Below are 72089 nucleotides of genomic sequence, written 5' to 3'. Positions count from 1 at the left end.
AAGTCCTAAGATGAGGATAATAATATTTTTGTATATATTTTGTTTTTTGTAGAAATCAAGGAGCCCCTGCATCATCCCTGCCGTCGTCCCCGTCACCGACCACCTCCGACCTCGAGGTGAGAAAGAGCACTATCCCCATGTCAATGATGATGTAGATGTTTTGATAGTTGTAGTAGAGTAGTAGCTACATGAGTGGCCCATGTTTGCAGGGAACACCTCACAGTGCGGCCTATGTTTTGCCGGAGTGTTGATTAATTTCCATTTCGGCAAATTTCAGGCGCTCGATATATGTCCTTTTTAGAAAAGGTCATGCCGGATTTTTCTGTGAATTTTGGCATGACTTGTGCTAGAATATGTAGGAAATATCGAGTCGCACGATTTTGTAGAAAGATAATTAAACGACATTTCAGGTTGACTTTAAGTCTGTCGAGGCTCCTGCTACTTCTTGAGCTTGCGTTGGTTTTTCCATTGAAGAGGAAAGGGTGATGCAGCAAAGTAGAGATAAGTATTTCCCTCAGTTTGAGAACCAAGGTATCAATCCAGTAGGAGACAACGCACAAATCACCAAATACCTGCACAAACAATCAAACAACTTGCACCCAACGCGATAAGGGGTTGTCAATCCCTTCACAGTTACTTGCAAAAGTGAGATCTGGTAGAGATAGATAAATGGTAAAGCAAATATTTTTGGTATTTTTGGTTTATAGATCGGAAAGTAAAAGATTGCAAAATACTAGATCGGAAACTAATATTGTAGATCGGAAACTTATATGATGGAAACTAAACCCGGGGGGCAAGGCTTCTCTCAAGATAGCAAATAATACGGTGGGTGAACAAATTACTGCCGAGCAATTGATAGAAATGCGTAAAGTTATGGCGATATCTAAGGCAATGATCATGAATATAGGCATCATGTCAGTGTCAAGTAGACCAAAACAATTCTGCATCTACTACTATTACTCCAAACATCGACCATTATCCAAGATGCATCTAGAGTATTAAGTTCATAAAGAATAGAGTAATGCATTAAGAAAGATGACATGATGTAGAGGAATTAACTCAAGCAATATGATGAAAACCCCATATTTTTATCCTCGATGGCAACAATACAATATGTGCCTTGCTGCCCCTACTGTCACTGGGAAAGGACACCGCAAGATTGAACCCAAAGATAAGCACTTCACCCATTACAAGAAAAAGCAATCTAGTTGGCCAAACCAAACCGATAGTTTGAAGAGAATTACAAATATATCAAATCATGCATAAAAGAATTCAGATAAGATTCAAATAATATTCATAGATAAGCTGATCATAAATCCACAATTCATTGGATCTCGGCAAACACACCGCAAAAATGTATTACATCGAATAGATCTCCAAGAACATCGAGGAGAACATTGTATTGAGAATCAAAGAGAGAGAAGAAGCCATCTAGCTACTAGCTATGGACCCGTAGGTCTGTAGTAAACTACTCACGCTTCATCGGAAGGGCAATAGAGTTGATGTAGAAGCCTTCCGTGATCGAATCCCCCTCCGACAGGATGCTGGGAAAGGTCCCTAGATGGGATCTCACGGGTACATAAGGTTGGAGTGGTGGAAAAGTGTTTTCGTGGCTCCCTCTGGTGGTTTGGGGATATTTGGGAATATATATAGGAGAAATAATTAGGTCAGGAGAGTCATGGGGAGCCACAAGGGTGGGGGCGCGCCCTACCCCCTGGGCGCGCCCTCCGTCCTTGTGGCTTCCCCGTGGCTTCTCCGACTTCATCTCCAAGTCTCCTGGTTGTCTTCTGGTCCAAGAAAAATCATCACGAAGGTTTCATTCCATTTCGACTCTGTTTGGTATTCCTATTCCTTGAAACTCAAAAACATGAAAAAACATAAACTGGCACTGGGCTCTAGGTTAATAGGTTAGTCCCAAAAATAATATAAAATAGCATATTAATGCATATAAAACATCCAAAACAGATAATATAATAGCATGGAACAATCAAAAATTATAGATACGTTGGAGACGTATCAAGCATCCCCAAGCTTAATTCCTGCTCGTCCTCGAGTAGGTAAATGATAAAAACAGAATTTTTGATGTGGAATGCTACCCAACATATTTATCCGTGTAATTTCATTATTTTGGCATGATTGTTTAGATCCATAATATTCAAAAGAAAAGTTTAATATTGACAAAAACAATAATACTTCAAGCATACTAACAAGGCAATTATGTCTTCTCAAAATAACATGGCCAAATAAAGCTTATCCCTACAAAATCATATAGTCTGGCTATGCTCCATCTTCATCACACAAAATATTTAAATCATGCATAGCCCCGATGACAAGCCAAGCAATTGTTTCATACTTTTGATGTTCTCAAACTTTTTTAACGTTCACGCAATACATGAGCGTGAGCCATGGACATGGCACTATAGGTGGAATAGAATATGGTGGCTGTGGAGAAGACAAAATGAGGGAGCTAGTCTCACATCAACTAGGCGTATCAACGGGCTATGGATATGACCATCAATAGATATCAATGTGAGTGAGTAGGGATTGCCATGCAACGGATGCACTAGAGCTATAAGTGTATGAAAGCTCAAAAAGAAACTAAGTGGGTGTGCATCCAACTCGCTTGCTCACAAAGACCTAGGGCAATTTGAGGAAGCCCATCATTGGACTATACAAGCCAAGTTCTATAATGAAAAATTCCAACTAGTATATGAAAGTGACAACATAGGAGACTCTCTATCATGAAGATCATGGTGCTACTCTGAAGCACAAGTGTGGTAAAAAGATAGTAAGATTGTCCCTTCTCTCTTTTCTCTCATTTTTTTATTTGGGCCTTCTCTCATTTTTTTGGCCTCTTTTTTTCGTTCGGAGTCTCATCCCGACTTGTGGGGGAATCATAGTCTCCATCATCCTTTCCTCACATGGGACAATGCTCTAATAATGAAGATCATCGCACGTTTATTTACTTACAACTCAAGAATTACAACTCGATTCTTAGAACAAAATATGACTCTATATGAAGGCCTCCGGCGGTGTACCGGGATGTGAAATGAATCGAGAGCGACATGTATGAAAGAATTATGAACGGTGGCTTTGCCACAAATACGATGTCAACTAAATAATCATGCAAAGCAGTATGACAATGATGGAACGTGTCATAATAAATGGAATGATGGAAAGTTGCATGGAAATATATATCGGAATGGCTATGGAAATGCCATAATAGGTAGGTATGGTGGCTGTTTTGAGGAAGGTATATGGTGGGTGTATGGTACCGGCGAAAGTTGCGCGGCACTAGAGAGGCTAGCAATGGTGGAAGGGTGAGAGTGCATATAATCCATGGACTCAACATTAGTCATAAAGAACTCACATAATTATTGCAAAAATCTATTAGTTATCGAAAGGAAGTACTACGCGCATGCTCCTAGGGGGATAGATTGGTAGGAAGACCATCGCTCGTCCCCGACCACCACTCATAAGGAAGACAATAAATAAATAAATCATGCTCCGACTTCATCACATAACGGTTCACCATACGTGCATGCTACGGGAATCACAAACTTTAACACGAGTATTTCTCAAATTCAAAATTACTTACTAGCATGACTCTAATATCACCATCTTTATATCTCAAAACAATCATAAGGAATCAAACTTCTCATAGTATTCAATGCACTTTATATGAAAGTTTTTATTATATCCCTCTTGGATGCCTATCATATTAGGACTAAATTTATAACCAAAGAAAGTTATCGTGCTGTTTAAAGACTCTCAAAATAATATAAGTTTTTTGAATTTTCCAAAATAATATAAGTGAAGCATGAGAGTTCAACAATTTCTATAAAATAAAACCACTGTCGTGCTCTAAAAAGATATAAGTGAAGCACTAGAGCAAAATTGCCTAGCTCAAAAGATATAAGTGAAGCACATAGAGTATTCTAATAAATCATGATTCATGCGTGTCCCTATCAAAAGGTGTGTACATCAAGGATGATTGTATCAAACTAAAAAGTAAAGACTCAAATCATACAAGACGCTCCAAGCAAAACACATATCATGTGGTGAATAAAAATATAGCCTCAAGTAAAGTTACCGATAAATGTAAATGAAAGAGGGGATGCCTTCCGGGGCATCCCCAAGCTTAGGCTCTTGGTTGTCCTTGAATATTACCTTGGGGTGCCTTGGGCATACCCAAGCTTAGGCTCTTGCCACTCCTTATTCCATAGTCCATCAAATCCTTACCCAAAACTTGAAAACTTCACAGCACAAAACTCAGCACAAAATCTCATAAGCTCCATTAGTATAAGAAAATAAATCACCACTTTTGGTACTGTTGTGAAATCATTCTTTATTTATATTGGTGTAATATCTACTGTATTCCAACATTTCCATGGTTTATACCCCCCCCCCCAATACTACCCATAGAATCATCAAAATAAGCAAACAACACATAGAAAACAGAATCTGTTAAAAACAGAATAGTCTGTAATAATCTGGATAGTTCGAATACTTCTGTAACTCGAAAAATTCTGAAAAATTAGGACAACCTAAGAAATTTGTTTATTAATCTTCTACAAAAAGATCAATATTTTATCATGCTTTTGTTAGAAATGAGAATTGTTTTCCTGAGCGCAGAAGTTTCTATTTTTCAGCAAAATCAAATCAACTATCACCGTAAGCCATCCCAAAGGTCTTACTTGGAACAAACACTAATTAAAACACAAAAACCACATATAAACAGAGGCTAGATGAACTATCTATTACAAAACAGAACCTAAAAAGCAAAAACAAAAATAAAATTGGGTTGCCTCCCAACAAGCGCTATTATTTCACGCCCCTAGCTAGGCATAAAAACACTAATAGATCTAGGTATTGTCATCTTTGGTATGCAATCCATAAGTTTCTCTCATAATAGATTCATATGGAAATTTAATTTTGTTTCTTGGAAAATGTTCCATGCCCTTCCTTCCCTTCCTTAAAGGAAATTGAAATCTAATGTTTCCTTCTTTCATATCAATAATTGCACCAATTGTTCCAAGGAAAGGTCTACCAAGAATAATAGGACATGTAGGATTGCAATCTATATCAAGAACAATGAAATCTATGGGGACATAATTCCTATTTGCAACAATAAGAACATCATTAATTCTTCCCATAGATTTCTTAATAGTGGAATCCACAAGATGCAAATTTAAAGAACAACCATCAAATTCACGAAAACCTAGCACATCACATAAAGTTTTTGGAATCGTGGAAACACTAGCACCCAAATCACACAAAGCATGGCACTCATAATACTTAATCTTAATCTTAATAGTAGGTTCCCACTCATCATAAAGTTTTCTAGGGTAGAAACTTCCAATTCAAGTTTTTCTTCAAAAGATTGCATCATAGCATCAACGATATGTTTAGTAAAAGCTTTGTTTAGATTATAAGCATGAGGAGAATTCAACATGGATTGCAACAAGGAAATACAATCTATTAAAGAACAATTATCATAATTAAATTCCTTGGAAACCAAAAGAGTGGGTTCATTACTACTTAAACTTTTGCCCTCTCCAATCCCACTTTTATCAATTTTTGCATCAAGATCTAAAAACTTTGAATCACTGGGACGCCTTTTAACTAAAGTTGACTCATCTCTAGTCCCATCTTTATCAAGATTTATATTGGAAAAGAAAGATTCAATAGGAGTCACATCAATCACTTTAAGATCTTCATCTTTATTTAAAGATTCTGGTTTAGCGGCCATCTTATTTGCTAAGGTATCTTGTTTATCAGAAATTTGGTGTACTAAATTTTCAAGATGAGCAAACTAAGATTTCAACCCATAAAATTTCTTAGACATATCATCAAGCTATTTATTCATGTATTCCATAAAACTTTTCTGCTCCTTGAGCTCGTTTCTAAAGAAATTATTATGCTCAAATTGCAAAGACATGAAGCTCCTAACATTATTTTCAATTTCTTCCAGCCTCCTAAAGTGAGGATCAACATTTTTTGGTTGAGCCATAGTGACAAAACAAGCAATCCAACACATGATCAGAGAAAAAGCAAACGAAGAAGACAAACGGAAGAGGGGCGAAGAAAAGGCAAATCTTTTCGAAAATCGTTTTTGAAGTGGGGGAGAGGAAAATGAGAGGCGAATGGCGAATAATGTAATGAAAGAGATGGGAGTTTATGATGGGTACTTGGTATGTCTTGACTTGGCATAGATCTCCCCGGCAACGGCACCAGAAATTCATTGTGCTACTTCTTGAGCTTGCATTGGTTTTTCCCTTGAAGAGGAAAGGGTGATGCAGCAAAGTAGAGATAAGTATTTCCCTCAGTTTGAGAACCAAGGTATCAATCCAGTAGGAGACAATGCACAAATCACCGAATACCTGCACAAACAATCAAACAACTTGCAGCCAACGCGATAAAGGGGTTGTCAATCCCTTCACGGTTACTTGCAAAAGTGAGATCTGATAGAGATAGATAAACAGTAAAGTTTGGTATTTTTGGTTTATAGATCGGAAAGTAAAAGATTGCAAAATAGTATATCAGAAACTAATATTGTAGGTCGGAAACTTATATGATGGAAAATAGACCCGGGGGCCATAGGTTTCACTAGAGGCTTCTCTCAAGATAGCAAATAATACGATGGGTGAACAAATTACTGCCGGGCAATTGATAGAAAAGCGCAAAGTTATGACGATATCTAAGGCAATGATCATGAATACAGGCATCACGTCCGTGTCAAGTAGACCGAAACAATTCTGCATCTACTACTATTACTCCACACATCGACCGCTATAAAGCATGCATCTAGAGTATTGAGTTCATAAAGATCGGAGTAACGCATTAAGAAAGATGGCATGATGTAGAGGAATTAACTCAAGCAATATGATGAAAACCCCCATGTTTTTATCCTCGATGTCAACAATACAATACGTGCCTTGCTGCCCCTACTATCACTGGGAAAGGACACCGTGAGATTGAACCCAAATCTAAGCACTTCCCCCATTGCAAGAAAAACCAATCTAGTTGGCCAAACCAAACCGATAGTTCGAAGAGAATTACAAAGATATCAAATCATGCATAAAAGAATTCAGAGAAGATTCAAATAATATTCATAGATAAGCTGATCAAAAATCCACAATTCATCGGATCTCGGCAAACACACTGCAAAAAAGTATTACATCGAATAGATCTCCAAGAACATCGAGGAGAACATGGTATTGAGAATCAAAGAGAGAGAAGAAGCCATCTAGCTACTAGCTATAGACCCGTAGGTCTGTGGTAAACTAGTCACGCTTCATTGGAAGGGCAATAGAGTTGATGTAGAAGCCCTCTATGATGGAATCCCCCTCTGGCGGGGTGCCAGAAAAGGTCCCTAGATGGGATCTCATGGGTACAGAAGGTTGCGGTGGTGGAAATGTGTTTTCGTGGCTCCCTCTGGTGGTTTGGGTATATTTGCGAATATATAGGCGAAAGAATTAGGTCAGGAGAGTCACGAGGGGCACAAGGGTGGGGGCGCGCCCTACCCCCCCTGGGCACGCCCTCCGTCCTTGTGGCCACCTCGTGGCTTCTCCAACTTCATCTCCAAGTCTCCTGGTTATCTTCTGGTCCAAGAAAAATCATCGCGAAGGTTTCATTCCGTTTGGACTCTGTTTGGTATTCCTTTTCTGCGAAACTCAAAAACAAGGAAAAAACAAAAACTGGTATTGGGCTATAGGTTAAATAGGTTAGACCCAGAAATAATATAAAATAGCATATTAATGCATATAAAACATCCAAAACAGATAATATAATAGCATGGAACAATCAAAGATTATAGATACGTTGGAGACGTATCAGCTCCATACATGACAGTCAACAAATGAGTGAGGGAGAAAGTCTGCACCATATATGAGAGAAGAATCCTGACTGTTGTCGTGGGGGTCGTTTCTCCTTCTTCTCCTTGTGCCAGACCTTTGTTATGCACTTGGGGAAGGAGGAGTAACGACCATCATCGACTGTAAAAAATCAGTTAGGGAGTGTGTCCAACATATATGAGAAAGGACGAAGAATCCCGACTGTCATCGTGGGGGTTGTTCTCCTTATTCTCCTTGTGCTAGACCTTTGTTATGCACTATGGGAAGGAGGAGTAACGACCATCACCGACGGTCACAAATGTTAGAGAGGAATCAGTGAGGGAGAGTGTCCACCATATATGAGAGGATGAAGAATCCCAACTGTTGTCGTGGGGGTCGCTTCTCCTTCCTTCCTGTGTGCTAGACATTTTGGTGTAATGCACTTGGGAACGAAAGGAGGAGCGACCATCACCAACGGTCAAATGTATACACCGCGTGAGCTGAGAGTTTTCAGGAAAAGACTCAACAGACCGATAGTCAACTCGTGATGAATAATAATGATATAATTTAGTTTTCATAGTACGTATATTTAATTGTATAAGTTTAGTCTTTGAGTTATGAACCTAGGAAATGTCGTCATCGAACAATGAAAGTCTCTTGGCGGAGTGCGACTGGTGCGACGACGACCGGGGTTTGTGCGATAGGCTTCAACTGGTAGAAGGTTGGCGCTTCAACATTAAGCTCCAGAAGACCTTCGACGTTGAAATGGTACGCAACGATGACAAGTGTTTTTTCATAATTAAGTACGACTTCTACTTCTTCAAAGTGTAATTTTCATCTTTTACAATTCGACTAGCTTATCCCATGCCATGCAAGAGGCTGTGTCTTGGAGAGGCTGGATTTTGAAGATCATGAAAGTATGGAAACAAAGATAGTTCACCTAAGTACCCATCATGGTATGGATTTTGCTATAAATTTATACAATTCTGAGAGCGTATCCCATTTTGGTTGCCCAAATTGGGAATCACTTTGCAAGATGTATGATTTTCATGAGGGTATGCTTGTCACCTTGGATCTTGGTGATCCTGACATCGAGGAAGATAATATGGACATTTGGGTCCTTGTTGATACGCTTCCAATTCTACCGCTATGTGAGTTTCTCAAACATAGTCATTAAGTAATTTATATTTTTTATTTCAAAATAGTTGACAGCTTGTTTCCATTGATAGCTTATTTTCATTCTTCAAAGAATGTATGGAAGACGGTAGACAGAACCTACTACACCGATGGTGCAGAATTAACTTATCAGGAGAAAGATCATCTTATCTCATTTATTATTGATGTTGATAATTACAAAATCAATTATCATATTCCTGCACATTATGGTCAATACGTGCCACTAGTGCATGTGTTGAACTATGGTAACATCTATGGAAATGGCATGGTAAGATTTTTTTACTATTATGACATCTGTGCATCTTTTGCATAAATTCTTCTAAAGCTAAACTACATTGCTAACTACGCGTTATTACTATGTTTTTCAACAGAAAATCCCGAAGGATTGTGTGCCTCATCTCATGTTTCCGAAAGGTCACCTTGATGTTATTAGCTTATGGCCAGGTCTGCCTAGGCTTCACTACTGTTCATACCGGATTTCTAAAAACGCTGAAGACATGACATTCAAAGATTGGAAAAATGTATGGACAATCGTAGGGAGCTACGTGGAAGCAACATTGTGCGAAGCGCAAGAATTGGAGACAAGATAATCTCCATTCTCCATAATGGAGAGTCGGGGCCTATCTTGTTTTATGCTATTTTACTTTAGAGAGGGTAGTTAGGTCCTAGCTAATACTCATGCTCATGTGCCAAGAACAATTAAGTAGGGTTGGCTAAATGACTATGATGATGATGAGTATGACTTATTATTATGATAATGAGTAGAAGTTGTATGATGATGATGAGTATGACTTGTTATTATGATACCAATGATGAGTTATTTATTATTATTATGATGTTTGATGCTAAGTTGTTATATGAGCATGATGAGTTATTATATATATCAGTGGGTGAAACGAACATGGATTAGATTCAAGTGGAGGCAACATGTGGTGCACATCGAAAGTACTACTAATCCAAACTGGATCAAGTTTGGATTAGTAGTATACTTTTGACATGCACCACATGTTGCCTCCAATTGAACATAATCCACATTCATTTCACCCACTGTTGTATATACTAACTAATCATGGTCATAAAATCATGTGATGAAAGTACTGTATATAAAACCTATACCAATACAGCAACAATAAGCTGCATTTTCAAAAATACAGGAAAACTTAGCAGTAGCGCTTTTCAAAAGAAACGCTACTGCTGCTTACTATTATCAATAGCGCTTTTCCCTACCAAGTGCGACTGCTAACTAGGTATAGCAGTAGCATTGGAAAAGCAGCGCTACTGCTACCAATTAGCTGTAGTGCCTTACTCGTAGTGCTTGTACAAGCGCTACTAGTAGCTATAAAACTAGCGCTACTACTAGAGTTTTCCCTAGTAGTGTAAGGGTCAAACTAAGTTGAACAAGCATCATGCTAAGTGGAGTGAATTCATTAAGTCATTTACTTGTGTCATCAATTACATCAAAGGCAAAGAAAATGTTGTGGCAGATGCACTTTCACGCAAATGCATGCTTGTTACTAAACTTGAATTGAATGTCATTGGCTTTGAGCACATAAAAGACTTGTATGCGCATGATCCTACTTTTTCTATTCCATTTGCCAAATGTTTGACACATACATCTTGGGAACGCTATTATATCAAAGATGATTATCTTATGAGAGCTAACATACTTTGTATCCCCGAGTCTTCTCTTCGTTTGTTACTTTTGCAAGAATCCCATGGAGGACTTATGGGACACTTTGGACGTGACAAGACTTTCGCTACGCTCTCAAAGAACTACTATTAGCCCAAGATGTCCCGCGACATCTCACGCTTCACCAATTGATGCTCTACATGTTGCAAAGCTAAGTCTAAAGTTCAATCCCATGGTCTATATATGCCACTTCCTATTCCGTATCACTCATGGGAAGATATTAGTATGGACTTTGTGCTTGGTTTTCCTAGAACTAGAAATGGAAAAGATTCTGTGTTTGTTATTGTGGACCTATTCTCTAAAATGGCTCATTTCATCCCATGTAACAAGATAGACGATGCTTCACATGTTGCAAATATTTTTGTAGGGAAATCTTGCGCCTAGATGGAGTGCCAAAGACTATTGTCTCGGACTGTGAAGTCAAGTTCTTAAGCTACTTTTGGAAGACCCTATGCACCAAGCTCGGAATCAAGCTCTTGTTCTCTTTGGCATACCACCCACAAACCAACGACCAAATGGAGGTCACGAACCGGACACTCTCCACTCTGCTGCACGTGTTGATCAAGAAGAACATCAAGGAATAGAAGAGTGCCTACCCATCGCTGAGTACGCCTACAATCGCACAAGACACTCTACTACTGGCAAGTCCCCCTTCGAGGCCGTCTACGGTTTCAACCTGTTGTCCCCATTGGACATTCTACCTCTTCCACTACAAGAGCGCATCAACATGGATGTGACTGCATGAGTGAACTATCTCAAGAAGGTGCATGAAGATACAAGGAACACCATCGAGCGCCAAGTACAACGCCTCACGACCAAGCTCAATATCAACAAGCAACCCATGATATTCAACATTAGAGATCTTGTGTGGCTACACCTTCACAAGGACCACTTCCCCAACAAATGCAAGCCCAAGCTTCTACCATGAGCCAATGGCCCCTTCAAGGTGCTCGAACGCTAAAACAACAACGCCTACAAGATCGACATCCCATGTGACAAGCACAATGTGAGCGATATCTTCAATGTCAAGGACCTTTCTCCCTACCATGCTGGTGAAGATTTCGACCCGAGGTCAGATCTTTCCCAAGGGGGTGGGAAGATGATGCAGAGCATCCCAAGGTCATCCCCATGGACCTATCATCGTCTCACCAAGTGCCTAGTGGACCCATGACACGAGCACGTGCAAGAGCTCTTGAAACCGAGGTGACATCACTCCTCTCGCAACTCCCTTTCGAATCACATGAGACATGGCTACTACCTTAAACGGAGACGCTTTGCATACTCAGGTACCAAGGAGTTAGCCGTGGAGAAGCTAAGGAGCAAGGAGGATCGGAAGAGGAGAACATGCGCAAAGATGGAGAAGGATTCGGCCAAGTCCCAGGCTGGCCGGATGATCCAGACGAGGTCCGGACGATCCGGACAGAGCCCGGACGATCCAAACCCCGGTTCGGACGATCCGGCAAATCCACTCGAGAGCACTCGAAGCTGCACCTGAAGCCGGATAATCCAGACAGAGTCCCGGATCATCCGGACCGAGCCGGACGTCCGGACCCTCCTTCGGACATCAGGGCGGTCGCCTGCCTCCTCGCCACGTCCGGACCATCCGGACAATCTCCCGGATCATCCAAGTCCTTAAAGCTCGGATCATCTGGCTCCCCATCCGGATCATCCAAACCCCCTCCTGTGCGCGTGTATTGGGCCAAGGCCCATGCACCCCTTCGTCCCTTAGCCTATATAAACTCATCCTCCTCCACTTTACTAGGGTTAGCAAAGGATTAGCTCATTTGAGAGATAGAGCTTTTCTCATCCACTTGGTTACTTCTCCATTGGAGTCCACGACCTCTTTGGAGAAGATCCCCCAAGCAGATTCAAGACCCCTCATGGGACCCCTCAAGACCTCCTCACAGAGAAGACTTGCTACTTGTATCATCCTTCGTTGAGCGTGGATCGTGTATCTCTTTGTGTTTCAAGAATCTAGACATGTGTAATCGAATCTTGTTGGTTTGAGTGAATCCTCTCGTGTTTCCCCTCGTATTTTCCCCTCGTGTTCGTTGTGCTCGTCGCGGGATACACTCCAATCGTGAAAGATCGAGCATCCAAGGTTCTACCCTACATCATTTACTTTGGATGCAACCTGTCACAATGGACAGTGGAAAAGTGGGGGAACATACATCTGAAATATCCAAACTGTTGACAAATTTAAGGATGTATTCCAAGAACCTAGAGGCCTACCTCCAAAGAGATCTTGTGATCATGCAATCAATCTAGAACATGAGGCACCTGTCATAGATCAAAGATGCTACAGAATGCCTCCTCATCATAAGAATGCAATGGAACAAATCATAAAGGATATCATTCACAAAGGAATAATTAGATTAAGTAGCTGCCCTTATTCTTCCCCAGCAATACTGGTCAAGAAAAAGGATCTCACTTGGAGACTGTGTGTGGACTACAGGAAACTGAATGCTTACACTATAAAAACAAATATCCCATCCCTATGATTGAGGACCTCCTTGATGAATTACATGGAGCAACAATCTTCACTAAGATTGATCTAAGGAGTGGATATCATCAAATCAGAATGAAAGTAGAAGATATAGAGAAAACTGCATTCAGCACACACATGGGCATCTATGAATTCCTTGTTGTGCCTTTTGGAGTGACCAATGGTCCACCTTCCTTCCATCAGCTGATGCATTCAGTATTGGGGCCACTCCTCAGGATTTGTGTTCTGGTTTTCTATGATGACATACTGGTATTCGGCAAATCCTACAAGGAACATCTGAAACATCTGGCAATGGTCTTTAAAGCACTCAGAGAACATCAACTATATGATAAAACTAGTTGACCCGTTGCGCCAAATGGTGCAGAGACCCGCTAAAAACATGTTGTCGATGAAAATAGTTTCATTTTGAAAGTACATATTCGATATTGGTAGTAGAAAGTCCATGTGTTAAACCATGCTATATTGAAAATATGTTTACTTGTTTAGCATGCTATGAAATCCAAGTTTGAAAAAAATTGTATGACATGTATAGACCAGCTAAGGAAGCTTTTTATTGGTTGAAAATATGGTTGTCACGATGATAAATCTGATTTAAAAAAACATATTTGTATACGATGTATAGCCAGTTAAGGATGTATTTTTTAGCGGTGTTTGTACCAAACTTTTATTTTTCATGTGCATGAAAAAAAACTCTTTGTGTTGTGCACATGGAGGCATAGGTATTTGAAATGCCCATATGCTACCTAGCTCAGTCCACGAACAATACTATGTGTGGCCAGGGACTGAATCCATCGAGCTTGTTTATCCACCTTTCCTCCTCGGTTCCTCAGGTGGGCGAGAGAAGCGCTCCCAGAGAGGCGTACTCAACTGGTGAAACTTCTCCTTTCCTTCGATTTCGGATTTCTCTGCGTGCATGGGTTTAGTTCTCATTTATCCGGATCTTGCATTTCTCCTCTTTATGTGGCGATTTTTTACTGCTCTCGTATCTTTTTTTAGGCATCGTAGATCTTGTGTTGTAATTCTCTCCTAAAACATTTATGGATGTATACGTATGCAAATAAATCCTTGTAGTTATTTCTGTTGCGTCATCGCAGAGAACCATTGAATCCATGTTCACATTTAAAAAAATCCTTATTTTAGTTGTCGACAAGCACGTATGGTAACAAATTTGTTAGAGTAGAACGAGAGAAGTAATGAAAACTGTGTATCCTTTATTAGATGAGATCTGCTATTTATACAAAGGGAAGAGACACCACTAGGAAGGCGTCTGTTCAGGGAGGTGCCTATTCGGCAGGGAACCGACGCGGCAGATGCAACTGCCTGCAGTTAGTGAAAGCAGGGATTATCCCATAATTAACAATCATTAATTAATCCTAACACTCCCCCTAATCAATGCTTGGTTATGAGCAGACTTCTCTTGATAAAGATTCTCCTTGAAAACCCTGTGGAAAAAATGTAAGGAGATACGTGTTTGATATGTTGCTAAAACTCCTTCAAACCCGGTGGGAAAAATAAGGAGAAAATGGTACGACATATATTGGTCATTGTCTCTTTTAACTCAATACGAGAAAACTCATAGAGTTTAGAGGACAATAAATATGTCGTATATACTTTCCCAAAAACCCGGTGGGGAAAACAGAAAGTATGACATATGATCTCATGTTGATATTACCTCATTAAAAACCTTTATGAGAACCTGTATAGTAAACTCATGAAGGGAAAAAGACTATAATATGATGCATTGAATAGGAACAACTTAGGAAGATACCCCCCTGATTCTTGCAAATTCCAAAGTCGTCACCTACCAATTCCATGAACATGTTTCTGGAATGTAAAAGTTGGTAGAGACTTGGTGAACAAATTAGTTGCATGATTTGACTTGCAAGATATGCAATATAAAGATATTGCTTATTAGTAACATGTTTGCATCCGGGCAACACAAGCAACATTATCATTGAGATAATGGTTGGTGGATGTTTCCATGAGGTATGTTTCGAAGACTCCTCATGAGGGGGCTACCACACCTAGTAGGAACACTAAGCTTGTCTACGATCTGACATAGTGGGGATCTGATCGATGTATCCAATGATGTCGGTGTTCACATTTCTATGAAACTGAAAAACCAGGACAAGATGTTTGATGCCTTTGGAGATATCAAAGATATTCTTGAGTACCAACCAATTGTGTTTGGTGGATCCAATGGCATTATGGAACATTGAGTCCCAATATCTCATTTCCATCATCTCTTGGTCTAAATAGACCTTTCTCTATATCTAGAGAATGAACTACCATGAGAGTTATGGATGGATAATATTTGTCCACAATGAATTTCTCCAATATATTATGGATATAGACAACATAGTATACCATAATGTATGAATGAAGGTGCTCAAGTTGTAGTAATAACGAGCGTTATTTTGGTTTACCCAAATCCTTCATTTTAAAGTCCGTCACTTAGATGATTACATGTGTCGTCATTGCAGACACACAACACATGGATAATCATCATGGTAGGAGTAATCCTTGAGTATAAGGATCTCACTACGTCAGTTGTACCATATTTACCGACAACAATAAGTCGTATGGTGGCTTACCGAATTTACACAATGTATGTTGCATTTTGTATTTCGATTCAGAATTGAGATTCCATCGGAAATCAATCATATATGTCTGAATCTAGTGATCCACATGGATATGTAATCACTACATCTATCAACTGTAGAGATAGATGATTTTGAACCGCCAATGATATAAGTTATCGGAATGAGATTCCACCTCCGGAGAATAGTTGGGTGTCTGCGTGAACCCTTGCGCTACAATACTTGCTCTTTGTTTCACCACCTGGTTGTTTTCAATTCTGTTTCCAGAAGAAAACTGGTGTAGGTATTGCTTATGAATACCTTCCCATTATTGAGCAAGATCATTTCTACCTAGATTATACCCTTTGCTTGAGTTCAGTCCGAGTGTTGATCACACTTTGCCATGGCTATGGTCTTTGGATCTGAATCATTTGTAAGGTTTTGCAATCTAGTTGAGAAATGTATGTCGACAATTGTAGACTTCCGGTTATATGTTTCTCCAGAATCTATATATCAATATATAGTTGATGGAAATATCGTTACCCATAGTGACTTCTCGTGATTTCCCAATGCGGTTGAGTCGGGTATTCCGATGTCCCGGTCATTTTGTGCACTATGACCTGGGTTGGTGGAGGTTTCCCGTCCACTGGGTGTATACTACCCATCAGGTGTCTGTCAACTTGAAGTTGACTTGCATTTACTGATTCACAGGCCTTGACATCCTTGCTCGCGAGAAGCTAAATCCTAATGTACTATTGCCGTACTTCTCCCCTTGTTGCTTTGAATGGGGAGTTGAGTGGTTTTAGTTGGTACCTCCACTCTTTCCGGCATATTTTTCAGGATTGTAGGATTGTATGACACCTTTATAGTCAGTAAATGAATCTGGCAGGTTATTTGCAATGTGTTGCAAATCTTCTGAACACATGGTTCAGATCTTTGAGTACGTGGATTTGAGGCAGAAATGTGTTGAACATTCCACTAATTTCCTGGCATTCTTTATGGTACTTGAAATCTCCCCCTAATGCCTGGAAATGTTCCTCATTGAATTAGCATACTGGCCTTGAATAACTCCCCATGCAAGGGGCTTGAGGTATTGACGGAAATACAGTTATTCCTCACATAGATCCCAACTATATGTTGAGGGGCCAATGATGTATGCCGGGTGGTGATATCGGTATGCAACCGAATTACCGCAGATAGGAAATACTTGGTAGATATCCACATATCAAAGATAGAAGGGAATAATTTATGCAGTTCTGTCATGAGCGTGTAAAACTGCATGACTCCAACGTAAAGTTGGTAAATTGCAATTCCAAAGTAAAGATAATGAAATGAGCTTTAACTCTTTGGATATGATTCTACCAAACCATTTTGAGTCTAGACATTAGGACAAATTGCTAAACTTCAATCCAAGGGCCATAGAGAAGGCACTCAAGGAGAATTATGCAATGTTATCCATTTTGATTTGCTTGAAATCGATGTCAGGATAATGAGCCAATGGTTTCGTGTGAATAAAGCACACACTTAAGACCATCATGTAGATATGTCTTTTAGAACCATGGAATACCTGAATAGTCTAGTCAATGGATGGGAAGAGCCACTTACCTCAACTTGATGCATTCAAGGAGTCTGAGTGGTTCAGCGTAGACTTTAAGGTGTGCGAGCCTTAAAATTAGCTTCCCTGTGTCACTTGTAGTGCACATAAAATCCAAATGTTGTTAGAATTTAGCATCATAATAATCATAAACTATTGGAATTGTTGATAGTTTCGGTTTCAACCCAATGTCTCGATGACCAAGGCGAGTATGCCAAGTTTTCATGTACAAGACATTTTGGAAAACTATCTTGGGCGCAACATGTGCTACGGGTTTTGTAGTATGTGTAGTACAATCCAGATGATACATAGAGAATGTGCTTGCCATATCCGTTGCATATGGTAAAGAGAATGTATTTCTCTTTCTTGTCATCATAAGTTTCACTATGGAAACCATTTTGACGAATATCTCTATAGCTTAGTAGGGTACGAGTTAAACTTGGGAAGCAATAAAGCATCCCTGCGTTACTCGAGTACCCACAGGGATAGTAAATATGACTCGAGTTGAGCCAACAAATACCTCATCGCGTCTAGCGATTTTAAAATATCTCATTTCTCTCAATGAGAGTGGAAACATTGGACTTCCCTGAGTATAGAGTTTGTGGTGCATATGTCCACAAGGCACATATTATTTTTCATTGGATTAACTCCCGTAGAAATCTATATATAGACATGAAGATTCTCAATATGAAAATCACTATCAGATATATAGACATACAAATGTATTTGTACCAAAGTGCTGATACAATATATTGTGATATACAATATATGACGATGACAACAATACTTGTGTTGTTGTTACAACATCGTAAATGGACATTAATTATATTGACCACTCAGGAGATTGAAAGACTATTCATAGTCTCCAAACATGTCGGTTGAGGCATATTCAACCATCACATTCTCCATGCTAATAGGGTCCCGTCATAGCCGGTGATGTTGGATTGAAGGTTGAAGTAAGATTCAAACCTTCTCCCTTGAGGTTCATTGTATCCCAGGAATTGCTGATACAGAATAACCAGATGCTGAGATCTGAATCTAATGCCTTATGATTTATAAGACATCATTTTCTGTTAGCGGTGTGATCCTGACCAGAGGTGAAATCAGGATTGCACACATTATCTCATGAGACACAAGAGCGATCATGATGTCCATGGTCCAGATAGGGCAGTGGTGGCCATTGAGGGCGAATGCCTCAAACTCTATAGCCATATGTTACCTCTATGGGTAAACCAGAGATAATTAATTTACAACCAGTAAATTAAAGACCATCATGGTTGATGTTGTAATGAACTTAGCAAAATCAGTGGGTATTTCAAGAAGTTATCTTGAAACCATTAGTGTGAATTTCAAATTGCTAAATATGACACCTTGAAGATAATCTTCAAAATGGAGTAGATCTCGCAGCACTAGAGTATAATCTCATGAAATCAGTAGATACTCACTCATAATGCCTTATGTCATGACTTAGCAAAATGTGTGGGAGAGCACTTTGTAAAGCAATTATAATGTCAAAATGACAAAATATAGGCTTTAACAGTAGTCATTGATAATCTGCAAACGGCAGTAGATCTATATGACTACCTTGTGATCTCAATACATTAATTTGAAGAAATCACCTTGAATTTTGCATTCTTATTTGCAAGAAATTAAAAATCTCAATTGCAAATAGATGTATTAATCTCGACATGTAGCTAACATGGAGATATATACATTCCGGAATACATCATACTCAACAGAAATACACTACTATTGTAATGAATAGTAATGATGTTGCAAACTTGATGTTCAAGTGAAAAACTTGAATTGTATAGACCTCAAATTAAATGAGATGATCTTGTATCAAGTTGCAAGATAATTCAGCAAAGTGAATTAATATTTTACAAGAGAAAATTAATCTCAATCGCAATGAGATTGTTTTGCGAGAAAAAAAATTCTCAATCGCAAACCAGTAGCGTAGAGGTACTGAAATTATCTTTGCAAGAGATGAAAAAATCTCAATTGCGAATGAACGTAATTAATCTCAACACGTGATAAACGTGGAAATATATTACATCAACTTAAGATCTGAAATACCTCGGTACTCAACAGAAAACAGTACAAAAATATATGTACTGATTTTAACAGGAATGAAATCACTGGTAGGAGTGTGTTGGAACACTAATAATCTGCTACTGTGCTCAATCAGAGGAGCAAGTACTCATGGAGTAGCAAATAAAGCAACGCCTGCCGGTTGCCTAAATTTCCACCGCATGCACATGGCCACGCAAGCGAGAAAGTCCAGTCGATCGAAAAGATAAGGAGAGAGAAAGGGTAAGAAATCCCCAGCAAGTCGATCCCCAATCCTCACAAGACTGAAACAGGCAGAGACTCCCACGGCTGGCCGACCGGCCGCATCATTAGAGAGCGAAGATGCTGTTGTCGTCGGGGCCAAAGGCCAGGGCCGCATCAAGCCCTAAGGCCGATGAATCGCACGGGAGGGAGCCGCGCACCGCATCCATCGCCATTGACAGCCAACAATTAAATAACCACACTGGCTGCTGGTGCCTTATTTCCATCGCATGCACGTGTAGCTGCTAGAGGTTTGATTCCCTCGCTCCCTGCCACACACACACGCGGACATGCCACATATTGCTCCCAGCCTGGTGAAGAGATAAGGAGAACGACCGAGGGGAAAATTCCCCAATCGATTGACCCCATCCCCGCCCGAGACAGGAACAGATAGAGAGCACACGGCTGACAGCCGCCACAGCGGCGTTCACCGGTGGCGAGAGGTGCTCCCGCTGCCCTCGTCCTCGTCCGAGGAAACTCCAGGGAGCAGGGTGCTCGGCGCAAGGTCATTCGCGAGCCCGAGCGCCGCTGGACTCCATGTGCCAGCGCGGCCGGAGCGGTTGCTCGAAGGCGGGCTCGTCAGGGGCACGCCGAGGGCCAGAAGACATCGGCGAGCGTCTATGCGCGGCGAAGGCGGAGGAGTTGCGGACGTCGGGGATGGCAAGTCCGGTGGTGCGACGTCGGCGACGACCATGGTGCTAGTGGAACCTCTCACGCCAGAGCCGAAGGCAGAAGGCGGAGGCTCCGGTCAGCGCGGACACGAAGGCGAGCGTGTCACCGTCGTGAACTTGCACTTGATGTGTGGCCGGGATGTGCGCCATCGTCAGCAGCGTCGGGAGCGGCGCGCCGCCATCGGCCTCTACAACCGCTGGGGTCGGATGCTGCAGCGGCGCGTCCCCAACTTCTTCATCGTCGATGACGACGGTTCCCTCCTCCTGAGGCGCCGCGACGACCGGATCGGCCACCACAAAGTCGTAGTGATGCAGGGGCATACTACCCAGCCATGCGCCGAGCACCAGAACGGAGGCGGCGCGGAGCCGCCAGCGCCGGGTCGATGTTCTCATCGGCCTCGAGCCTTGGTGCAGCCGGACCGGCGGGACGCCAGGCCGGCACATCGGGCTGTAGCGGCGCTGGCGCAGGTTGCGGCATGGGTTGGTTCGACGGCCCCGCGCCGTTCCGATGGTGGCAACGAAGAACGCGGAAGCCGCGATGCGTTCCTGCACCGTGGCATTTTCTTTCTCACCTCTGGCTTGTGGATCTTCTTGTTCCGGCGATCGCCGGAATCGATCGACTCGCTCAACGGCGAGCGTGCTATATTAGATGAGATCTGCTATTTATACAAAGGGAAGAGACACCACTAGAAAGGCGTCTGTTCAGGGAGGTGCCTATTCGGCAGGGAACCGACGCGGCAGATGCAACTGCCTGCGGTTAGTGAAAGCAGGGATTATCCCATAATTAACAATCATTAATTAATCCTAACAAAATTTAACCCTCCTTTTTGCGAATAAAATCAATCCTCTTTAATAAAGAAATAATGGAGGTTTGTTGTCTACAATGACATGTACCTATAGATTTTAATTTGGTAGAGTATAGAATCTCATTGAAGACCATGCCATGTTGAAAATGTGTATTTTTTTTGTAATCTCCCATTTCGCAAACTGACACAGAGACCCACTAAACACCATTTGTGCTTTGAAAAAAAATCATTTATCAGTAGCACTATTTGTCTACTACATGCTTCATAAAAGTGTTTTATTTGTTTATAAAATGTATATGATTGCTGCCCTTTGATAACCTGATACAACATGTAAGTAGCATCAACCACTGACATGAAAAGGAAAGTAAAATACTTCTGTTACTTTGAAAATGACCTCAGGCTCAACTCACACATGTCGTTAGTTGAGCTCATTGAGACTGAATTTCCTGACTGACCAATTACATCATCTCCACACTTCTGCTTCTATTCTTTCAACATGGACTAGTCGTGCATGTACAAAGCACATAAACACTGAATGTTCAACACCACAGACGCCCAAAGCTTTTCTCTTGTTCTGCCTCCAATGCGCCATGATCGATCGCTTTATCAAGATAGATAAGGCACCCACGAACTACTGCCACAACCTCATCCATCCATGATACCCAGTGTGGTTTGAAAAAAAAAACATTTATCAGTAGATGTAGTTTTGAAAGCAAGCACGTAAGGTAACTATTTCTAACCCCTCCGTATAAGAAAATTGAACAGAGGCTTGTGTCAGGGTAACCGAAGTTTAAAAAAAGGTGTTGTATGTGCTGGATTTCATGATTTAGGTCTTGGAAGACCTGAACAGGCAAGCATGGTATTGCAAGTAAGAAAATGTGAAACATTGCTAATAACGTGTCTCATTTACCAATAAGGGCTTTATTTTATACCAAAGTTTTAAGCAGCTACAGTTTACAATTCAAAAATGAAAATGGAAATACATATGGTTAATGTGGATGCAACAAAAGAGTTTTTTCTTAGAAGAAAAGACTGGACATGGAGAAACTTAGCAAGGTTTAGAAAAGACTGGGCATGCAACACTCCCAAACTATTTGAATCCAGAACAGAGAATTGTACAGAAGGTATAACGATCCCCAGGATCTGCAAAAGCTTATCATATAGACCACTTCATCTGAGTTGAAACATTATCAATCAAGCTTCATAAGATCTTTTCAACAACTCATGAAAAAAAGCGAAGACGATGAAACATGTGTTCTGTATACACATGTCTTTAAAAAGAGTTCCCTAAACCTTGTTTCACCGAAACAGAGAAGAGGCACGCCTAAAGCATATTCATGATAATGTAAAAAAAATCAGTTAGTAAGCTCGACAAAACAAATGGCAGTCCGTAACACCATTACATAGGGCAAAGGGACATTAGTTTGCCAGCATTGTTCAGTGATGCAGGGATAAGGGGAACATGACAATAATATACGTACATTCATAGCCAAAGGTAGACCACCCAAACAAGGGGAACATGACAAAGACATAAGATCAGTAGATTTTGCTAACTCTAGCACTAAACTAAATCACGAAGATCAGTAGGTCACTGCAAAAAAAGAATAAAGAATGCATGGATATACCTGTAGATATAAGGCAGACCTGTAGGTAGAACGACCGTCTTTCATAAGTCAGGAACAATGTTATGTATCTTAATTTTGCAATATGTTCCTGTGTAGGAAAGCTATAAAGAGAACCTGAATGCCTTGCGATACCTGGGAGAAAACAATATGGAAGCAGCATATTATAATATATATATATGAGTACCAGCAAAAAATGGTATGTTGGTGGAACTATAGATCTTTTGTTGGTTTAAATAGATGCTGATTAAAAGCGCTAAACCCCATTTTCTTTATCATGGGCAGAAGTTAGAAACATAGGTTCAATGTATGGGAATGAATAACCTGACAAAAACATCTTTACCACGATAGTCTATAGAACACGGATTCATTATCTTATATAGTGAGCCTACAATGGATTTATGAGTGTCAGCACCAAGCTTTAGGCAAAGCATGTGAGCTTCAGAAGAGTTAACCAAGTAAAGCAGAAACTTCATATAATAATTTACAGAGAAGAGAATTATAATAAGCATGTTAAACTTTTGACATGCTCACTATGGTTGTCATATAGCATGGGGGTATCCTATAGAAACACAAAGAAGCTATTAAATGGCAAAGAAGATCACCAAGTACAGAAGGAACGATCAAAGCACCTTGTGTTCCACGCATGATTTTGAGGAATTCCTTCAAAAACAAAATCCAGGCGATTCATCAGTTTACATGTAGGAAAAGATTACTGGGAGGCAAGTAGAATTACCTTCTTTTCAACATATGGTGTGTATCTGGTTCGTTGGTGTAGTGTCCCGCAAGTATGATCGAAATGGTAGGTAGAACAAAGGTGTATGATCCACCAATCACCGCAGGCAATCGGGTACCAAAGAAACTCTGTAGAAGGGTGTTGATTCCAGCCAAAAACATCATTATCTGCATAACAACTGCCTTGTCGTCCTAACAAATTTAGAACACCATTAGTCACCAATCGATAGATTCAGTGCAAAGCAACAGAACACAGTAAACTTCTGATCTTACACTGTTTCCTCCCATCTGCGGAGCGAGTGCAGAACGTGATGTATAATCCAGCGCCAGATAGTGATGCCTCCGTCAATCAAATTCCTAGGAATTTTCTCCAGAAATAGACCGAGTTAATCACTCTGTTATACAAAAAGACCTAAAACACTATTGCCGAGCATCCACACTCGAACTAAAAACATCAATTCGTAGCTAATCCCGAAATACAAATAGTAATCCAACGAAACCAAGACACCGCATTCACCAAATATGGAGATCTGAAGATCGGAAGGAAGGCGGATGGCTAAACGCACACAACACACACACACACACACACGCACGCACGCACGCACGCACGCACGCACGCATCAAGCAGGGCAGGAGGACCAGGGAGAGCAGGGACTCGGAGGAAGTTACCTTGCCTGGACGGGATTCCTGACCGCAACGGTGGAGCTGATTCGCGGCGGCGACGGATGTGACTCGAGGCGGCAGCCAGGGTGACTCCAAGCGGCGGCTAGCGAATCCAGCCGGCAGCGGCGGCGAGGCCATGCGGGCGCCCTAGATCCAATCTGTCGCCCTGGTCTTGTCAATCGAGCGAATAGGGTTAGGAGTAGACTGAGCTCCACCGCTACGTAGTGTCGACGGCGTCCCTAACGGCGCATCAAGGGCGGCGGCGTTGGAGAGGAGGGAGCGGAGAGGAGATGAGGTGGAGGGGCGCGGGCTTGAGGGCAGCGACGTGGGAGAGGAGGGAGCAGGGAGGAGACGATGCGGAGAGTTGGCGGAACCCTCACGTTTCGGAGGATGGGCGCGGTGCGCGGGCGGATGGGATTGGTGAATCCCGACAGGAACGAGACGCGTACGCAGCCAGTGCCACCGACGAACGGGACCAGGAGCAGCGCCGGCCCACCCGTCATCGCTATAGAACATACGTGGGTGCATACGCATCGGTCTATCCCTGCGCAACTGGTCCCCGTACCGCATGACGCGGGCAGCGCGCGAGGAGCGGGCCCAGGCGCGTTTGACCCGGGAATGCGACGCGACGGAGGCAAGGCGCACATGAAAAAGTTACGCTGGTCACGATGGACAAGAACATAAGCTAACTTACATACTTTTCTAAACTATGTTACTATCTACATAATGGGTAGAAACATCTATGTAGTATCATGCAACGATGTATTTATTAGGTTATAGACTCATTGTTCTTGAAGTGTGTGATGTTCCGGTAACTTAGCTAGTTACCACAAGCACCTCTTTCTTCATTAAATATGTGTCACATAAGCAAAGTTGTATTGGAGTGTGTGATGTTACTCCTAAGTTCCTCCCCATTGTGACCAGCCTTACAGCCATCAGATCGACATGTGGGACCAAATAGCAAGCAGGCTCATTTACAGCCGCACCAACAGGCGAACCAGAGGTGAGCGAACCAGAAACTGGGCAGTGCCCATGATGCGCGCACGCGGCGCGGCAGGAGAGGCCGCTCGCGCACCCACAAAACTTTCACCCAGCCAATCCGCTTTTGCCCGACCCCACAGGTCATCCCCGTCCAGGTTTCACCGCACAGTCAAAACGGCAACGCACGTTTTCCAGTCAGATCCAACGATCAGCGGTGAAAAAAAGACCGTGTTGCCCCTGATCGAACGACCAACGAAAGTTGAAATCGGGGGAGCTCCTTGTGAGCGAGTTGGCTAGCCTCTTTTACCTTTTAAATGTCCAAATGCACTTTTGCACAACAGAAAGTGGAATATTTGGGCTTTGTCATTTCTGCTGAAGGAGTTTCCGCAGATCCTACTAAAATTGAGGCAATCACCCAATGACCCACACCAGAAAATGTAACTCAGCTCAGGAGTTTTTTGGGCCTGGCAGGATACTACAGAAGGTTCATTAAGAGTTTTGGAATTATCTATAGACCTCTGTTTAATGCATTGAAGAAAGATGCTTTTACTTGGTCTGGTCAACAAACTCAGGCTTTCCAAACTCTCAAAACAAGTATAACACAAGCCCCAGTCCTAGCACTACCTAACTACTCCTTTCCTTTTGTCGTGGAAGCAGATACCTCTGGTTATGGAATTGGAGCAGTATTAATGCAAAAGGGCAACCCATAGCTTTCCTAAGCAAATATTTGGGCCCAAAAGCATCAGGACGGTTCACTTATGACAAGGAAGCTCTGGCCATCATTGAAGCACTTAAACAATGGAAACATTACTTTGCCTCTTCCTCCATCAGAATAACAACTGATCAGCAGAGCCTTAAACATATCCAAAAGAAGAAGCTTACTGAAGGTATTCAGCACAAACTGCTTATTAAACTCTTAGGCTACAAAATTCACAGTGGAATATAAAAAAGGAAAAGAAAACAAAGTAGCAGATGCATTGTCAAGAGTCAAATATGCTCTGCAAACCTTGTCCAGTACTGCTGCAGTACTAGTTTGGATTAAAGAAGTTGTAAACAGTTACAACAATGACAAAAAGAATTTTAAACTGCTGGCTGAACTAGCTATTGCTCCTAAGGACACCCCCTACACTCTAACCAGTGGGGTGCTAAGGTATAAAGGGAAAATACTAATTGGAGACAACACTGAATTGAGGGCATCTCTGTTACAAGCCTTTCACACTTTAGAATTGGGAGGACACTCAGGAGAGAGAGAGCTACTAACCATAGACTGAAAATCCTTTTTACCTGGCCTGGCATGAGGCAACAGTGAAATCCTTTGTGAAGCAATGCCCTGTGTGTCAAATCAACAAAGCTCATCACTCTCCTTCTCCTGGGCTATTACGACCTCTCCTTGTTCCTAATTTTGCTTGGACACATATATCCATGGATTTTGTGAAAGGACTGCCTGTGTATGAAAACAAAGATCTCATACTAGTGGTGGTTGATAGGTTCACTAAGTATGCCCATTTCATTGTCCTCAAACACCCAATCACTGTGAGGGTAGTAGCACAGGCCTTCACTGACAACATCTTCAAACTGCATGGACTTCCTACTGTCATTGTGACTGACAGAGACAGGATTTTTACAAGTCAGTTGTGGCAGAAGTTGTTCACGAAAATGGGAGTGAAACTACACCTTAGTACCTCCTATCATCCTCACACTGACGGTCAAACAGAATGTGTGAATCAATGCCTTGAAAATTATCTGAGATGCATGGCTTTTTCACATTCAAGGAAGTGGCATAAGCGGATGTCAATGGCTGAGTGGTGGTATAACACCAGCTTCCACACCTCCCTCAACATGACACCCTTCCGGGCACTGTATGCCAAACCAGCTCCTCTCATTGTTGAGCGCATGCTGCCTCCACCTAAAGGTGATGACACACAAGCTAAACTGGACAGAGATGAAATTGCTCAGTAGATCAAAGAGAACTTGATGAGGACATCAATACCATTGTTACACCCACAGCCCCTACTGTTACATATACTGGACCAATTACTAGAGCCCGCGCACGCCAATTAAATTACCAGGTACTTTCGTTTCTTGGTAATGATTCTAATGTTCATGAGATTATGATGCTGCCTAAATTGGATACATTTGTTTTGCTTACAAATGAAGGGCCTAGCTTGGAGAAGGATGAACATTGGAGCAAGAACACGCATGGAGTTGATGGCATGCGCAAGGGGATCAAGAACGGAGTTACAAGTGATGATTTCAGGACTTTGAAGCCGCCATAAGGAGTGCATGAAGCCTTGGACGAAATATACAAGATGCCACTTCATAATATTCGTCCATAGGCTATTCTAGGTGCTACGTCACCTTATTAATGGGCCAGGCCCATGTAATTTTGAAATACTTAAGTATAGGCTATTTTTAGAGTTCATATGTGTGGGGAAACAAGAGTTAGGGTTGGTTTCGGACCCCACCCTCAAGGGCCACGAAATTCCCCCCCTCTTCCTCCATATATACAGCCCTTAGGGCGTCATTTAGACTTTGGGTTTTGTTTAGATTAAAAGTTCGCCATAGCTGCAACTTCGCGTACTTCGTTTGTGTCCAACGACCAGACCAAGACGTCACAGAACCCCACCTTGATCAATAAAGCTTTCATATTATATTCACAATATCCCGATTGCAATCTCAGTTTCTTGCTTGTTCTTCGTTTGCTCGCAGGAAACAGACCCTCGTGGTCAGGTTGATCGTGCTCCGGCGTGGTCAATAACCCTCGGAAGTTGGTTTAGCGATTGCTAAGGCGCGACGTCTCGCACGTTCGTAGTCGGATCGTCAAGGTCGACTCCCACAGAAAACGATAGCCACCATCTCATCGAAACATCGGGACACCTTAGCCTCTATCAAGTGGTATCAGATTTCCAGGTTGCTCGGTGAGATTTTACAGTTTTTCATAGATTAGATCGAGTCTGTTCTTCATACCTACAGTCCACGAAAAAGCCAGAAAAAAAATTAGGGTTAGTTCATCATATCCGAACCAATCTGAGCCTTTGCATAATCTTTTTAGGGTTTTTGCTTTGTTGAATTTGCGGTTGCATCGTCGTGTCAAGTTGCTGGTCTTAGAGTCTAGTCTTTTAGAGTTTCGAGTTCTGGTCATAAGTTGTCACGCCGCCGCCGCACCATCATCATCGCCCATCTACCACTTTTGCTTATCTGCCACCGCTCTGAATCCATATCCATATACCACCACCAATCCGTATCCATATACCACCACCAATCTGTATCCATATACCACCACCGCTACCATATACCACCACCGCTGCCATATACCACAACCATATATCCACCACCAATCCGAGTTCTTCTCATATTAGGTTTGTTCTTGAGATCAATCTAAATTCTGATTCGTGTTTCCTTGCCTGCGTAGGTCTCGGAAAAAAAAGAGTCTGGAGACCCCCGGGCAGTTTTTAGGCCAAAATTTTCACGGGCAATTTTTTCCCTATCCTATTTTTAGGCTTTTCTGAGTCTTTTGAGCCACGTGCCATCATAGTGATTTTTTATCGCACTTTTTCGTCGTCGCTGCCCTGATTTCCGAAAAAAAGTGAAAAAAATATTTCGTGCCCATCCTATCAGTTTGACGAGGGAAGAGTTTTGAGACACTCGCCATTATAGTGATTTTTCGCAAAAAAAAGAGGAGCGCAAAAAAAGAGCGAAAAAAAGAGTTCTAGAGTGTGCTTTTCCCTTATTTACGTGCAGCGCCGTGATTTTGTTAGTGTTCTAGGCTCGCGTCTCTAGCACGGTCTAGCCTAGGACCAGCACAGTACCGTCGTTGAGCATTTATTCAACTTTGCATCTCTGAATTGATTATTGCTGACCCTTTTTGCTACCATACTATAAGTCTTCCCAGCTCCACATACATCTACGTCGTGCGTTTGACTCTCCTTGGCAATCGCTCTATCCAAGCTTTTGAGAGTTTTGACTACAACGGTTGCCGATCACCGCCTGCTGCTGGGTAAGAACTGGTAAGAATTTGAGATTTGCTTGACGGATTTGTGACACCCGCCACCACCACCACTTGTTAGTAGTCTGTAGGATCATATTCTTGTGTGTTTCTATTGCTCCTAACCATGCCAGGATCACAAGCCGAAGAGACTGACTGGGAGAACTTGACGAACAAGGAGCTTCATGATACGTTTCAGCAAATGATGAGTGGACAGGTGCAAGATGTGATAAACAGATTTGAAGAGGCCATGGAGAAGATAGATGGCATGGAGAAGACGTTTGAAACAAAGCTCGATAACAAGTTTGCTGAATTGCTTTCGCGTTTTCCACCACCACCACCGGCTGCTCCTGCCGCACCTCTGCAACAACAGCAACAACATCGACTGCCTCCACGTCGGGAAACAGCCCTCCGCCGAGCGAGCCGTGTCCCTCTTCAGTCGGGCCAAACTGCTGGTGCTGCTGTTGATACTTCTGTGGCTCCTACTGCTGATGTGGAGGAGGATGATTATGTGGGAGATTATGAGGATGAGGTTGATCAAAATCAGAACTACGTGCCACCACCAGCACAGAAACCACCAGGTCGTCCACATGCAAATAATGGCAATGGTAGGGCTCACCATCAGGTACGAGATCATGACCATCTCCCTAAACTAAAATTGAATATTCCACCATTTGAGGGTAGATATGTTCCTGATATATATCTTACTTGGGAGTTAGAAACTGAACAACGATTTACATGTTTACAATATCCCGAGGAGAGACGTGTTCCTGCTGCTGTTTGTGCATTCACTAGTTTTGCATGTGTTTGGTGGTCTGAGCATTGTAGATTATATCCTATTCCGGCTACATGGGCTGCTTTGAAAACTGCTATGCGTACTCGTTGGGTTCCACCATATTATCAACGTGAATTACTTCAAAAATTGCAGCGCTTAAGACAGGGAAAAAATTCTGTCGAAGAATATTATCAGGAATTACAAACTGGCATGATTAGATGTGGTATTGTTGAGGAGAATGAAGCTATGCTTGCACGTTTTATGGGTGGATTAAATAGAGAGATTCAGACGATTCTAGAGTATAAGGAGTATACTAATATCACTCGTTTATTCCATCTTGCTTGTAAAGCTGAACGTGAAGTGCAGGATCGACAGGCATTGGCGCGGACTAACTTTTCTGCAGGTCGACCTTCATCATGGACACCACGTGCATCATCTACTTCCACACGTTCTGCTACATCGGTGCCTCCGTCGGCTGCCACCTCCAACCGTGATACAATAAAGCAGGCACAATCACCACTATCTGCCAAGAGCACACCTTCTGGGCCTGCAAAGAGCTCTTCTTCATCCATGGCATCAACAGGGCAAACACATGATATCATTTGTCGACGTTGCAAGGGTGGAGGTCATTATGCGAGAGAATTCCCATCTAAGCGTGTGATGATTGTTACTGAGAATGGTGGGTATGAGTCCGCTAGTGACTGATGAGGAGACTTTGGCTCTTATTACACGTGAAGAACACGGTGGAGACGATTCTGATCATGAGACGCAATACATGGCTCCTGAAGATGCTGACAGGTATGAATGTTTAGTTGCTCAACGTGTTTTGAGTGTGCAGGTTACACAAGCTGAGCAAAATCAGAGGCATAATTTGTTTCATACAAAGGGAGTTGTGAAGGAACGTTCTGTTCGCGTGATCATAGATGGAGGGAGATGCAATAACTTGGCTAGCATGGAGATGGTGGAGAAGCTATCTCTCACCACAAGACCACATCCACATCCTTACTACATCCAATGGTTCAACAACAGCGGCAAGGTTAAGGTAACACGTACTGTTCGTGTGCATTTTAGTATCTCTACATATGCTGATTATGTTGATTGTGATGTGGTACCTATGCAAGCATGTTCCTTATTACTTGGTAGACCATGGCAATTTGATAAAAATTCTGTACACCATGGTAGAAACAATCAGTATACTCTTGTTCATAACGATAAAAATATTACTTTGCTTCCTATGACTCCTGATTCCATTTTGAAATATGATATTAATAGAGCTAATAAAGCAAAACAGGAGACAAATAAGAGTGAAAATCAGATTATGACAAAAGAATTTGAGCACCAAATGAAGCCTAATAATAAACCATCTACTGTTGTTTCTGAAATTAAATTGAAAAGTGCATGTTTACTTCCCATCAAATCTGATATTGATGAGCTAGATTTTAGCAAATCTGTTTGCTATGCTTTTGTGTGCAAAGAGGCATTATTTTCATTCGAGGACGTGCCTTCCTCTTTGCCCCTGCTGTCACTAACATTTTGCAGGAGTTCGCTGACGTCTTTCCACAAGACGTGCCACCGGGATTACCACCTATTCGAGGGATTGAGCATCAAATTGACTTAATTCCCGGTGCTTCGCTACCCAACCGTGCACCATACCGTACCAATCCAGAGGAGACGAAGGAGATTATGCGTCAAGTACAAGAACTGCTCGACAAAGGTTATATACGCGAATCCCTTAGTCCTTGTGCTGTTCCTATCATTTTAGTGCCGAAAAAGGATGGTGCGTCGCGTATGTGCGTTGATTGTAGAGGCATTAATAATACTACTATTTGTTATCGTCATCCTATTCCTAGGCTAGATGATATGCTTGATGAATTGAGTGGCTCTACAATATTCTCCAAAGTTGATTTGCGTAGTGGATACCATCAAATTCGTATGAAATTGGGTGATGAATGGAAAACAACATTTAAACTAAGTTTGGATTATATGAGTGGTTAGTCATGCCTTTTGGGTTAACTAATGCACCTAGTACTTTCATGAGGTTAATGAACGAAGTTTTACGTGCTTTCATTGGACGATTTGTGGTAGTTTACTTTGATGACATATTGATTTATAGCAAATCTTTGGAGGAACATTTGGAACATTTATGTGCTGTTTTTATTGCTCTACGTGATGCACGTTTGTTTGGAAACCTTGGAAAGTGCACCTTTTGCACCGACCGAGTATCTTTTCTTGGCTATGTTGTTACTCCACAGGGAATTGAAGTTGATAAAGCCAAGATTGAAACTATTGAGAGTTGGCCGCAGCCCAAAACGGTCACACAAGTGAGGAGTTTCCTTGGCCTCGCTGGTTTCTATAGGCGTTTTGTGAGAGATTTCAGCACCATTGCTGCACCTCTCAACGAGCTTACAAAGAAGGATGTGCCTTTTGTTTGGGGTACCGCACAGGAAGAAGCCTTCACGGTATTGAAAGATAAGTTGACACATGCTCCTTTACTCCAACTTCCTAATTTCAATAAGACTTTTGAACTTGAATGTGATGCTAGTGGAATTGGATTAGGAGGTGTGTTATTACAAGATGGAAAACCTGTTGCATACTTTTCTAAAAAATTGAGTGGGCCTAGTCTGAACTATTCTACTTATGATAAAGAATTATATGCTCTTGTTCGGACCTTAGAAACATGGCAACATTATTTATGGCCCAAGGAATTTGTTATACATTCTGATCATGAATCTTTGAAACACATTAAAAGTCAAGCAAAACTGAATCGTAGACATGCTAAATGGGTTGAATTCATTGAGACTTTCCCTTATGTCATTAAACACAAGAAGGGTAAAGAAAATGTTATTGCTGATGCCTTGTCTCGTCGTTATACTATGCTTTCACAACTTGACTTTAAAATATTTGGTTTGGAGACCATCAAAGATCAATATGTTCATGATGCTGAATTTAAAGATGTATTGCAGAATTGTAAGGAAGGGAGAACTTGGAACAAGTTAGTTCTTAACGATGGATTTGTGTTTCGTGCTAACAAGCTATGCATTCCAGCTAGCTTCGTTCGTCTTTTGTTGTTGCAGGAGGCTCATGGAGGAGGATTAATGGGACACTTTGGCGTCAAGAAGACGGAGGATATACTTGCTACACGTTTCTTTTGGCCAAAGATGAGACGGGATGTTGAGCGTTTTGTTGCTCGCTGCACTACATGTCAAAGAGCTAAGTCACGACTCAATCCTCATGGTTTATATATGCCTTTGCCTGTACCTAGTGTTCCTTGGGAGGATATATCTATGGACTTTGTTTTAGGTTTACCTCGAACAAAGAAGGGGAGGGATAGCATATTTGTTGTCGTGGATAGGTTCTCGAAAATGGCACACTTTATACCATGTCATAAAAGCGATGATGTTGTTAATGTTGCTGATTTGTTCTTTCGTGAAATTATTCGCTTACATGGTGTGCCAAATACTATTGTTTCAGATCGTGATACTAAATTTCTTAGCCACTTTTGGAGATGTTTATGGGCTAAGTTGGGGACTAAGCTGCTTTTTAGTACTACTTGTCACCCCCAAACTGATGGACAAACTGAATTAGTCAATAGAACATTGTCTACTATGCTTAGGGCTGTTTTGAAGAATAACAAGAAAATGTGGGAAGAATGCTTGCCTCATATTGAATTTGCTTATAATCGTTCATTGCATTCTACTACTAAGATGTGCCCTTTTGAAATTGTGTATGGTTTCCTACCTCGTGCACCTATTGATTTGTTGCCTCTTCCATCTTCAGAGAAGGTTAATTTTGATGCTAAAGAACGTTCTGAATTGATTTTAAAAATGCATGAGTTAATTAAGGAAAACATTGAGCGTATGAATGCTAAATATAAACTTGCTGGAGATAAGGGTAGAAAACATGTTGTGTTTGCGCCTGGAGATCTTGTTTGGTTACATTTGCGTAAAGATAGATTTCCTAATCTGCGCAAATCAAAGCTAATGCCACGTGCTGATGATCCTTTTAAGGTGTTAGAGAAAATAAATGATAATGCATATAAACTTGAGCTACCTGTAGATTTTGGGGTTAGTCCCACTTTTAACATTGCAGATTTGAAGCCTTATTTGGGTGAGGAAGATGCGCTTCCGTCGAGGACGACTTCATTTCAAGAAGGGGAGGATGATGAGGACATCAATACCATTGTTACACCCACAACCCCTACTGTTACATATACTGGACCAATTACTAGAGCTCGCGCACGCCAATTAAATTACCAGGTACTTTCATTTCTTGGTAATGATTCTAATGTTCATGAGATTATGATGCTGCCTAAATTGGATACATTTGTTTTGCTTACAAATGAAGGGCCTAGCTTGGAGAAGGATGAACATTGGAGCAAGAACACGCATGGAGTTGATGGCATGCACAAGGGGATCAAGAACGGAGTTACAAGTGATGATTTCAGGACTTTGAAGCCGCCATAAGGAGTGCATGAAGCCTTGGACGAAATATACAAGATGCCACTTCATAATATTCGTCCATAGGCTATTCTAGGTGCTACGTCACCTTATTAATGGGCCAGACCCATGTAATTTCGAAATACTTAAGTATAGGCTATTTTTAGAGTCCGTATGTGTGGGGAAACAAGAGTTAGGGTTGGTTTCGGACCCCACCCTCAAGGGCCACGAAATTCCCCCCTCTTCCTCCATATATACAGCCCTTAGGGCGTCGTTTAGACTTTGGGTTTTGTTTAGATTAAAAGTTCGCCATAGCTGCAACTTCACGTACTTCGTTTGTGTCCAACGACCAGACCAAGACGTCACAGAACCCTACCTTGATCAATAAAGCTTTCATCTTATATTCGCAATATCCCGATTGCAATCTCGGTTTCTTGCTTGTTCTTCGTTTGCTCGCAGGAAACAGACCCTCGTGGTCAGGTTGATCGTGCTCCGGCATGGTCAATAACCCTCGGAAGTTGGTTTAGCGATTGCTAAGGCGCAACGTCTCGCACATTCATAGTCGGATCGTCAAGGTCGACTCCCACAGAAAACGATAGCCACCATCTCATCAAAACATCGGGACACCTTAGCCTCTATCAGAACTTGTTGAAGGCCCAAGAGAGGATGAAATACTTTGCTGACAGGAAAAGATCTGATAAACAGCTGGAAGTTGGTGATATGGTTTATGCCAAGTTGCAGCCATACAGACACACCAGTCTAAGCATCCACATGCACTTGAAACTACACTCAAAATACTATGGTCCTTTCAAGGTTCTGGAGAAGATTGGATCAGTGGCATACAAGCTACTTCTTCCTCCTGAGTGTAAACTGCACCCCACCATCCACATCAGTCAACTCAAGAAACACCTTGGTTTTGATGCAGTACCCAACCCAAAACTACCACTTTTGGATGAAGAGGGTCATATTCTCATCCAACCTGAAGCTGTTATGCAATGAAAACTGATACCCAATGTTCAAGGAGATATAAGCATATCGGTGGTACAATGGCTGGTCAAATGGACCAATCTGCCTGCCAACAAAGCTACTTGCGAATACGCCGCTTTTATCCAGAAAGTTTTTTCGGGTTTCCAGCCTTGAGGGCAAGTCTGCTCTCAACAGGGGGAATTGTCAGGATAGAAGCTTATCGACAACGGTTAGAATCATAACAGTACCGTCTCGTGTGTCCAAGCGCACCTCAACCATCGACCACGATCCTACGACAGCTGGAGGGCGTAACGATTCGCGCTCAAGTCGCCCGTCATCAACCGTAGATCTCTAGATGAACGACTCTGGTGGATGTAACCTTACTTTTGAATTTACCACAGCTTTGTAGCTAGCTGAACATGTCGCTGTCTCACTTTTCAACTGCTCAAGCCTTTTTAAACCCTCATCCGGCTTGTGGAGAGGGCATTTTGGATGTAATTGGGTTTGGCCCTTAAAGCCGTCGTGTTCCGGCTGGCGAACCCTAGTTTTGTGGCTCAGATCCACCCGCAATTGATCCACAAATTCCCCACCAAATTGAGTGATTTTCCTCTGTTCTCTGAATTTCGGTGACAGTCTATGCTCTGGTCCTGTCAGCGCGTCGCGGCTAGTTGTCCTCACGTCGTCAGACGATCGATTTCCTCACTAGTTCGCCCCTGCCGCCGGCTGCTTCCATCGTTCCGCATCTCACCTCTGGCTGCTTTTCGCCACCGGGAACACCTCACCTCTAATCTGTTTCCTGGTCTAGGGATCAGGACGGGACTGGCGTCATGAGCCACGGCTCTTATTTTTTTTTCTTCCGATTACGGCGCTCACCTCCCCTCACAGGACTTGTCCCACATATACACCATACACCTCTACCGTATTTGCGGATTTCCTCTTTTACTAATGAACAACAGCCTGACACGGAAATTTAATGCACCGAATCCCTAAGACATGCTGAACCGCCCAGACAGCGAGCACAATGTACTACATGTGTGCTCAAGTCCAAAAACACCCGTACTAAAAAAAGTCCAAAAACACCGGTACTAAAAAAAGTCCAAAACACCATGTACCAGTATTAGTTATTAGTTTTATTAACACTTATATCATCTCACAACTGAATCACCTTCTCCTCCAAAACAAAGCCAAGGTTCATATGCCTCTCGCTAGCGTCACTGCAGGTCCGCCTCGTCTCCAGTGACCCTGGGGCCATGTGACGCAGTGGATCCTGGCAAGGGGCGGCAGGATAGTTTTGTTGTTAGTCGTTCCTTCGTGTTTTGTTAGGATTTGTGTCCTGCTCAGGAAAAGAAGACGGCGGCAACTCCTTGAAGATGGAATAAAAGTCTTCCCGCCTAGCCCTCATTTTCGGTGATGCGTCTAGCATTGTTGGTGGGCCGGTGGAGGTGTGCCCCCGCGGATCTATCTTCGATGGATTTGCTCGGATCTGTTTGTTGTTCGTCTATATTTTTGTGTCTTTGGGTTGGATCCTTTTGATCTACATTCTTTTCATCGGCGATGGTTGCTGTTCTGGTGCGCTGGTCCTATGAAACTTTAGCATGACGATTTTCAGACTGTCTATTAGAATAAGTTATGCCTGACTCCCGCAAGGGAGGGATGATGACGGCGGCGCGCCTTCGGCTCGCTTCAGTGCTTGTAATAGTCGCTAGGTGGTCGATGGATCTGAATATATTTTTTATTATTTCTAGTTTGTTATACTGCTATGATCGAAGATAAATAGATCGAAAGTTTTTTTTTTGAAAAAATAAAAAATGCTCATCCGGCAAAAAAAACAACACTTATATGCTCAGTCTGTAGCTCTACGTGACATTCGTTTTGGGCTAGAAAGATTAACAGACATGTGCTATTTAAATTTTCCCGAAATATAGATAGGAGTACATAATAAGCGACCAAAACCGCGCGAAGCCTCCATTATCCAGCAGAAGTAACGAACACCGCACCTTCCTCGCCTCAGTCACCGCCGCCGCTGCCGGCGCTCTCCGGTTACCCGTTGTTTGTACAACATGATCCCGTCTCCCGCTCGAATCCTCATCTTCCTCCTACCCACCCCAAGTCTCATACCCCCGCCACCCGTCAGGCGGCCGCACAGAGCCTGGGCCGGAACCGCCCGCTGCGCCCCGGAGGCTGTCGCCGGCGGGGGCTTCGTCGTCATTGAGGACGACCTCTCTGAGCTTCTGCAGGTCCATTTCTCTTTCGATTCTTTACCCCTTTTAACCTGCTAGTTAATTTCCTCTATTCCACTGAAATAATTAAGGCCCTCTTTGTTTGGGTTGGAGCTTTAGCTTTTGGTGCTTCTATGCTCCTAGAAGCACAAGCTTAAACAAACATCAAATTTCTTAAAGGACCGTGGCAACAACCAATATGTTAGGATCTAGATCATGCTCATGGTATTTCTCATACACAGCTTCAGATTTGGGGATACACACGAGTCTCTCTCTCGATTACAGCCTGCAGAGAAAGAAGAAAGGGGAAAGTAGGTGGATGCCGTGTCGTGCCGTGTTCCTGATCCAAGCCCGGATGTCTCCTCCCCTGGCCTTCCCTTCCTTAAGTAGCGTTGGTCCACGCGGGGCCCACATACTTGCGATTGGGCTGCACGATCCGACGTGGACGACCGATGACGCGCCCCTCGCCCTGATTGGTGGATGCAGTTGGGTTGGCTGCCATGGCAGCATTCTGGGCGCTTGGTGTAGTAGCAGCAACTGGGTCGCTGACATCTCCCCCTTCTTGAGTCTCGGCTTGCCCCCAAGCCGGAATATCAGGGTAGCGCTCCTTCAGTGCTACAACATATTCCCAGGTGGCATCAAGGATGGCCGGATCAGACCAGCGGACCAGTAGTTGTTCGCGTCGACCGGAAGGGGTCTTGCGCCAGCGACGTGTGAGGATCTCCACTGGAGTGAGCTCGATGTCGGAGGGTTGTGGCAGAGTCGATGAAGCTGTTGTGCCTGGGGTAAGAGCTAGCCGAAGCCGAGAGACGTGAAATACAAGGTGCACCTTTGAGTCTGCTGGTAGCTCCAGTTTATAGGCAACAGGATTGATGGCCGCCAGCACCTTGAAGGGTCCAAAGAACCGGAAGGCCAGTTTGTGATTAGCTCGACGTTGGACCGAGGTTTGCACATACGGTTGAAGTTTGATGAACACTAAGTCACCTGGCTGGAAAGTTCTGTCAGTGCGTTTCCTGTCAGCCTGAACTTTCATGATGTTGCGTGCACGGTGAAGGTGTTGTTTCAGAACCTGCTGGATGATCTTGCGCTCCTCGAGCCATTCCTTGAGTTCAGGAATTTTGCATGTTGAGGCTGCAACAATGCCCTAGTGGCGAGGCTCGTGGCCGTAAAGAGCAGCAAATGGTGATGTTTTTAGGGCGGAATGATAACTCGAAATGTACCAAAATTCTGCAAGTGCTAAGTATTGACTCCACTTGCTTGGACAGGCGTGGATGAAACACCGGAGGTAGATCTCTAAGCATTGATTGACTCGTTCAGTCTGCCCGTCGGTCTGGGGGTGATAAGGTGTACTCATATTTAGTTCAGTTCCAATGATGCGGAAAAGTTCTTTCCAGAATTTGCTGGTGAAGACAGGGTCTCGATCGGAGACAATTGTTGCAGGTAGTCCATGAAGCTTGTAGACATTGTCAAGGTAGGAGTGAGCAACTTTGGCCGCAGTGAAAGGATGGCTGAGAGGAAGAAAATGTGCATATCGGGTGAATTTGTCCACCACCACGAGGATGCAGTTGTATTTGTGGGATTGAGGTAATCCGTCGATGAAATCCATAGTTACGACCTCCCAAGCTCCTTCCAGTACTGGTAAAGGCTCCAACAACCCGGGATACTTGACGCGCTCAGGTTTTGCTTGTTGACAAATGCAGCAAGTTTGGACATAGCGGCGGGTTTGCTCCTTCATCTTGGGCCAAGCAAAGAGATGGCGCAAACGGCGGTATGTTGCTGGAAAACCTGAATGGCCGCCCACCGTGCTATCATGAAACGCACGCATGATTTTCTGTTGAAGTTCAGGACCTCCACCAAGCCACAGTCTGTTCCGGAAATAAAGCAAGCCGTTCTGGACAAAGAACCGTTGCTTGGGATCTGGTTGGTTTGCTAATTTGGCAAAGATCTTCTGAACTTGAATGTTGTTGGTGTAACTGGCGACGACATCCTCTAACCAAGCAGGTTTGCATTCAGAAATTGCGGTTAGTTGAACTTCAGGGTGTCCACGGCGTGATAGAGCATCAACAGCACTGTTGGTTGTCCCCGGTCGATAGCAGATTTTGTACCGCAAACCGAGTAGTTTAGTGAATGCCTTTTGCTGCCAAGGAGTAGATAAACGTTGATCATCCAAGTGAACTAAGCTGCGTTGATCTGTTTTGACAGTGAAATCCGTTGTCTGCAGGTATGGTCGCCACTGTTCGACAGCCATCAGTATAGCATGACATTCTTTTTCATAAATCGAGAGGCCACGGTTTTTGGGGCCTAATGGTTTGCTCATGTAAGCTATGGGGTGACCTCCTTGGTGTAAGACCGCCCCTACTCCATAGTCACAGGCATCCGTGTCAATCATGAATGGTTGCGAGAAGTCTGGTAACTGAAGCACCGGAGTAGAAATCAAACTTTGTTGTAACAGATGAAAAGCAGTGTTAGTTTCAGATGTCTAGAGGAAGGGTTGGTTCTTCTTGAGTAGGTTGAATAGTGGGCGAGCTATGATACCAAAATGTTTGACAAATTTGTGGTAATATCCTGCTAGCCCGAGGAAACTCCGGACTTCTTTTGCGGATGTAGGTGTTGGCCACTTTTCGATCGTGCGGATCTTACTGGGATCAGTTGCGACACCTTTTGCACTGATCATATGTCCGAGGTAAGTGATCTGTTGTTGGCCGAAAGAACACTTGGATTGCTTCACCTTCCACTGATCAGCACGGAGCAATTGCAGAACTTGAGTGAGGTGTTGCTTGTGCTCGCGGAGAGTTTTACTAAAAACCAAGATGTCGTCAAAGAAGTCCACAACACATACTCTGTTCACTGACTTGAGAGTAATGTTCATGGCCCCATTGAAGGTTGCTGGTCCTGCAGCAACCCCAAACGGCATGACACGGTATTCCCAATGGCCCGAGTGTGTTTGGAAAGCTGTTTTATATTCTTCCCCTTCGGCTAAACGGATCTGATGATAGCCAGCACGCAGATCTAATTTTGAGAACCATTGCGCCCCTCGAAGTTCATCAAGGAGCTCATCTATTACCGGAACTGGGTATTTGCTCACAACCGTCATGGAATTGAGGCAGCGGTAATCCACACAGAGACGCTAGGAACCATCCTTCTTCTTAACGAGCAAAGCTGGAGAGGAAAATGGACTGTTGCTTCTCTGAATAATGCCGGCGTCTAGTAGTTCCTGAACCTGTCGCTCAATCTCCGTTTTGAGCTCTGGTTTGTATCGGTAAGGTCTCAAGTTAACCGGTTGAGCCCCTGTGATGAGTGGTATCCGATGGTCGCAAGCCCTTCTTGGAGGTAGTGAAGTTGGTTCCTCGAACACATCTGTGAACTGCTCCAGAACACGGAGAATGTCAGTGGGGATTGGAGTGTCGGCAACACCTTCTTTAGATAAGGTAGCCAAGTGAACCACATAGGCAACTGAACCTTGCTTGCAAGTTTTTAGAAGTTCAGAAGCAGAGATGACTGAACATTGTTGTTGTACAGCAGGAATTCCCTGGATCTCTACAGCTCCTGTGGGTGTTGTTACAGACAGGTGTTGGGCTTCCCAATCAACCTTCATTGGGCTGTGTTTTCTGAGACAGTCCATGCCAAGGATGGCGTCATAAGCCCCCAGAGAAATGATCTTAAAATCAGTACAAAATTCATGGCCCTGTGTAAACCAAGCACAACGAGGAATGTACTGATTGCACTGAATAATTGCCCCATCAGCCACTTTAACTCTGCATGGTTTTGGAAGTGCAGTTTGGCCTTGTAACTTAGCCGCAACTCGAGTGTCCACAAATGAAGAGGAACTTCCAGAATCAACTAACAGAAGCATCTCTCTGTCCTGGAGCCAAGCCTGAATCTGCATCACATTGGGGTCGGAGGATCCATCAATTGCTTGGCGAAACAGTGTACATAAATTGTCTTCATTACTCTCTGGTGAAATTGGGACGGAATTGTCACTGCCTTCTGTATTTGTGATCATGTCCAATAGTTCTTCAACCACATGGATTTGAACGGTGTTCGGACAAGTATGATCCTTACCCCACCTTTCTCCACACTTAAAACAAAGGCCACGAGCACGCGTAAAGGCCCTGAGTGTGCTGATCTTACTGTTATCACCCGTTGCTCTGGCTGCATCAGTACCTCGTCGATCCTCTGCAATTACTGTGGGTGCGGGTGGACGACTGAAATATGGTTGAGCAGGAATTGGGCTTGGTGTGGCCTTGTATTGAGAACTGAATGACTGCATCTTCCCTTTGCTGCTCTGAAGGAGAGCCTCGCCGTCGGCCACTTCCTCCTGAAGCAGGGCCAGCGAGCATGCGGTGTCGAGATCAGGAGGGCGTTGGAGCAGGACCACCGCCCGAATATCCGGTCGAAGGCCCTCCACAAATCGCGTCAAAAAGAAGTGCGGGTGAGTTAGTTCAGAGTATGAAATCAGGTGATGCATCAGAGTCTCAAAACGCTCAATGAAATCAGCAACAGAGGTATGTTGTTTAATGGCGTAAAATTGCCTAAGCAGCATCTGGTGCTTGTCTCAGCCAAATCGAGTGGAAAGCAGAGTTGTAAATTGCTCCCACCCCATGTTACTGATGCGTTTCTGAACGGACTGCAACCAGATGGCTGCAGTGCCGGAGAAGTGCAGAACGGCCATTGAAACCCAATAGGATTCATGGACAGCGAACATGGTGAAGTATTGCTCGCAAAGTGTCCGCCACAGCTGAGGATTGTCGCCCGAAAAAATAGGAAACGACATGGTCGGCGGTTGGTGACCCATGGCTGTGAGGATCGGTGCAGATAAGGTAGGGGGGATGGCGACCGTACCCGTGACCGGAGGGGCCGCCGGTGACTCCCTGGTCACCTACGGGGATCCTTCGGGAAGATGCGTCACGCCGTGGCTAGTTTGCCCGTGGAATTCGCCGGGCGCCGTGAAGAGGGGCGGCGGCGACGGCGTTCCACCAGGAGAGGCCGGGGCCGCAGGTGACGCAGCCTGCAACGCGGCGACGGAGAGCTCCAGCTTAGCGAAGCGGGCTTCAAGCTCTGGTCTCCAGGCGGCCAGAGCATCGATCCGCTCGGTTTGTGCATCGAGCGCCTTGAGGATGGAGTTGGTCTTGGCGTCTGCGGCGGCGGCGTTCGTTGGACTTGGTCTCGGCGGCGGCCGCGCGTTCGTTGGCGTTGGAGTCCAACCGATCGAGGTATGCGCGCAGTTCGGGATCCATCCTTGAGATGAGCGCGGCGCGAGATTGGTGTTGACGACGGGTCTCCAGATTTGACGTTGATGAACTGTGGTGTGGCGGAGGGACGGCGGGAGGGTGGTGGTTGGTCTCTGATACCACGATGTTAGGATCTAGATCATGCTCATGGTATTTCTCATACACAGCTACAGATTTGGGGATACAAACGAGTCTCTCTCGATTACAGCTTGCAGAGAAAGAAGAAAGGGGAAAGTAGGTGGATGCCGTGTCATGCCGTGTTCCTGATCCAAGCCCGGATGTCTCTTCCCTTGGCCTTCCCTTCCTTAAGTAGCGTTGGTCCACGCGGGGCCCACATACTTGCGATTGGGCTGCACGATCCGACGTGGACGACCGATGACGCGCCCCTCGCCCTGATTGGTGGATGCAGTTAGGTTGGCTGCCATGGCAGCGCTGTTAGCTGCTTGGTTGGCTGCCATGGCAGCATTCTGGGCGCTTGGTGTAGTAGCAGCAACTGGGTCGCTGACACAATACATGTTATGAAGTGTCGGTAGAGGTCTAGCAGTAGTAATAAATTGGGACCCTGCCTAAAAATTGTAACAAATTGGGCCTCTACCAGTTATTTAAGAGCTATGTTACTGATGTTTCAAATCTTTTATGCTGCTTGGTTTGTTTCAATTGTCTGTATAATTAAAAGAATCTGCTTTAGTTTGAGGAAATTTCTGAACAGTGGAGGATGACTTCCAGTTGCAGATATTATGATACCTGAGCATTGGGACAAGACCATGCCTAAAAGGGCCAAGGATAAGTGCTATTATTTCTTTAAGAGTAACTAGCGCATATGCCCGTGCGTTGCAACGGGAGATATTTATTACGACAAGCAATGGGAGAGAAATGATGTGTCCTCCGAAAATAGTCTCCGTAGCGGTGGCCGACAGAGCTAGGAGCTGCGGTCTTCTCGTGGGTCATGTTTGGCCGATGAGATCTTGATAGTAGTGGGGTTGGTCGGCGTCTCCTATCACAGCGTAACCAAATGTATTACTAATTGTAGCACATAAATCAAAGACTCGATGACATGCTGCTAGCTAGTTGAACAAACACGTTCTATTGACCAATGGCAAGCGCGGATATGTAAGAACATAATGCAGCATCAGATTTGAAACATATTTTAATTTTTTAAACCTATCATAAAAAAAAGAATGAATTTGCGTATATTCTTTGAAACATGAACATTTTTTGAAATTTCAAACAGTTTTTGAAAATTCTGAATATTCTCAAAAGACATGAGCAAAATTTTAAATTGGAATATATTTTCCTAAATTCACAAAAAAAATTCTGAAAACATGAACCTTTTATAATAAACTGAACATTTTTTGAATTAGTGAACAATTTTTTTTAAATGGTAATATGTTTTGAACATTCAGAAAGTTTTTGAAAATGTTTTTTCAATTAAGAAAATTATTTTAATTTTGTAACCATTTCACAGAAAAAACATTTTTAAATTTGAAACATTTTTCTAAATGCAAAAAGAAACATTGGAAATTTTGAATAATTGCATAAAATATAAACATTTTTTGAAAAATTGGGAACTTTTGTTTTATTTTGAACAAATTTCAGAACAAAAACAAAGTTCTGAACTTTTATAAAACAATTGTTTTTTAGACATTTGAATATTTATCGATAACTTGAACCAAAAATTAAAATTCTGAGGTTTTTTGAAAATTTCGAATTTATTAGAAAAGAAAAAAACGAAATTAAACTTTGAAGGGTAAAACGTAAAAATAATTAGGAAAGAAAAAGAAAAAGAAAGGAAAAAAAGACAGAATACAGGATAAAGCGAAAATTGGCCGGCCCAGTATTAGGCGACTTGTGTGAAACTTTGGGTATTTGACGCTCTGTGCGGTAAATAGGGTTCTGCCAGTTGTTTGCGTAGGAAAATAAGTGGGAGCAACTAGTTAACGAGCGCTCCTTCGGGAGCCTCGCAACGATCAGCGCCACTTGGCGCGCTCTCAGCCATTTGCCACGTGTCGCGCTTTGGACGCTCCCTTCAGATTTTGTTTTTTTATTTTTCCGCACGTGTTTTCGGCTTTTTAAACGGTTTTTTCCAGTTTTTTCGACGTTTTGGTTTCCCCCGGTCTTTCTTAGCTTTTCGATCAGATTTTTTTTTCGTTTTTTTGTGCGAAAAAACGCGTTTTCTTTTTTTTTCCTTTCGCGAAAGTCACGGTTTTTCTTCCGCGAGAGGCATGGTTGTGCTTTAGCAAGAGTCACGGCTGTGCCTTTCGGAAATGAAAAAAAACGCGTTTTCTGTTTTTTTTCTTTCTTTTGCGAGAGTCACGGTTTTGCTTCCGCGAGAGGCACGGTTGTACTTTCGCGAGAGTCACGGCCGTGCCTCTCGGAAAGGGAAAAACAAAACGTGTTTTTTGTTTTTTTTCTTTCGGGAGAGTCACGGTTTTGCTTCCGCGAGAGGCACGGTCGTGCTTTCGCGAAAGTCACGGTCGTGCCTCTCGGAAAGGGAAAAAATACGCGTTTTCTGTTTTTTTTTTCTTTCGCGAGAGTCACGGTTTTGCTTTCGCGAGAGGCACGGTTGTGCTTTCGCGAGAGTCACGGCCGTGCCTCTCGGAAACGAAAAAAAAACGCGTTTTCTGTTTTTTTCCTTCCACGAGAGTCACGGTTTTGCTTCCATGAGAGGCACGGTTGTGATTTCGCGAGAGGCACGGATGTGCCTCTTTCGGAAAGGAAAAAAAAACCATGCTTCCGGTCCGGTTTTTTCGCTCGGTTTTTTTCATCCGGTTTTTTCGTGAAAAAAAAGTTCGTCAAAACCTATCAACATGGGATCTAGTTTTGAAGATCTCGACGCGAGGAATCCAACGGTGAAAACGGTTCGAGATTTGGACGCACGGTTTAAGAGATAAAACGTTTTGAATAAACGGATCTATGAAAAAAGGGAAAACTCCCAGGTTGCGACAAGTGGCGCGCTGCATGTGCGCCACTTGTCGTGACCTGGGAAAGTGGAGTGCTCTTTGCAACGAGTACTCCTTAATTAGTGATTTCGAAAATAAGTGGCCTTGCTGCACTGGGCCTCAATGCCCGACCCAAGTACGAAATCTGGACAACCCGTTTTTCTTTTCTAGCACACGAAAGCAAAAAAAATTAGTACCACCTCGGATAAAAGAAAAATCTTTTCGTTGGTGAACGGATGAAAAAAGCGGAGAAACACACCTTGCTTTATTAGTAGGTATAGATATAGATATAGATGTTACTGCTCTCGGGGTGGGCCTAGAGCAAAGGTGACAGGGGTGCACCGCCATAGGGATGTGCATCGATGAGCTTGAGCATCAGATGTCACATGCATGTAAACATAGGCCATGTCAAGAGGAAATTAAAAGGTGTACCCGGTGCTCTGTGGACCCTTGTAGGTTGACTGTAGGTCTGCCCCTGACTGCTACGCGCCGAACCTGTTTTAATACAAAACATGATCTTATGTCCATCACAATTCTATGCTGCAAAGTCGTTTACCTTGTGTCCAATGGTAGTAGCCATGTCTCACATATGGAAAGTGATGGTTCGAAGAGGAGCGAGTTCACCTTGTGTCCAATGGTGTATAGTCGAGGTCTCATCTTATGTATCCTTGGGGCTTGGAGAGTAGTCGGAGTGTACATGAGGATGAACGTGGGATGCTCTGCATCACAGACCCCTGGCTACCCGGGCCGTAGCCTGGGACGTGGAGGGAAAAAGCTTCGTTGTCTGTGTAGGTACAAAATGGGGTGATATTAAAGGCTATTAAAGGCTAAATACACAGCTCACCATGCAATACGAGCCGGACAACAATCGGAAAAGAGATATTGGATGGTATCCTATTTATGAAAGAAGCTACGTTGCTTGTCCCCCTTGCCACATATGTTTAATCAGATTGTCCTTAGTAAGGATGACTTTCGGCATAGAAACCAAAGGAACAATTTGATCTTTGAAGGTATTTTAAGACGACGCCACAATCTTTTAGATTTAAACCTGACGCTTAAATTGGTGCATATTTTGTCTAGTTGTGTATAAACTGGGTAACATATGAGATATGAATCGATCCTTTTCAGATTCTACCTAGGGATTTACGAGATAATCTGCAGAATGAACCTAGAAGGGACCAGCTGTTGGAGGTAAAAAGTTGAACTTGTCTCAACCTCTGTCTGCGTCAACCACTCTTGAGACGATCATATTTGAATATTCCTTTGAAATAATTTAATTAGCATAAACTATCGCAACTGATGAGTAGTGAATTAGGTTATTCTAGATTTGGGGAGACGACCCGAGGCACGTTTCCTTGGTAATTCTGGTGGCCAGTATCTACGGGATAACGAGGTATGCAACTGTAAGTTAATTCTTAAAAAACAGTAGGATAATTCTAATTTTGCAATATTATATTTGATTCCTGTTTTTATACTTGTGTTAACAATATTATTAAATGAAATCATACCATGAAATAAAAGAGTTACAATAGAGTCACACATATTCTTTCATCACAGTGTGGTTGGTTTTATTCTCATATCGATTATGTCAGAATTATGTATTAGTAATTACTCTACCCATAATTTTATTAAGTTCGATGCAAGGCAACTAGGCCAAATCATCTACTTGCTAGCAGAGAGATGGCAATGGGTAGGGTATGGGCGGGTACAACCCCCTTCTGCCCAAATCCATACCCGCAGAAACTTTCTGTACCCACCCACTTCAATACCCATGGGCATAAAACTGAAACCCATGCCCATACCCATTGGGTATCCTATGCCCAATGGGTATCTAGTGGGTATAATATGTAATATTTACATTTTGACGAAGTAAAGAAATGAATCTAAAATTAAAGTGATGATGGGAGAGCATTCTAGCACCTACACAACCTCCTCCGGTGGGTGGCCTCTTGGAGGCGGCAAGGGAGTAAGAGCAACGATTGGTGGAAGCCCAGCATAGTGGGAGGCAGCGATTGGAACCTGGAATGGCTGGATCGAGAGTTGGACAAGAGTCTGGTGGCGATGAGTCGAGATCTCGTTGTTTTGAGCAGTCACAAAGGACATAGGAGGACTGGTGAGCTGGTGGTTGCGGGCCTATGAGCTATGGCTGGTTTATGGAATAAGGGATTTGGGATTGGACTATAGGAGTTGGATGTTGACCCTACATGTCATAGGAGCAATTTTCATTTTTTTTATTCTGGGTATCCATTGGGTTACCCATGGGTAAAATTTCATACCCATGCCCTACCCACATATTTTGTGGGTATGGATACCCATACCCATGTGCACAAACTATAAAATCTTCCAAAGTCTCATCCATGTCCGCTGTTTTGTGGTAGGGTACCCATACCCATGGGCAAAACTGCCATCCTAAGCAGAGTACATGTGTTCGCAACAAACATTTCCTGTTCTTTTGATTTGCCTTGTTAATCTGACAGATTTCACAGCTAGAGTTGGAGGAAGCTCAGAGAGCTGTTGGAGAATTTGGAGGTGACAACCGTGCAGGAATTGAAGGTACATTGCATAGAATATCTGCAATAAGGAGTAGAAAAGGAATGGTTGTTGGTTTGACCTGTCGAGTTGGCCGTGCCGTCAATGGGCATGTTGATATGGTCCGTGATCTTTTAAACTACAAAGAGAGCATTCTGTTTTTGGGAAGGTATGTCTCCTCTATGCATCAACAATTTGGATTTTTTTTATCAATTTGAAGATGTAAAACAAGTTTGTAAATGTTTCATGTTCCATTATTGCTCAGTTCATGGAGATGCTAACAGGATTACAACATTAAAATACATTTTATTCAGGAACATGTAGATGGTTTCCTTAACGAAGAGGCAAATGGTTTTTATCTACTAATAATGTCAGATTAATAGAAGCCTAGGTGTTAGGCAAACATACTACCTGTGATTAGTGTCTGTTATCCCTTTCCATACCTAGTATCTGCCGTAATTAGTGAAATCAGGTCATTATGGTTAGGATTTTAATTGGTGATTATTTCCTTGTGTAGATCTCATGTAATCTGCTATATGAGATACGAGGAAGATCACGATTGTGTCCTCAGAATCTCAGATACAAGTGTTTTTTTAGGCTTAAAGAAAACGATTGTGTCCTCAGATACAAAACATCCATAGGGGCATGCTTAGGTTGCTGCCATGTTTTACCACACTTTTTTGCGCCAGGTTTGACTTTTTCATGGCAAGTATTTGGTTATAAATACAGCTATGGCATATGCCCCACTTATATATCCTCTTGTCCCACCTCTCACAGGCTAATATTTTAGGCAACGTTGGCCTTTAGTGTGGCGTGTGACTTTGGCAACCACAATAAGTGTGGTTAGCCAAGTATTGGCCCCTGGGGCTCTACGTGTTCACTTTATTTATTTTCTTAAAAGTTCAAAAGTTCACCTATTCTCAGAACAGATACTAATGGCAGAGCTTTCAGTATTTCAAGAAACTACAGTAATTTAGTTCAAAGGTTCCAGAATGCTCCGGGACTAAATTCATATCATTATCGTTATTAAGTAATGAGGACAGACTTCTCTCTCTGGGTTTTCCGGTTCAAAAAACATGAGGACAGTAACTATGCTAGGCAGTGGCTACACTTCCTCTCCTCTGCAATCCCTTCTAGCTGAATTTGTAACAATACTACTGTTGTATTTCTCCGACCTCCTTTGAGTGGTAATATATTCAGGTGGGGAAGCCCCCCCCCCCCCGTGACCGTTCAAAAAAAAATTCATTATTAAGTAATCTCTCAAATTGTAGAGCCAAGATGTTCTAGTAAAGCAGGATGCGGTTTCTTTAAACTTTGAAAACCATTTTGTTCAGAGCTTAATGGGTCCTTGAATCTTTGGTTAGATTAAATAAAATTATGGAATCAATATTGTTTCAGATTAGCTATTCGGATACACCTCTATAGTTTCAGATATGTTCTAGTGCTATGCTTTATTCTGCATAGCACGTATTTTATTGATGTCTGATGTTGTGCGTCCATAATCTTTCAGAGCTCTGGAACAATTTAATTCAGCATTGTATTCCAATTCAGTTTGATATTTTACTAACAGTTTTGTTTGGACAGACCTGGGGTTGGCAAGACTACTGTTATGCGTGAAATTGCACGTGTTTTAGCGGACGAGTTCCAGAAAAGGGTGGTATATTAAACAATGTTACAATCTTGTAGCTTTTTTATTATGGTTCTGTTTCCTTATATATAATTCCTAACACGTTCTATGGGTCCATTGATGTGTAGGGCAGGTAATTGTAGATACAAGTAATGAGATTGGTGGGGATGGGGACATTCCTCATGCTGCAATTGGTGGCGCAAGAAGAATGCAAGTACCTGAACCATCAATGCAACATAGAGTGATGATTGAAGCAGTTGAAAACCATATGCCTGAGGTGGTCATTGTAGACGAGATTGGAACTGAGGCAGAGGCGCAAGCCTGTCGGTCAATTGCAGAAAGGGGTGTAATGCTTATTGGTACTGCCCATGGAGAAAGGCTTGCAAACATCATAAAGAATCCAGTTTTATCTGACTTGGTATGCCATTATTCTCATAAAGTTACATTATTATCCTCGTAACTTTGCTTAGATACACACCACACCCTTTTATTGCAGAAATTTCACATGGTATCAGAAATGCCAAACTTGAGCTTGTTCTCTCATAAGTAGTTCACCTTCTTCTATCTTTAGGTATGATAGCTTATACTTATCCCAGATATTTGTCCAACATTATTGGTCGAAGATGGATAGTGAAGATAACGTCATGCCATTGTCCTACTAAAACTTCTTACAGCCATGCTTTTTAGATGCAAAGTTCAAATATTTTAAAGAAGGAAGAGATTTTCATCCACCTTCAAATAAATATACCAATTGTTATTTGTTGAAAAATCAGGTTGGAGGAGTAGAAACTGTCACTCTTGGCGATGAGGAAGCACGTGCACGACGTACTCAAAAAAGTATACTGGAGCGGAAGGCCCCTCCAACATTTCCTTTTCTTATTGAGATGAGGGAGCGACACTATTGGGTCACTCATCGGGTATGCATATTTCCTGCTTATTTTAAATGGTCAAAGAACATGAATATATGCTTTTTCAGTTTTGTGCAACATAGAATGCAATGCTGTGTCTAGAACTGTAGAGGAAACCATGAACAAGTATCAGACTTGCATGTTGATAAACTATAATATATCTCATCACTTTAAGATCATGATGTATGTGTTAGTGGGATTCTTTGGAAGAGTAAGAATTAATGGGGGGGGGGGGGGGGGGGGGGCGCGGGTACAAGAGCACCAAATTCCATGGCGGTCATACATATCCCAATTCATGGTTTTGCTTCAGCAGTTCTATCTTTAGTCTGTATCACATTGATCATTTGTAATACCTTTGTTGACGTATAAATGTATTGCCTAGTCTCTTCCATTAGATCGGTCTTTTGGTTGCATTGGCTAGAGCATGCACTTCTACGTGGTATCAGAGCCAAGAGGTCTTGTGTTCAAGACCCGGCTGGTGCAATTAAATTGCAACCCACTTTCGGTCCACGTTTAGGCCTGAGGGAGCCACACGTGAGGGGGAGTGTTGACGTATAAATGTATTGTCTAGTCTCTTCCATTAGATTGGTCTTTTGGTTGCATTGGCTAGAGGATGCACTTCTACAACCTTCAACAACGACAACAACAAAGCCTTCAAGTTTGGTGTAAAGTTGCATTACTATATCTTCATTTGTGTGGCCTGAAGGTATTACAAATGATCCTTGCTGAATTTCTACCACTGATTGTTACTGCATTGCTCTTCTTATTTTCTAGCAACTAAGGAAAATCTTAAAACTTAGGAAGCTACCTGAATGAAATCCAATCATATATTTTTCAAGAATAAATGTACTCAATTTGATGTGGTATTCTTTTCTTGTGCAGACTGAGAGGAGTGTCGATATGCTACTTCATGGCAAGAAGCCACTAGTTGAGGTAATATCTATTAACATGCCTGTGCAGTTTTGTTGACGTGATAAATTTCATGGCACGGCAGAAGACTGACAGTTTTCAAGTTTGCTTTTCCTGTGAATTTTATTTTGAACTATGACTTTTATACCGTTGTACAATTTGCAATTTCGAGCTAGAGTGTTCTAATGTTGAGTCTATAGATAGATTAATGAAATTATCTAGATGATTATTTAGTTCAGAGGACCATTCTTTAGTGAAGCAAAACTTTTGTATCTCTAGCACTTCTGTCCATGTAAGAACTTAAGGTAAATGTTGTAAAGCATTAGTTGATGCCTTTTCACATCGCAGGTCAGGAAAAGGGATAACGAGTTTGAGGTTATCATTGAAAGATGGGCAACATATGATGGAGATGGACTCTGAATCCCAAATTTCAAGTTATTATTTCTTCTGCCATGCTTCATTTTCTTCATACTTGCGGTCTTTGTGGATATTTGGTACAAATTCTATGGAGCTTGTTATTCTAAGGTACTGTAATGGTGAGATCCTGGTTCCTAAAGTTTGTTGAGCTTATTTAGCAGAGTATAAAATAGTGATATTGTTACTCTTGCAAAGGAACTGATGCTGCCCATTAAGCATAGTACACAGCTCCATACCTTTTCTATATATTCTTCATGATATCAAATGTCATTGTAAATTCCTTTCCCTCTCAAAGTGAGTGGGACTGCTGACCCCTTCTCTTCCCTTTCCACCCCCCTCGCCGCTCCTGCGAGGCAACTGGGTCAAACCCTAAATCGGCGCCGCCCTTAGCTCCTCGCCCTTCCCCCCCTCCCTCGCTGCCGCCCTTAGCTCCTCGCCCTTCCCCCCTCCCTTGCTGCCGCCCGAGGGCGCGGTCGGGCCGTCGGCGGCGGTAGGCCCTCTGAGTCCTCCTGCTACGTAAGCGCTGGCGCGGGGCGGCTCCCTGGACCGGAGCGTGGCACTGGCACCGGGCGGCATAGCAGCGCGACGGGTAGAGGCGGTGCCTAGCCGCCTTTGCCTCCCCGCGGCAGGCGGCAAGGTGGTGCGGTACGTCAGTGGACCATGTTGAGGGGGTTGGGTTGGTCTTGGATACCAGGGTGCCAAGTCTCGTGGTGGGAGCGTGGGTCTCGTGGGTGGAGCTCGTTGCTCAGGTGCTGCCTGGTGGCCATGGCCGTGTGGTGGCGTGGTGCCGGGGTGTGACGTTCGATGGCGGTGGTGCGGCGGTCATACCAATGTCGGAGGCGATGTGTGTGGGCCGGCATGAAAATTTGTTCTGCCTTCAGGCAGGCCGGCAGCGATGATTTTTGTGCCCTTTTGGAAGGCACAACGACGACCCTCATTGCCCATCGTGTTGCTCCAGGGAAACCCTGATCCTCAGATCGGGCGGTGACGACACTCTAATGTTGTACCCTTCCTGAGGGCGCCGCTTACGAGCTCACGGTTCTGTCATATGCGGCTTCGTCTCTTCGCGCTGGCATGTTCACTGTTAGATAAAACGAGAATCAAACGAGACACGAGACTCAGATTTAACGTGGAAAACTCTTATGGGAAAAGAACCACGGATGCACGAAGGCGCAATTCACTATGATGGAGGAGTATTACAAGCACGAGACGATATACCGTCTTTAGATGCGACTACATGGGGTATAGATGAGGGCAGTACATAAGAGTCCTTGGAGGACTCATACGCATCGACATCAGCGCAACGCCCCCACACCGTTTGTACTACGTCTAGTCCAACACGATAGAATTTGGATCACAATTTAACAATCTCATCCTTGAGCCAAATTCCCTCCAGTAGTTGAAAAAAGTAAATAACTCCACCCAAATCAGCATAAACACTTTGTGCGTCAAAGTCCATAGGACTAGTGAGAAATATCAACTAGGCCTGAGCAAAGCTCAAACTTATTCGTAGGAACTGACTTCGTCATCATATCTGCAGGATTATCATGAGTACTTATCTTGCATACCTTGAAATAACCTTCAACAATAACGTCTTGAATATAGTGAAATTTGACATCAATGTGCTTCGTTCTCTCATGATACATTGGATTTTTGTAAGACATATGGCACTTTAACTGTCAGAAAATATGGTAGGGCAAGATGAATCTTCACAAAACTCAACATACAAACCTCTCAATCGGATAGCTTCTTTGCATGCCTCAGAAATAGCCATATACTCGGCATCCGTAGTGGAACAAGCCATAATAGACCGCAAAGTTGATCTCCAACTCACAACACAACCACTAATGGTGAAAACATAACCTGTGAGTGATCTTCTCTTATCCAAATCATCAGCAAAATCAGAATCGATAAAACTAACAAGTCCATCTCTAGTTTTTCCAAACTGTAAATAAGCATTAGAAGTACCTCGTAGGTATCTAAAAATCCACTCAACTGCTTTCCAATGCTCTTTTTCAGGATTAGCCATGTATCTACTGACAACACTCAATGCATATGATAAATCCTTTCGAGAACAAACCACGGCATACATAAGTGAATGTAGGACCGAAAGTATGTCTAGAGGGGGGTGATTAGACTACTTGGCCAAATAAAAGTTATCCTTTTCCCAATTTAAGTTGTAGGCAAGTTTTAGCAATTCTACCAAGTCAAATACACCCTACACATGCAAGTCTAATAGTTGTGCAGCGGAAATTAAAGACTTTGCATATCAACATAATAGTTGTGCAGGGATAGGAGATTTCAAACGCAATGAAGACACGATGATTTTTGGCGTGGTTCCCATATGCGGTGTCATTGTATGTCCATGTTGATAGAGACTTCAACCCATGGAGGGTAATGGTCGAGTCCACAGAGGGCTCCACCTACGAAGTGTCCACGAAGAAGCAACGTTGCCTATTCCATCATGGCTTACGTCCACGAAGGACTAGCTTCACTTGGGTAGATCTTCATGAAGTAGGCGATGTCCTTGCCCTTACAAACTCCTTGGTTCAACTCCACATCTTGGAGGCTCCCAAGTGACACCTAACCAGTCTAGGAGACACCACTCTCCAAAAGGTAATAGACGGTGTTGTTGATGATGAACTCCTTCCTCTTGTGCTTCAAATGATAGTCTCCCCAACACTCAAACACTCTCTCACAGATTTGACTTTGGTAAGATAGGGGATTGAATGGAAAGCAACTCGGGGAAGGCTAGAAATCAAGGTTCAAATGGTTGGATTGGAATCTATTGATCTCAACACATGAGTAGGTGGTTCTCTTGTCAGAAAATGACTAGTGGAAGTTATGTTTCGTTCTAATGGTTCTCCTAGAGAGTAGCTGGTGGTGGAGCGGTATAAATAGGCAGCACCAAAAATCCAACTATTACAAGTCTTTTACCCAACTCGGTGACACCGACATGAAAATCTCGGTGAGACCGACTAGTGCAAAAGACTTGACCATTAGTCATACGGGGCTAGACCCGGTTTTGGCCGATATTTCACGATTGGAGTGGATTCCCTCGAAGAACACGGGGAAGAACATAGAGAAATCACAAGGGAAAACACTCAAGAACAAGTTCAATCACACATCCACTAGACAATCAAACACACAAGATCCACAAGGTACATGAACAACAAAGGGAAAGGTACATGGTAAAGTTCATCCCAAATCCAAAGGAGATGGGGTCTTGATGATCTAGGTAGATCCTTGCCACACGGGGGTCTTGAATCCCTCGGGATCTTCTCACATGCTCACATGGAGGTCTTGAACTCCATGGGAGTGGTCTCTCTCTCTCTCTCTCAAGAGGAGACGGTAGGAGCAAAGCTCACATACAAATGAGCTATCATATTTGCTACCCTAACTAGAGGAAGGGGAAGGAGTATATATAGGCTAGCCCACGAAGGGGTAAGTGAGGAGGGGTTACATGGGCCTCTGGCCCGGCTGTGCGCGTGCAGGTGCCGGTCATCTGGAGGATGTCGGTCGTCTGGAGGCTCGCGGGGGTCCAGACGTCTGGAGGGCGTTGGACTTCCGACGTTTTTGGCTCTGGACAGGTGGCATCGGATTTCCGATGGGCGTCGGTCGTCTGGTCGCTGGGACTCGTCGGACGTCCGGTGGTCGTCGGTCGTCCGGCCACTGTAGGGCTCGTCGGATGTAGCTCTTCTAGCGTCTGGGCTGCATCAGGTACCGGATGTCCGGTGGCGTCCGGACGTCCGGTGGCGTCCGGACGTCCGGTGGCTGTAGCTTGTAGCAGCTCCGTTTCTTCCGTCTTCGCTTCCACGCTTCCCTCGCGAATGGTGTAGGTGATCCTTGGCGCTTGCACTCCTCGTCCGTGAAGCTCTGATAATACCTATGCATGCACACGAGTGGAGTGTCAAGTAGTATACCATCGTCGAAGGGGTCAAGTGAACACGCGTAAAGGAGATGATTCACCTTTGTGTAGGTGAAGTAGATGTCGAACGTGTCACTTGCCAAACAAACTCTTGACATGGTGATGTCCGTAGGTTGCTCCGCATCACCCCCCCTGGGAAAGATTCAACGTCGGATCGAATACCAAATCACCATGGGAAAGAGATGGCTTCGTTGTGTAGAAATGGACGATCACTAAGTACTCATCATCTTCAAGGTCGGAATGGGCACTCTCCAATGTTGCACCATCTTGTGGTTCCTTCAAAAGGAGCAAGGATAACAAACACTTGGAAAAACAAATGTGGTTAGCGTTAGTGCAAAACCAACATTCAGGAGGTGATTCCCCAACAAGTGTCGTCATCGAGCATAGCATATGGCGTGACAAAGGATTGTGACATGACATATAAGCACATCAATCAAGCACAAACAAATATATCATGGGGACAAGTATGCAATTGTGAGGTATAGATGCAAATATGTTTGACAAGTGAACAAGCATCTACCTCAAGGTCATATCAAACATGCATCAAACACTCATTGAAAGGTCTATGGTAGGCATAGGAAGCATTCACGACACCAAATAAAATGAAATGTCTAAACACATGGGTCAAGTGCAAGACAATCTGAGCATAACATGCATAGGGTGTATAAAGATAGTATGGCACTCAACATGATAGAAAGAGCAATTGTTCATCATGTGTGAGGCAATCAAGGAAAGCATGGCAATCAATGGGACATATGGCATATGTGAAGAAATGACATTGTTGCAACCAAACATATGATAGGAACAAGTAAGCCAAGAATTGGATGCAACACACAAGGTATATATGTCATGAGGCATGGCAATGTGGCAATGATAAGTCGAAGCAAGATCTCTAGCAATGTGTGCAATATGTCAAGGTGCAAGCAACACATGAAGTATGATCCACAATATTCATGCTCATAGTTTGGGGGTTCTCAAAAGAGAAGGATATCACCTTGAAAGCATGTCCTTGTGCGTCCTTCATAATGCCGAAGCACAAGCAAGTACGATGTAGAAGCATCGTGATCGAAGGTGGTTCGCTCTCAAGAGCTCGAATGGTCAACTCATGGGGATTGGAAGTCGACACCAAGTCGAAGTATCCTACACATGCACAAAAGAAAGCAAAGAATGTATGCACATGATAGATAAACACATCATCCATCATGATGGTTCTCTTCTCCTGCACATAACCATTAGTAGCAAAAGTGCATGAATAATATGATGCAACAATGTGTATATTCATGTCACTAGGCATATGGTGCAAAGAAGGAAGGCAAGCATGCTTTACAAGGACTATGCCAAAATCTCCAAATATATGCGAGAATGCTACGGGTGCAATCTCATGAGCAAGAGTATAATCATTGTTGCATTCAATACATGGCAAATCATCTAGCATGAGAGAGGTAACATATGGAGACATATGACAAGAACCAATAGCAATCATGTGTAAAGCAAGGCAATGGTTATCATCAACCGATGAAACGAGCAAGTATGAATCATCGTGATGCAACAAGGCAAGCAATCTTAGTAACCAAGTCATGCAAGCTAGTAGTGCGAAGATGCAACATACTAGAAGAAATCATGGCAATCATGTCATGTGAACAAATAGTATGCATAGACAATGCACATGACATATCGCAAGCATGAACACAAAGCAAGATCATAATATCATCATAGGAATGGGTCATAAATGGAACATGGCAATAACAAGCAATATCTCCACCAAACTTGCAAATACATATACAAGTACGAGAATCAATCATCATGTGTAATGCAAAGCATGGGTCAAAAATGCATGTCAAAGGCATAGGAAGGGGCATATCATGCAAAGTGAACATGACAAGATGGGCATATAATATGTATTGGACACTAACCCATAACCATGTGAGGGCCATGTAGAGGAAATGCGTGAAGTCTTTGCGTGAAAGGAGCGGTGGTAAGGACAATTCACGGGATCCCAGGTCATCGTTGCTCTCACAGGAAGAAGCCTTCACGGTATTGAAAGATAAGTTGACACATGCTCCTTTACTCCAACTTCCTGATTTTAATAAGACTTTTGAGCTTGAATGTGATGCTAGTGGAATTGGATTAGGAGGTGTGTTGTTACAAGATGGCAAACCTGTTGCATACTTTTTTGACAAATTGTGTGGGCCTAGTCTGAACTATTCTACTTATGATAAAGAATTATATGCTCTTGTTCGAACCTTAGAAACATATCAACATTACTTATGGCCCAAGGAATTTGTTATACATTCTAATCATGAATCTTTGAAACACATTAAAAGTCAAGCAAAACTGAATTGTAGACATGCTAAATGGGTTGAATTCATTGAGACTTTCCCTTATGTCATTAAACACAAGAAGGGTAAAGAAAATGTTATTGCTAATGCATTGTCTCGTCGTTATACTATGCTTTCACAACTTGACTTTAAAATATTTGGTTTGGAGACCATCAAAGATCAATATGTGCATGATGCTGAATTTAAAGATGTATGGCAGAATTGTAAGGAAGGGAGAACTTGGAACAAGTTCGTTCTTAACGATGGATTTGTGTTTCGTGCTAACAAGGTATGCATTCTAGCTAGCTCCGTTCGTCTTTTGTTGTTGCAGGAGGTGCATGGAGGAGGATTAATGGGACACTTTGGCGTCAAGAAGACGGAGAATATATTTGCTACACATTTCTTTTGGCCAAAGATGAGACAAGATGTTGAGCGTTTTGTTGCTCGCTGCACAACATGTCAAAAAGGACATCAATACCATTGTTACACCCACAACCCCTGCTACTATACATACTGGACCAATTACTAGAGCTCGCGCACGCCAATTGAATTATCAGGTACTTCCGTTTCTTGGTAACGATTCTAATGTTCATGAGAATATTATGCTACCTAAATTTGATACATTAGTTTTGCTTACAAATGAAGGGCCTAGCTTGGACAAGAAAGATGAAGCTTGGAGCAAGTTCAAGCATGGAGATGATGGCATGCACAAGGGGATCAAGAATGGAGTTACAAGTGATGATTTCAGGACTTTGAAGCCACCATAAGAAGTGCATGAAGCCTTGGACGAAATATACAAGATGCCACTTCATAAATTTCGTCCAGAGGCTATTCTAGGTGCTGCGTCACCTTATTATTGGGCCATGCCCATGTATTTTCGAAATACTTAAGTATAGGCTGTTTTTAGAGTCCGTATGTGTGGGGAAACAAGAGCTAGGGTTGGTTTCGGACCCCTCCTCTAAGGGCCACGAAATCCCCCCTCTTCCTCCATATATACAACCCTTAGGGCGTCGTTTAGACTTTGGGTTTTGTTTAGATTAAAAGTTCGCCATAGCTGCAACCTCGTGTACTTCGTCTGTGTCCAACGACCAGACCAAGACGTCACAGAACCCCACCTTGATCAATAAAAGCTTTCCTCTTATATTCGCAATATCCAGATTGCAATCTCAATTTCTTACTTGTTCTTTGTTTGCCTGCAGGAAACAGACCTTCGTGGTCAGGTTGATCGTGCTCCGGCGTGGTCAATAACCTCTCGGAGTTGGTTTAGCGATTGCTAAGGCGCGACTTCCTCACACGCTTGTAGTCGGATCGACAAAGTCGACTTCCTCCAAAACTATAGCCGCCATCTCATCGAAAGATCGGGACCCTCGCCTCTATCAATTGATGATCACTCCAATGTAGGACAAGGAAATAGCACAATTGGTACTAGCTCTTGTCGGTTTCTCACACCTACACAAGTAAAAGCTTATGGTGGAGCTTGGTGAGGATGGTGGCACAATATTTGATGCAATTGTAAGTGAGCTTCAATAATGTTGGAAAATATTCGCAAGATGCAATGTAACAAGTAGACCAAGCATATAAGGTACACGGAAACACACACGCAAAGAGATAGGTGGAGTCGTGCAACCAAGGGTGAGCCAAAATGTGGAATCCACAAAAATGCTCTTGTGGCACAACACTAGAGAGACGCTAGCACGATTGCACAATAGGCGGATACAAAGAACTTGTGCACAACCTACTTAGCAAAAATGCAACGACTTCTATCCCAAGTATGCTCTATGCAAGGTGTTTCTATGATATGACCCAAGATGATCTAGTATGACAATCTTAATGTTGTATGATGCTATGGTTCTTGCTTAAAAGCTCTTTGCTTATCTTTCCTCTTTGCTTAAAAGCTTGTTTGGCTCTTTGATGTTTGAGCTCTTTTCTCATGCAATGCTTGACGAACCAAGGTAGCAATTGTGTATGCGATGACAACTTTGTGACACAAGAGATGATACCAATATATGCAACAATGATGTATGTATGCTATGGGAAGTATGATCACTAATGTGCACAAGTCTCATTGCCAGCAATACTCAATGGCTAGTCTTGATGGGTAAGTAACGCAAAGGAGTAAGGCTATGATGGCTATCAATGTAATGGAAAGAGTGATATGTCCAATACTAAGATGAGGTTACCGTTCTTGCTTACGGTATGGTGTCAAAATGGTAGCACAAATACCAAGATGTAGTCGATGTTGTTGTTGATGACGCGTCCGTGGCGAAGATGAGCGGCGGTGATGTTGATGTCGAACCGAACCTAGATACCCGAAACACAAAAGGATACGGAACCGCAACTCAAATTCTCAAAACTCAAAGTGGCAACACGTGTCGTAGTGCGAGACGGGTAAGCAATGGTGGTGGTATGCGGAAGTGGTGATGGTGTATAGGTGGTAGGAGTGCGTATGCGAAATTGTGGGGTGGTGGTGGTGCAAAACTAAAAACAATTCAGTTTCGTCAGGGTTCGTCGGACGTCCGGGCTGGGTCAGTCGTCCGGTCGTCGGACGTCCAGGCTGGGTCGGATGTTCGGTGCCTGGGCGAATTTCGGGCACAGGATGAACTTCACGTGTTCGTGATGGGGATGACGAAAATGGTCAAAACCGGAGGATTTTGTGGATGGAAAGGGGAGGAAAGGGGAGGAAAAGCTAGATCCACTCAAAACAAAGCAAATCCACAGATCCAAACGAACAAAATCTCAACACACGAACATATCACAACAAAAAATTGGGGCTATTTTTATGGGGAATTTTTCGAATTAGGACGAAAAACAACAAAACAAGGATAGAAACACAACGGGGAGGCTCCGAAATCGTGATCAACGTGGCTCTGATAACAAGATGATGTAGGGTAGAACCCTAATCGCCCGATCTTTCACGAATGGAGTAGATCCCGCGAAGAACACGAGGAACACGAGAGGGAAAAGAGGGAAAACACAAGAGGAAACACTAAACCAACACAAATAAGTCACACATGTGCTAGATTCTCGAGTACATAAGGAAAGATACACGATCCACGGACAACTAAGGACGATACAAGGGTAGCCGGTCTTCTTCGTGAGGAGGTCTTGAGTTCTTCCCTAAAAGGGGTCTTGAATCCACTTGGGGGATCTTCTCCGGTGGAGGCTCGAATCTCCGTGGAGAAGGTAACCAGGTGGATGAGCAAAGCTCTCACACAAACATGAGCTAATCCTTTGCTGATGTAGGGTAGGAACCCTATGGGCCGATCTTTCACGAAAGGAGCGGATCCCGCGATGAACATGAAGAACACGAGGAGGGAAACGAGGGGAAAAAGACAGGGGGAACACAAGAGAACAGTCAAACCAACAAGTATGATCACACATGCGCTAGATCCATGAACACAAAGGAAGATACAAGATCCAAAGTCGACAACGGACGATACAAGAGGTAACCGGTCTTCGCCGTGAGGAGGTCTTGATGTTCTTCTCCGTGAGGAGGTCTTGAATCCAACATGGATCTTCTCCGTAGAGGGGCCGCGGTCTCTCTCGTGGAGTAGATCCGATGTGGATGAGCAATGCTCTATCTCTAATATGAGCTAAACCAATGCTAACCCTAACTAGGAGGTGGTGGAGGAGTATATATAGTCTAGGGACACGAAGGGGTAAGTGAGGGGTACATGGGCTTCGGCCCGCAACACTGGACACAGCCAGGGGCCGGTCGTCTGACAGGTACCGGACGTCCGATGGCTCGCGAGGGTCCGGTCGTCCGGTACTTGTCGGACGTCTAGTGTTTTGGCTCGGATGAGGTGGCGCCGGATTTCCGGGGCCGGTGGGACGTTCGGACGCTGGAGCGTGTCGGATATCCGGGACTTGTCGGACGTCCGCTCATTTTGGCTCGGGTGCGGGATCGCCGGTCGTCCGGTCCGGGCCGGTCGTCCGGTGGGTCTTCAGGCGTCGGACGTCCGGTCCCGGCCGGTCGTCCGGTGGCTGGAGCTTCTTCTGTAGCCCTTCTTGTTCCTTGCGCTTGGTGTCCTCGCCTTCTGGCCCATGGGCTTCCTCTTGGTTCCTGGACATGCATACCAGACAAGTTTGAGGTAGTAGCCATGTCTCACATGTGTAAAGTGAAAGTTCAGAGAGGAGTGAGTTCACCTTGTGTCCAATGGTGTATAGTCGAGGTCTCATCTTATGTATCCTTGGGGCTTGGAGAGTAGTCGGAGTGTACATGGGGATGAACGTGGGATGCTCCGCATCATCTCCCCCCCTTGGGAAAGATCCGACCTCAGATCATGATCCTCATCACCATGGAAACGGTTGTCGTGGACGGACTTGTAGTTGGACGAAGTGGAAGTCATGGTACAATCCAAGTATTCCAAGGTGTCGCCGGAGGAGTATACATGCAAAAAGAGCCAACACAAACAACACTCGGAAATACAATGGTTAGCGCACACAAAGTGTCCATCATAGAAGAATGAGTCTGTGAGGCAAGATTGTTCGTGACAAAGCACATGAAGCTTAGCAAGATGATCTAGAATGATATGCAAAGCATTCATGGGGCAAAAAGCATTCATTGTGCACACAAATGTGTCGTGAATATGATCACTGCAACCATAGTGCAAAATGATGTCTTAGAGAGACGGTTTTTCAATAGCATGAATATGGCAATGGATTCTCAAGATGAGTATGTGATCATGCAATTGATGATGGGCAATATAATCATGATGTATGAATATGCCATCAAGGTATATCACAACAAATTTGCTAAGGAAATGCACAAGCTCATATATCATGGATGACATAGAAAGACAAGATGCAACAAGGCAATCATAATATGAGTCAATCCATGCATAAGGTGCAAATTTATCATGAGTGTGAGATGTCCAAAGAGCATGACATGTGTGAGCACAATCAACAAATATGGAGGTGTTGGTGTACCAATGCTCGATGTCGTGGCATGAGTGGAGGCTCGAAGGTGCTTCCAATAAGTCCAAGCGCTCCTCAATTTGAAGGTCCATAGAGCCAATCTCCCATGTCACTCCTCCGTTCGCGAGATGTATCATGTAGACAACAAAAAGGAGACAACAATGAAAGAATGACCCATCCAATATGCGTATGTGAGGATGGCTCAAGGGGAAGGAGTTCACCTTTAGGAGATTCTCGCAAATGTTGTTGTTGCACATCGTGTATGCCTTCGCATGACCAAGTTGTCACATAACGACACCGCTTTGTGAATCCTCCAAAATGAAAGAACATGACAAACACTTGGAAAGAAAAATAAGGTTAGCAGAAATGCAAAACCTATCATTTGTGTGGTAAGATACCCAACAAGTGTATGCATCATGCTCATCATAGGAAAGGACAAGGGAGCATTTCATAGTATGGAGGCATATGATGCGAGAACAACCAAATACAATAGGCTCAAGTAAACAATCATGCATCACAAGTAATATGTCCAAGTCTCCGAGATCAATAAGCATGGATGCAACAATTGGAGGCAAGCGACAATGAACAAGATGTATCATGTGAGAGGCATGAACACATATGTCATCAACCCAAGAAAGCAAGTAAGAGTGTAACATGGGTGATGCGACAAAGCAAGCAATCATATGAATCAAGGAAAGCAAGCTAGTAGTGCGAAGATGCAACGTACTAGAAGGAATCATGTCAAGTATGTCATGTGTGCAAATAGTGTTCATGAATAATGCACAAGACATATCACAAGCATGAAAGGAGGATATGAGCAAAATAGCATCAATAGCATGAGGCACATGATAAACATGGAAATAGCAACAAGGTTCTCCACCAAGTATGCAAATACACATAGGAGAAGCATAATGGTGAATCATGAGTAGATGCAAGCAAGGGTCACAATTGCATGGCAAAGGCATAGAAGCAAGCATGGCATGCAAAGTGAACACGGGAAAATGAGCATGAAGCGACAAGTGGTATATAGCCCATAGCGGTGTGAGATCCAAGTGAGAGAGATGCGCGTAGTCGTTGCGCGAAGATATCGGTGGGAAGGATAGTTCACGGGATCCCATGTCACCTTTGCTCTCAAGAGCTCGTTTCATCAACTCTTGGGATTGAGAGGTTGACGAGTATACGTGAGTACCTACACAAAACAAAGACAAAGGGAAAATTGTGTGTGCGTGGTAGATGTACACATCATCCATCATGATGCGCACGTGCAATTGTTGGTTAGCACAAAATAGCGAATTCTCAAATAAATGAGATGCGTGATATAGAAACATGTCATCCATCATGTTGTTACGTATAGCATAATGGAGACTCAAATTATGTAATGCATCATGGGAAATATCTAGAGCATTGTTATGTGTGGAATGCATATAGTGCAAGCAATTATGGGAATCATGCAATGTATGGAATGCATCAAAATCTCCTAATATGTATGAGGAAACTATGGGGGTCTCCTCATGAGTATTAATGGAAACATCACACAAAGAATATTGACAACATCCAAAACAATGCATATTTGGTACAATGTGATCATGGCATGGCATAGTAGATGAATTGTGCAAATCATGTAAAGGAAACATGGCCATATCATCACATGAAAAACAAAAGCTAATGACCATCATCTCGTCATCTATGCCATAAGTTGATGCGGAGCATCCCCATGGATGCACCCACACCTCCAACGGCACCGTTTGGACCAATGACACGAGCCCGAGCCAAGGCTATCGAAGATAAGGTGAACTCACTCCTCTCTGAACTTCCACTTTCTATGCATGAGACATGGCTACTACCTAAGTCCGAGATGTTGTGCATGATTAGGTACCAAGAGGGTCCTCCCGAAGATATGCATGAAGACGGACAAGTCCCCAAGTCCACGGATGAGGAGAACCAACGGAAGGAGCCAAGAACATCTCCCAGGCCCCGGACATCCGGCCAAGGGCCCGGACATCCGGCCCCTGGAACGCCTTCCTCTACAGCTGCTCAACCACCAAGTACCTACAGGCCCCGGACATCCGGCCCCGCAAGCCCGGACATCCGGCACTTTCCGAGGTCCCGGATATCCGGCCCCCTGCCCGGAAATCCGGACCCCACCGAACCCGAGAGCAACATGGCCAGCTTCACCAACCCAGACATCCGGCCTCCACAGCCCGGACATCCGGCCCTCCGCGAACGCCCGGACATCCGGCCCGACGCCCAGACGTCTGGCCTCCCTGTCTGCGAACAGTAAAGGGCCGAGGCTCGTGTACCCCTTCTACCCCTCTAGACTATATATACTCTATCCCGTACAACTTTCTAGGGTTAGAAAATGTTTAGCTCATATTTGTGAGAGAGCTTTGCTCATCCACTTGGTTACCTTCTCCTCGGAGATTCGAGCCTCCACCGGAGAAGATCCCCCAAGCGGATTCAAGACCCCTCTTTAGGGAAGAACATCAAGACCTCCTCACGGAGAAGAACCGGTTACCCTTTTGTATCGTCCTTAGTTGTCCGTGGATTCGTGAATCGTTCTATGTATCCGAGGATCTAGCACATGTGTGACTTGTTCTTGTTAGTTTGAGTGTTCCTCTTGTGTTTCCCCTTGTGATTTCCCTCGTTTTCCCCCCGTTTCCCTCTTCGTGTTCCTCGTGTTCTTTGCGGGATCCGCTCCTTTCGTGAAAGATCGGGCGATTAGGGTTCTACCCTACATCATCTTGGTATCAGAGCAAGGTTGATCATGATTTCAGAGCCTCCCCGTTGTGTTTCTAGCCTAATTTTGTTGTTTTTTTGTCCTAATTCGAAAATTCCCCACCAAAAATAGCCCCAATTTTTTTTGGTTATTTGTTCATGTGTTGAGATTTTGTTGGTTTGGATCCGTGGATTTGCTTTGTTTTCAGTGGGATCTAGCTTCCCATCCTTTTTCCCCCAATTTCCATCCACAAATTCCTCCGAATTTCGCCCGGATTTCACCTCCCCACGCGGTGTTCATCCCGTTCATCCCCGGATCTAGAGCCCGGACATCCGGCCCGTAGAGCCCGGACATCCGGCCTTCCTCCCGGACATCTGGCCCCTGGCAGCAACTTCTCCATCCACCTCCCCATTTTCCCCCAATTTCCATGAAATTTTGTTCCGGTGCCCACGATAAACCACATATACTTCCGCATACCTCCACCACTTCCGCATAACCCAACCATTTTTGAAACGTTTTGCTCTCCGACACAATTGCTACTTCGAGGTTTGAGAATTTGAGTTGCGGTACCGTATCCTTTTGTGTTTCAGCTATCTAGGTACGGTTCGACATCGACATCACCGCCGCTCATCTTCGCCACGAACGCGTCATCAACAACGACCACCTCGACTATGACTTGGTATTCGTGCCACCATTTTGACACCATACCGGAAGCAAGACCGGTAACCTCATCTTGGTATTGGACATATCACTCTTGCCATTACATTGATAGCCATCATAGCCTTACTCCTTTGCGTTGCTTACCCATCGAGACTAGCCTTTGAGTATTGCCGGCAACGAGACTTGTGCACATTAGTGATCATACTTCCCATAGCATACATAAATCATTGTTGCATATCTTGGTATCATCTCTTGTGTCACAAAGTTGTCATCGCATACTCATTTGCTATTTTGGTTCGTCAAGCATTGCATGAGAAAAGAGCTCAAACATCAAAGAGCCAAACAAGCTTTTAAGCAAAGAGAAAAGATAAGCAAAGAGCTTTTAAGCAAGAACCATAGCATCTTACAACATTAAGATTGTCATACTCGATCATCTTGGATCATATCATAGCAACAACTTGCATAGAAAATATTTGGGATAGAAGTCGTTGCATTTTTGCTAAGTAGGTTGTGCACAAGTTCTTGTATCCACCTATTATGCAATCGTGCTAGCGTCTCTCTAGAGTTGTGCAACAAGAGCATTTTTGTGGACTCCACATTTTGGCTCACCCTTGGTTGCACAACCCCACTTATCTTTTTGCGCGTGTGTTTCCGTGTACCTTATATTCTTGGTCTACTCGTTACATTGTATCTTGCGAATCTTTTCCAACATTATTGAAGCTCACTTAAAATTGCATCAAATTTTGTGCCACCATCCTAGCCAAGCTCCACCAAAAGCTTTTACTTGTGTAGGTGTGAGAAACCGACAAGAACTCGTACCAATTGTGCTATTTCCTTGTCCTACATTGGAGTGATCCTCGATCCACTTTCAACTTCGGTCAAGGTACATTTGGTACTCGTTCTTCTCTTTCTACCACTCACATTTGTCTTGGAATGATGGATAGGCCAAGTACTTCTACCAACCCACTCTTCATGGAGCAAGATGACGACATGGACTCCTTCGTCACCAAGAGTTACCTCTTTGGTGCACAACGTGCTTTGCATCAAGAGCAACAAGCTATGAGTGAACGCATCGACAACCTTGCTGCCGACTTGCGACTTTCCGAGCAACGTACAAGGGACTACTTCGACCACAAGCTCGACGATCACAAGCAAGAGAATGACGCAAGGATGGACGAAATTCGTGCTTTGTTGCTCAACCGCTCGTCTTCCACTTCAAGAAGGAGCCGTTCAAGGCACCACTCCGACTTCACCCTCTCCGGCTCAAGTACACCGACATCGAACACTCTTCGTTGAGCCGCGCGCACCGACCGTCAAGCAAGCCTCAATCCCCTACGAGACACCGACTCTCAAGAGCGCCGACAACGTCAAACTCAAGAGGCCTTTGCGCTAGCACGAGAACGGCAACAACAACGCCAACATGAAGAGGAAGAGCGAGCGTGTCTACACCAAAATGCTCAAGATGCCGAGGCACAACGTCAAGAACAACAACTCCGTGACGATCAAGCACTTGCGGCGCAACAAGCTTTACGCGATTCGAGTCGAGCCGTTCCTGACCGAAGCCGACAAGCCCGTCAACAAGAGGAAGCATTTCGCGAAGAAATTCAAGAACGAATATTTCAAGCTCGTGTGCATCGGCAAGTTCCTCCTCGCGCTCGACATGCTCCTCCACAAGCTCGCCAAGAACAACAAGTCAATCAAGAGCATGACGACATTGGAGATCCTCCACGACAAGAGTAACATGACGATAACAACCCCCCCACGCCAAGAGCACCACGAGTTGAACAATCATCTACAACAAGGGCGTCATCATCCCCGACCCCAACACAATGAAGAGCAATGCTACGGCAAGCTCAAGTTCACCATGCCCAAGTTCAACGGAAGCAACGATCCAATACCTTTCATGGGCATTGAAGGTTGACAAGATCTTCCGTTTGCACAATTTTGAAGAAGAGAAGAAGATCGCGATGGCATCCCTTGAGTTCCAAGATTATGTCCTCATTTGGTGGGAACAAATCATAGAGCGCCGATAGGCAAGAGGTGAACCACCCATCACTACTTGGGTGCAAATAAAGGATGTCATGAGAGCACGCTTCGTACCTACCTACTACAACCGCGACCTCTTCAAGAAACTCCAACAACTCAAGCAAGGAACAAAGAGCGTTGAGGAATACTACAAGGAGATGGAGATTGCAATGATACGAGCCAATGTCACGGAAGATGATGAGCAAACGATGGCACGTTTCTTGAACGGACTCAATCACCCTATCAAGAAGATCGCCGACTTCCAACCATACTCAAATCTCATCGAGCTAGTGCACCAAGCTACCAAAGCGGAACGCCAAGTGCAAGATGATTTCAAGTATGCCAAGTTCTCATCCAAGTCCTACGGCTTCTCCAATAACCAAGCTTCAACGACTCCAGCACCGACTACAAGACCTTCTACTTCCAACATCGACAAGTCGACTTCCAAGAAAGCTTCGTCAACTACAAGCCATCCTCCTACGAGCAACTTCAAGCTGAGAGCTTCATCATCGTCAACCCCAACCGATGAGACCGTCAAGACGAGTTCCTTCAAGTGTTTCACTTGCGGAGGCCGAGGCCACAAGTCCTACGAGTGCACCAACAAGCGAACCATGGTCTTCAAATGGCACTTATGACTCCATGAGCGAAGGCGAAATGGAAGCCCACGAGCAAGTCGCCATGCACCGCCAAGTGAACAATGAAGAAGAACAAGTCTTTTGTGATGAAGACTCAAGCCCCGCACTTGTTGTCTCCAAAGTCTTGACTCTCCAACATCACCAAGAAGAAGACCAACGATGCCACATATTGCACACCAAGGCCGACATCAATGGACGATCCGTCAAGGTCATCATCGATGGAGGGAGTTGTCATAATCTCGCAAGTGAAGAACTTTGCTCCAAGCTCCAATTGCCCAAGACGAAGCATCCACATCCATACAAAGTGCAATGGCTTAGTGACTCCGGCACTATCCAAGTCGAGCACCGAGTGCAAGTCTCCTTCAAGATCGGCGCCTACGAAGACACCTTGGAGTGCGACGTCGTTCCTATGACCGTTTGTCATCTTCTCCTTGGACGGCCATGGCAATTCGATAGAGGAGTCATACACAACGGCCGAACGAACCACTACATCTTCAAGATGAAGGGCAAGGAGTACGTCCTCCGTCCAATGTCGCGAAGTCAAGTGATCGCCGACAAGCAACCCACCCATCGTGGAGATCATAGTGAGAGAGCGAGCCACCAAAACGAGAGTGAGCGCCACAAGCCAAAATTGAGTGCCTCCACGATGAGCGAAAACAAGAACCTAGTTCTATTTGCCACCAAACGTGAGATGAGAGAAGTGTGTGAGCACCCATCTAGTGTCCTACACTACGTCCTCGTGTGCAAGGACAATGCACCACAAACTAACACTTCTCACACTCTTCCTCTAGTGTTGTCTTCTCTTTTGTAGGAATTTCAAGATGTTTTTCGCGATGAGCTACCTCCGGGTCTACCTCCTCTACGAGGCATTGAGCACCTAATCGACCTCATCCCCGGAGCACCTCTTCCGAACAAAGCTCCATATCATGTCAACCCCGACGAAACAAAAGAAATACAAAGGCAAGTAAAGCATCTCATAGACCATGGACATGTGCGTGAAAGTTTGAGCCCTTGTGCCGTTCCGGTCATTCTTGTGCCAAAACGTGATGGTAGTTTTCACATGTGCTCTGATTGTAGACCTATCAATGCTATCACCGTTCGCTATAGGTATCCCATTCCACGCCTAGATGATATGCTTGATGAGCTTAGTGGTGCCACTATATTTTCCAAAATTGATCTTAAGAGTGGTTACTATCAAATGCGCACACAAGAGGGTGATGAATGGAAAACCGCCTTCAAAACCAAGTTTGGTTTGTATGAGTGGTTAGTCATGCCTATGGGTCTTTCGGAAGCACCGGTCACTTTTATGCGCCTCATGAATCATGTCTTTTGCCATTACATTGGTATATTTGTTGTGGTCTACTTTGATGATATCCTTGTTTATAGCAAATGTATTAAAGAGCATGTCACCCATGTTCGAACCGTCTTGCAAACTCTTCGAAAAGAGCGCCTCTATGCTAATATGGAGAAATGCCTTTTTGGTGTTGACAAGCTCATTTTCTTGGGTTTTGTTGTTTCTTCTAAGGGTGTTCATGTTGATGAGTCCAAGATCAATGCTATTAAGACTTGGCCGCAACCAACCAATTTGCATCAAGTGCGTAGCTTTCTTGGTCTTGCGGGTTTCTATCGTTGCTTTGTGAAGGATTTTAGCACCATTTCTTCGCCTTTGCATGCTTTGAGCAAGAAGATTGCGCCTTTTGTTTGGGGACCATCACAAGATACTGCTTTCAATGAGCTTAAGAATTTGCTTACTCATGCTCACGTGCTTGTATTACCCAACTTTGACAAACCCTTTGAGATTCATTGTGATGCTAGTGGTAATGGCATAGGAGGTGTGTTAACGCAAGAGAAGCGCCCCATAACTTACTTTAGTGAGAAACTCTCCGGCGCACAACTCAATTACCCCATCTATGACAAAGAGCTATATGCTTTAGTCCGCGTTTTGCATGAATGGGAACACTATCTTCGCCCACATGAGTTTATCATTCATACCGATCATGAAACGCTCAAGTATCTTAAGGGCCAAACCAAGTTGAACAAGCGTCATGCTAAATGGAGTGAATTTATTGAGTCTTTTCCCTATGTCATCAAGTACATTAAGGGTAAAGAAAACATTGTGGCGGATGCCCTTTCCCGCATATGCATGCTTGTTATTCAACTTGAATTGGATGTCATTGGTTTTGACCATATCAATGACTTGTATGAGGATGATCCTACTTTTGCTACTCCTTATGCCAAGTGTTTGACGCACACCTCTTGGGAACGCTATCACATCAAAGATGGATATCTTATGAGAGCTAACAAACTTTGCATCCCCGAGTCTTCTCTTCGTTTGTTGCTTTTGCAGGAATCTCATGGAGGAGGCTTAATGGGACACTTTGGACGAGACAAGACGTTCGCCACGCTCTCGAAGAACTACTTTTGGCCCAAGATGTTTCGCGATGTCAACCGCTTCACCAACCGATGCTCTACATGTCGCAAAGCTAAGTCCAAAGCTCAATCCCACGGCCTTTATATGCCTCTACCAATTCCATATCAACCTTGGGAAGACATTAGCATGGAATTTGTACTTGGGTTGCCTAGGACTCAAAATGGGAAGGATTCGGTATTTGTCATTGTGGACCGTTTCTCAAAAATGGCACATTTTATTCCTTGCAACAAGATAGACGATGCTTCACATGTTGCTAATCTCTTTTGTAGGGAAATATTGTGTCTACATGGAGTGCCAAAGACTATCGTCTCGGACCGCGACGTCAAGTT

General features: G+C 43.6%; 2 protein-coding genes and 1 pseudogene across 13 annotated transcripts; 1 reads left to right on the top strand and 2 right to left on the bottom strand.

Annotated features, from left to right (window-relative positions):
* Positions 1-21548: 21548 nt before the first annotated feature.
* Positions 21549-24606, bottom strand: LOC125508564 (nucleobase-ascorbate transporter 7). 8 transcript variants are annotated; one of them, XR_015604410.1, is made up of 6 exons: positions 24215-24605; positions 23819-23902; positions 23547-23737; positions 23416-23473; positions 22928-22945; positions 21549-22851 (listed from the first exon to the last, which is right to left on the bottom strand). XR_015604410.1 is itself a non-coding variant. In XM_048673318.2 (6 exons), exons 2-6 carry the CDS (start codon positions 23831-23833, stop codon positions 22777-22779), a joined length of 330 nt encoding a protein of 109 aa, XP_048529275.1. In that variant the 5' UTR covers positions 23834-23902; positions 24215-24606; the 3' UTR covers positions 21549-22776. The 8 variants fall into 8 exon arrangements, 2 of the variants coding, with proteins under 2 accessions (XP_048529275.1, XP_048529274.1); XR_015604411.1 differs by having other exon boundaries at positions 21549-22832; XM_048673318.2 differs by having other exon boundaries at positions 23443-23473; positions 24215-24606.
* A 12686-nt stretch (positions 24607-37292) lies between these two features.
* On the top strand, positions 37293-52388 carry LOC125508561 (P-loop containing nucleoside triphosphate hydrolases superfamily protein). 5 transcript variants are annotated; one of them, XR_015604408.1, is made up of 10 exons: positions 37293-37588; positions 46869-46931; positions 47056-47133; positions 48218-48438; positions 49854-49926; positions 50030-50314; positions 50393-50467; positions 50670-50813; positions 51687-51737; positions 52062-52388. XR_015604408.1 is itself a non-coding variant. In XM_048673314.2 (9 exons), exons 1-9 carry the CDS (start codon positions 37412-37414, stop codon positions 52131-52133), a joined length of 1155 nt encoding a protein of 384 aa, XP_048529271.1. In that variant the 5' UTR covers positions 37293-37411; the 3' UTR covers positions 52134-52388. The 5 variants fall into 5 exon arrangements, 4 of the variants coding, with proteins under 4 accessions (XP_048529271.1, XP_048529270.1, XP_048529269.1 ...); XM_048673314.2 differs by lacking the exon at positions 50393-50467 and having other exon boundaries at positions 48227-48438; XM_048673313.2 differs by lacking the exon at positions 50393-50467 and having other exon boundaries at positions 49854-49923.
* Positions 40698-43259, bottom strand: LOC147970956 (uncharacterized; annotated as a pseudogene).
* Positions 52389-72089: the final 19701 nt, after the last annotated feature.

Source organism: Triticum urartu, chromosome 5A (assembly GCF_056163025.1).
Source record: "Triticum urartu cultivar PI428250 chromosome 5A, HENAU_Tu73, whole genome shotgun sequence".
Lineage (NCBI taxonomy): Eukaryota > Viridiplantae > Streptophyta > Magnoliopsida > Poales > Poaceae > Triticum > Triticum urartu.
The sequence above is the reverse complement of the archived record's forward strand: the minus strand, read 5'-3'. Positions and strand labels throughout refer to the sequence as shown.

Bases quoted from the DNA above. Each gene is read 5' to 3' on its own strand.
- LOC125508564 (XM_048673317.2), bottom strand. The intron at 23,474-23,546 runs GTAATTCTACTT...TTGTTTTTGAAG, and splicing joins CACCATATGTTGAAAAGAAG to GAATTCCTCAAAATCATGCG.
- LOC125508561 (XM_048673312.2), top strand. From the start codon at position 37,412: ATGATCCCGTCTCCCGCTCGAATCCTCATCTTCCTCCTACCCACCCCA. The intron at 46,932-47,055 runs GTAAAAAGTTGA...GTAGTGAATTAG, and splicing joins GAAGGGACCAGCTGTTGGAG to GTTATTCTAGATTTGGGGAG. The intron at 48,439-49,853 runs GTATGTCTCCTC...TTGTTTGGACAG, and splicing joins AGCATTCTGTTTTTGGGAAG to ACCTGGGGTTGGCAAGACTA.